General features: G+C 31.5%; 1 protein-coding gene across 1 annotated transcript; it reads left to right on the forward strand.

The window, feature by feature from the left end:
* Positions 1–21,139: 21,139 nt before the first annotated feature.
* Positions 21,140–28,560, forward strand: LOC147812977 (uncharacterized). Its single transcript, XM_087158535.1, has 2 exons — positions 21,140–24,988; positions 28,387–28,560. Exons 1-2 carry the CDS (start codon positions 21,140–21,142, stop codon positions 28,558–28,560), a joined length of 4,023 nt encoding a protein of 1,340 aa, XP_087014661.1.
* The last annotated feature ends 43,529 nt before the right edge of the window (positions 28,561–72,089 follow it).

Genomic DNA, 72,089 nt, shown 5'->3' on the forward strand with positions numbered 1-72,089 from the left:
AAACGAGTATTCAAGAAAAATTGAAATATCATTTGATTCCGTTTTATAATCTTCTCTTGCTTATGTTTTCTTAGAATAAGCTAATGGATCTAAATAAATTCGTAATGCGATGCCATTTATTTGCCTAAATCTAACGTTTAATACGTTTTCTTAAATTATAAATATTAAAAGTCGACTCTTTTGACAAGACTGTCGCGGGTCCTGCAAATTTACAATGAAGGTATTATTGTAAATTTACGTCGTAAAAATTTAGATATGATAAAAAACAACTTATTGTTTAATGATCTGAATATGAAGGTATCACCTGAAAAGTTACATACGTAGTACACATTATCTGACACCGAAGACTTTGCCCATTATGATTATGGTTAGTGTTAAGTAAGGAAAAGTAAGCACAAAATTTCTCCTTTACTTTTTAAATTTGGGTTAAACATTGAAAAGGCACAATTTTTTTCTATATCCAATTTCTTAAACACGCATTTTGAGCTTCATTCAGTTCCTTAAATGCGCGTTTTGAGATGTGTCTATTTTATTAAATACTCATTTCTGGCTGTGTCCATTTTCTTAAACATGCATATCGAGCTGTATCTATTTTCTGAAACACGCATTTTGAGCTATGTACATTTCCTTAAATGCGTTTTTTGAGCTACCTCTATTTTTTTAAACACGCATTTCAGGCTACGTTTTCTTAAACATGCATTTTGAGCTGTGTCTATTTTCTTAAATGCTCATTTCTGGCTGGGTCCATTTTCTTCAACACGCATTTCAGACAGTGTTCATTTTCTTAAACATGCATTTCGAACGCATTACGGAATGTGTACATTTTCTTAAACGCGCTTTTTGAGCTGGTCTATTTTCTTAAACATGCATTTCTAGCTGTGTCCATTTTCTTAAACACTAACTTTGAGCTGTGTCCGAAACAGCAAAAAAAGAAGAAAAAGTACCGACATTGACGAACAAAGAGCACGCATTCTTTGGCCAAGGTACCGACAATGTGCTGTTTTGATGCATTTTCTCTAATCTGTGTACGTTTTTCATCACTATTTTATGCTTACGAATTATGCTCATAAACATTTCACTGACTTGCATTTAGTGATATTTTTTTCAAAAAATAAAATAGTTACACCGACGCATTCATAATAATTTATTAGCTCAAAGGATTCGACTAATACATTTATTTTTCTAATATTTACTTAACATTTCATAAGTGTAACGTCTGTTTCTCGTTATGTGCGGCTTGTGGAAAGTAATAATTACATTCATATGAGCAAAACTAAAAAACTACTAAATTTGATGATTTTAAATAAAAAATTATTTTGAGTTACCTAATGATAGCAACCTACTTCTAAACATTCTAGCACATTGTAAAAACTGTGGTGTAACATTTCTCCGAATTCAATGTTGAACGACCCTAAAAATTGTATGAAGGAACCCTTTTTCCAAGTTAACAAGTTTTCTCAAAGTTCTGCCGCCAAGGAAAATAAAAAAGATAAATTCGAACAAAACCGAAGTTGTTGTTGTAGTTGTAGTTCATTTACGTCACACTAGAGCTGCACAATGGGCTATTGACGACTATCTGGGAAACATCCCTGAGGATGATCCGAAGATACGCCAGCGCAATTTTGATCCTCTGTAGAGGGGACGGCACCCATGCTTCGGTAGCCCGACGACCTGCGTGCGAAGTCGAGCACTTTACGGTAGAACAGTTTAACGAGGACCAATACGACACACCCTCGGTCCCTACGCAGACTGATCCAAGTGGTCACCCACCCGCACACTGATTGCAGCCAGTGGTGCTTGACTTCGGTGATCTGCTGGGAACCGTATCTTAAAGATCAGTCCACTGCGGGACAACAAAACCGAAGAGAACAGAAATTAAATATAGAATTATTTTATTCTATTGACAGATTTATTCCAATCTTATGAGAACATAAATATCTTCCTTACACAACTAAAAACATACATGCATTTTATAACAGTTTATATATGAGCAGTTTTTTCAATTTAGTCCTACAAGAAAATTGAAATTGCTTGGCAAATAATCTATCACATCCAATATTCTTCACAAGATGATTGAAACTTACTTGATATTATATGATGCATGTTATGGCCAGTTTGTCAATTTAATTGAACATTTTTTTTCTTCCAATGGCCACCTGGGGAATGACCTTTCGTCACTACAGGCATCTGAAGGGCAGATTTCTAGGCCACTCTTTCAGGAGCACTATATTAGTTGGGCCAACGCTGCTCCAGGACAGATGGTACAGAGAGTGAAAGAACATCCATGCCTTACCCGGGATTTGAACCCAAAATCTTTCTGATGTTGTCAGTTCCCTGACCCTACACAGCCCGGTCGGCGATTTAAATACGATTTAATTTAATTGAACAAGAGCTCACATTTCACCAGTAAACTTCATGTAAACAATCCAACATCTTTGCCGCAATATTGTTAGATACTATCTTGAAATCGCACAATTATTAGCCTTTAAACTCTAATGATGGTTCGAAAGCATTTGCTATACGCTTAAAACGTGTCTCACCAGCATTTTGCATAAAAATTTAGCTAAATAGTTTAAATATACAATAAGTATTCGCCAAATTTACGGAGATCTAGAAAACACGACCTTTTCACCAAAGATCTGTAGATTGGTTAGATGTAAATTTTATCAATCATTGGTGTTAAGATTTAACTGCAACCTCTGAGGTATGCAAAAACGCTTGATTCACAGTTCTTGCAGAGTATCTACACTGTAAAAACTGAGATATACACTGTAAAAAAATGTCGGATCAAATTATGATAAAAAGTACATACAGTCAGTTTGCCAATACTCACTGTAAAAGCCATTTTTCCCCGAGAAGTTTTACGAAATAAAAATCTGATATACCTTAATTTTTACAGGGATATTTACTGTAAAATCACGAAATTACCGCAAATAAATATTACAGTAAATTACGATATGAAATTTTACGGGAAACATGGATTTTAGAGTAAAAGGAAATTTACAGATGCCGTACTCAGGATGCTGGTACATTTTACCGTAATTTTATCCTAAATTTTTTTACAGAAATTGCTTACTTATTTGGAATGGAGCAACTCTAAAATTTGTATGATTTCAAGTTAATACCGAATCGAGCATTCATACACATGTCAAAGAGTGCAGTTAGTAGAATGTAGTAGTAGAGTGTAGAACTCCAGCAAATGATAAAGCTTGCGTCAAACTTACCCCGTTCATGAATTATTTCGCAATAAAATTTTCGATTGTCAAGCGATTAATATTTTATGTTTACAAGTAGGTTAAAGTTTGATTTCGTCTCACACTACACTTATAAAACTGTTCTCAAATATAAAAGTGTTAGAAATACAATTTTGAGGTGTAGAATTGTAACTGTGCAAAAAAATGTATAAAGTCGACAAAAGAGCAATTGTTTGACAGAATTAGTACGAATATTTTGCTTTTAAATATTTTGTTTTTAAAATGAGTTATTAACTTGACCTTCAGCATTTGAAGGGGTGACTTCAAATATGCCAAATATATAGTGCAGACGATATTTTAAGTAACGAAATCAGACATAAAAAGGTACAGGACATGAGAGCAATCCAAAGTTTGGATTCCTTAATGCAAATTTAATTTTTCGCCCATTTCCCCGTATCTTGAGAACTTTTTATGCGATTTTAAATATTTTTGTACGCAATTATGAAATTCGTTTATCCAAAGATAATTCCATTCAAAACATAACTTTTAATAAATATTTTTTATTATTTTATTTAATAATAGTCAGAAAGCAGCTTAAATTATAAGGTATACAATTTTCACCTAATTTTAAAGAACAAAATTTTTAATGGCGAAATATAAAATTTCAAAGAATATCACAGAAATCGAATTTTGAAAAGTCGCATTTTTGAAATTTGATTCTTCAGGATCTGTCCGATCGATTTAATTCAAATTTTTTATTTTGCTAATTAAAATTGCATTCATTGAAATGATGTAAAAAATTTTATTTCTTGCAATTCAAAATGATTTTTGCTATTATTAAATAAAATGATAAAAAAAAAAATATTCACTGAAAGTTATATTTTGCATGGAATTATCTTTGGATAAACAAATTTTACAACTGTATGCAAAAACTTTTAAATTTGCTTACAAAGTTCTCATAGATTTGCTTACGCGTAAAGTAAAATTAAAATTAATGGCCCTTGACCTAGCTGTTAGAACTATATTCCTCAAAATGCGATTACTCCCTACATTTTGTGGGCTAGAAATCTAAATGGGCCGAAAAAAAAGATATGTTTTTGTGTCTGATTCCGTAGCTTAAAGTTTCTTCTGCAAAAATTAATATTTGATGCCACCTTGACGAACCATTAAGATTGAGTCCTAGAATGAATGTTATTTAGGATGATCAATTTTTAATTTTGCGTTTTGTACAACATAAAAAATACCTAAACCTTAATTTCATAAACATTTCAAAATTGGTACTCAAAGATTATGTCATAAACTAGTTCGAATTTCACATGCGTGAAATCAGGCTAAACTTTTTTTTTGTTGTAAATTTTTTCACTATAAACCATTATACTAAGAACACACTAAGAACCAATTTGCTATTACGAGGGTTGCTATTTATATTTCTGGCCTTGGCAACAGTAAGTGTTGCTAGGCGACCGCAGACGATTTTAATCGAAAGTTTGATATTTTTAAACATAAATTCAGCAGACGATTCACCATTATAGCTTCATTTGTGTTGTTGACACTAAATTGAAAAGTTCTTCTCTTTCAAAAAATGGAATTGAATCGTGAACATTTTCGTGCTGTTATTTTTCATAACTTTCGACCTGGATTGTCAAGACAAGAGTGCTTCGATGAACTTAATTCTTTATTCAGCGATAAAGTGCCATCCTACAGCACTGTAAAAAAATGGTACAACGAATTTAATCGTGGTCGATGTTCGATCCAGGACGAATCCCGTGCAGGTCGTCCAAAATCCGTTGTTGTGCCAGAAAAGATCGATGCTGTGTGTGAACTGATAAAGCAAGATCGTCATGTGACATACCGTGAGATAGAGGCGTCTTTGGACATTTGTATGACTAGCATCAATAAAATATTGCATGAACATTTGAGCGTAAAAAAAATTTGTTCGCGTTGGATCCCGCATAATCTGACAAACGCTCAAAAAAAGGATCGTGTCGATTGGTGCAAGGAAATGTTGAACACACTAACACACTAAGAACTAATTTGCTATTACGAGGGTTGCTATTTATATTTCTGGCCTTGGCAACAGTAAGTGTTGCTAGGCGACCGCAGACGATTTTAATCGAAAGTTTGATATTTTTAAACATAAATTCAGCAGACGATTTACCATTATAGCTTCATTTGTGTTGTTGACACTAAATTGAAAAGTTCTTCTCTTTCAAAAAATGGAATTGAATCGTGAACATTTTCGTGCTATTATTTTTCATAACTTTCGACGTGGATTGTCAAGACAAGAGTGCTTCGATGAACTTAATTCTTTATTCAGCGATATAGCGCCATCCTACAGCACTGTAAAAAAATGGTACAACGAATTTAATCGTGGTCGATGTTCGATCCAGGACGAATCCCGTGCAGGTCGTCCAAAATCCGTTGGTTGTGCCAGAAAAGATCGATGCTGTGTGTGAACTGATAAAGCAAGATCGTCCTGTGACATACCGTGAGATAGAAGCGTCTTTGGACATTAGTATGACTAGCATCAATAAAATATTGCATGAACATTTGAGCGTAAAAAAAATTTGTTCGCGTTGGATCCCGCATAATCTGACAAACGCTCAAAAAAAGGATCGTGTCGATTGGTGCAAGGAAATGTTGGAAAAATACGTTCAAGGTACATCAAAGGCTGCGTATAACATCTACACAGGTGACGAATCATGGATCTATGCATATGAGCCGGAAACAAAACAGCAATCAACTGTATGGGTCTTCCAAGACGAGGCAAAACAAACAAAAGTTGTTCGAGGAAGAAGCACATCGAAACAAATGATTGCCTGTTTCTTCGGCATTAACGGTCATGTGGCAACAGTGGCGTTAGAGCAACGCAGGACGGTCAATCTGAAAGGTACACGACCATTTGTTTGCCAGAAGTCATCGGAGAAATTCGAAAAAAGCAGAAGAACAGGCGAATCATTCTTCATCATGACAATGTGAGCTCTCACACATCGATTCAAACAACGGCATTTCTGATGGAGCGAAAGATCGAACTGATGGATCATCCGCCGTAAATCCCTGATTTGGCACCCAATGACTTCTTCTTATTCCCACACATCAAAAATAAATTACGTGGACAACGATTTTCGACCCCCGAAGAAGCGGTTGATGCATTCAAAACGCATGTTTTGGAGTTACGTCAATCGGACTGGAAAAAGTGCTTTGAAAATTGGTTCAAACGCATGCAAAAGTTTATTGATCATAATGGAGAATATTTTGAAAAACAATAAAACCTATTTCGATCCTACATATTTGTTTTTTCATTATTAGGCCAGAAATATAAATAGCAACCCTCGTATTAGTATATATTATATTATTTCGTGTACTATCAATATTCGTGTTTATAAATTCATACAAAGAACAAAGGCACTATCCCCGCTGCTCTCTGTTTTGCGATAATACCATCCTGCCTGTATTTTATTTTATATTGCATGCGTCGTTGAACAGCCGACTCAATTTTGGGTTTACGACCACTAATGTTCAACTCCGTAGTCTTGTAATTTTAAACCCAATCCAGAAGCCAAGGAAACTCCTGGATCAGTACCCCCAGAGGTATTGGTTTGTTATGGGAACATGGTAGACTTTGCGACTCGACAGATTATCATGCATTAGTCACCATTTACTACACTGGGAGTCTTCGGGCGGGGATCGAGCTCACAAACTCTTGGCCATGGGCCCAGTGCCCTACCAACCAGGCTATCCCGGTCAATTCCGTGGACTTGTAATTTTGAACCCAATCCAGAAGACAAGGAAACTCCTCGATCAAGTATTGGGTGAAATTTGCCTTCGTGGAGGACTTTTTGATGGAACTAACCCTCATTTGCATTACGTGGAGAGGAAAACCACGAAAACGTCCCACGGTTAGCGTGACGGAAAAGGGACTCTAATCCATGATCCGTCTACCACTGAGGATATTTCACGTCAGCACTGTGTTCGGTGCAAGCTGGATGCGGAATTCGTATCGACCAGACATCGTTGGGATTCGAACCCGGTTCACCTTATTGGAAGGCAAACGCTCTATCCCCTGAGCCATCATGGCTCATAAGAATCTTTTGGTGATATGGTATTATTAGGCAGCACAATATCTTTTTAAAAAAGGTAGAAAATGAAGGGGTTGATTTATTATATTAGGAGAAAAAGCGCTTGATAGTTTTAGAAATTCTATGAATTTTTTCCTCAAAACTGTAAAGCAATAAAATAATGCATTTTGTGGTTTTGTTTTAGTAATTTAAAACTACTCGTTTTTCAGTTTTCGTATTTTTTTAAAAATCTATTTTTATTACAGCTTAAACTGATGAAAACCAATTTGTATGATTCAAACATTCTTATTACAAAAATTGCACAAAAACAAAGATTTTTTTTTTATCAAAAATCTATTTGAGAAAATGTTTAAGCAAGGAAAATAAACAGATATATAAAGTCTAACGAATGGTTTCTGAGGAAAAAGGCACTGTATAACATCGAAACTTAAACTGCTGTTTGTAGAAAATGTAACACCATGAAAGAATCATCAGAATCAAATGAAATTTAATGCAGAAACGACTTGTACTGATACAAATAAATGATGAAATTTTCAAAACAAAAGAAACAAATTAAGCGTCCGAAATCAGTATTTGGTGCAGCCACCACGCGCTGCAATAAGTGCTGCTATACGACGTGGCATGGAGTCAAACAGATGTTGAATATCTGCTTGAGGAAGAGAATTCCATATCGCTTGTATGCGCAACCAAAGTTCGTCTTTGGAAACTGCAGGACGCGGATCACGAGTGAGACGCCGACCAACCATATCCCACACGTGCTCAATAGGCGACATATCCGGCGAATAAGCAGGCCAAGGAAGAAGTTGCATGCGTTGTGCTGAACAGAAGTCTCTAACAGTCCGCGCAACATGTGGGCGTGCATTATCCTGCTGAAAGATAGCTCCAGGGATGCCTTGAAGGAAAGGAACGACTTCGGGCTGTAGCACTTCACGGACGTATCTGTTGCTATTGAGATTACCCTCAATTCGTATCAAATTGGATCGTCCATGATACGAAATCGCACCCCAGACCATAACTCCGGGTGTTCGACCACTATGTCGTTCAATAATACACTCAGGAAGGCAGCGTTGACCGGCATAACGTCTAACACGAACACGGCCATCATGGGTCCACAAATTGAAGCGTGATTCATCTGAAAAGACAACTTGGTGCCAATCAGCTCGCTAGTCTCTGTGCTCAAGAGCCCACTGCCGACGCAGCCGTCGATGATCCGCCGTGAGGGGAATCCTGTATAATGGCACCCTTGCACGCAATCCACGGCGCAGCAGACAACGACGAATTGACGAAGCCGACAATTGTACACCTGTAGCAGTAGACCAATGTGCTGCCAGCTGCCTGGAGGAAGCTGTGCGATCATTCACCGCCATGCGGAGCAGGTGCCGATCATCGCGCTCTGACGTCACCTTCTGTCGTCCAGTGCCTGTTTTTCGAGTTGTTCGGTGCTCGTCGGTCCACTGCTTCCAAACTCGCATCACTGTGGAACTGTTCCGCTGCATACGAGCTGCTATTGCGCGATAGGAAAATCCTCCTTCTCGAAGGCCGATTATCCTCCCTCGTTCAAACTCCGTAAGTTGCTTGAATTTCTTATTCTTCCGTCGTGGAGGCATACTCAGGTCTCACTAAACGTTTGCCACTAACAAATAATCATAGACTATTTTCAACGTCCCGCTACAGCACTTTATTTATACGCTTTCAGCATCAATTCAGAGGGCGCTGCGCGCGCCACGCACTTGCGATGGCTCTGAAACTTTATTAATTTGCATAATATCCTATAATTGACATTTGCTGCGAATTTCATTTGATTCTGATGATTCCTTCATGGTGTTGCATTTTCTACAAACAGCAGTTTATTTGGAAACTTCCTTACAGAAGGGAAATTAACTTACTTACATACTGAACTTAACCTACTGAAGGAAACTTGGAGGTGTTTATGTATGGTGTTTTCAATATAAATGTAAACATCAATAATCTCGAGCTCTTGACCTGCTCTACTTCCGGTTAGGAAGCATACAACTGCTTATTGCGGCTTATTCTGAGAGACGATATTTTCAAACAGATAATTTTGTTTTCAATAAAAGAAATTTGTTGTTGTTAATTTACGTCGCACTAGAGCTGCACAATGGGCTATTGGCGACGGTCTGGGAAACATCCCGGAGGATGATCCGAAGACATGCCATCACAATTTTGATCCTCTGCGGAGGGGATGGCACCCCCGCTTCGGTAGCCCGACGACCTGCGCGCGAAGTCGAGTACTTTACGGTAGCACAGTTTAGCGAGGACCCATACCGCACACCCTCGGTCCCTACGCAGACTGATCCAAGAGGTCATCCACCAGCACACTGACCGTAGCCAGTGATGCTTGACTTCAGTGATCTGCTGGGAACCGTGTCTTAACGATCAGTCCACTGCGGGACCAATAAAAGAAATAAATTATGTAATTTCCGATCTCAAATCTGCTGTATTTCATAAGATATTAATGAAATTAAGTAATTCTGGTGAGTTTGAAGTGAAAATTTGTTTTAGTTATTTAGAGATATATTGTTTAAAAAATGGTGACATGTTTGCTAGATTTTGAAAGAACTCGCTTTTTTGGCAGTCCTGATTTGGCCTCTTTTAACTTGTTTATCACTGTTTTATCTTGATGCAAGCGATGCACCATCATACACTAGTGTAAGCATATTGTTTGAGCAGCGAGATTAAGTGCATTTTAAAAATTATCATTTACGTTTAAATTTCGAAGTTGGTATATTGTTAACAACGTGAGTCTTATAACGATTCTTTCTTCAAATGACAATTCTTACGTCTTGAAATGACAGATCTTCAAATGACGAATCTTATAATCATTCCTCTTTTAAACACAAATAGTCCCGCAGTGGACTGATCGTTAAGACACGGTTCCCAGCAGATCACCGAAGTCAAGCATCACTGGCTACGGTCAGTGTGCGGGTGGGTGACCACTTGGATCAGTCTGCATAGGGACCGAGGGTGTGAGGTATGGGTCCTCGTTAAACTGTGCTACCGTAAAGTGCTCGACTTCGCGCGCAGGTCGTCGGACTACCGACGCGGGGGTGCCATCCCCTCCGCAGAGGATCAAAATTGTGATGGCATGTCTTCGGATCATCCTCCGGGATGTTTCCCAGACCGTCGCCAATAGCCCATTGTGCAGATCTAGTGCGACGTAAAGTAACAACAACAACAACACAAATAATAAATCAGTTAACAAATAAACGTATACATACTCAAGAGAGTTTCAAAACACAATAATCACGTTGTAAGCCGAACGGCTTCAAAACACGCCAAAAACTTTAACCCGGAAGTATAGGCAGTCAAGAGCTTTCAGCGTTTAGTGCAGAAATTGCCATCCGTAATAATCGTCCTTCAACTGTTTCTTCAGGTGATCAGACAGGTTATGATGCTTTCAGTCCTGCCTTTATCAATAGTGATGCCTTATTTCGGTAACGTTTTTGTTTCTTCTTCGCTAAAACAATTAACTTCGACCCTTAATACAATACTTATTTTTACTTTAATTTTGACAAAGATTCTGACAAGATTCTAACATTTATTATTGTGGTTATCTTGAAATACTCTGATCAGATAGATATTAAGAGGATGCTTTACCACGAGAGAAATGCTTTATCACAAATTCTAATTCTACCTTCAAATTAAAATTTGAGGTATAGAAAAAGTGAGATCAGATTGAGCAAGAATAAGCCATGAGGTTTCAATTACTGAAAAGAAAATTTCAAAATATCAAAATGAAAAAAATAAATAAATAAACTGATATAGAATAAATTGTCGTTTAAATAAAGCTGAAAATTAACTTAAGAAAAGGATTAAAGTAGTAAAAAAAAATTTTGATCACTTTTTACAATCATTGGTTACCCGTTGGTCAAGTGATTTTTTTTTTCTGGTTAGACTCCGATAAACGCCACAATATTTCAAATCATGGGTTGCAAAAACTGTCTCAATTGATGTTTGTCGTCGGATTGATTTTCCAAAATCTTGCCTATATACGTGTTTCAAGACGTCACAAAATACTTTTTTCTTCCTCAGTATTCAGATTTATATTGAAAATCACCGTCAAGACAGTAATTGTAAGGTAATAATAATATTAAAATACTTTAAATTATTATTATGTAAATACATTAAGAATGGCTGCTGGTGAAAAGAAAAAGAAAGAAAAAGAATCCTAAAAAAAATTATCAAGCAGGAGCAGTCTCCATAGCAACGCATGCAGTGACGACGCATGCGCTCTGTTTACTATTACTCTTGAAAAGTACGCACGCCATAAAGCCCAAAACAAGACCCATTTTACGAATGGTTAAAAAAAAGAAAAAAATTATGCAATGTTAATTTAGGATTTCGTTATGTGGAAACTCTCTTTCAATGATTTGTTTGCATTTTATTTTTAATTTTTTTTCAGCAATTGAAACTTTATGAATTACTCCAAATAGGCCTTAACTCTTTCTATACTTCAAATTTTAAATTACTTCTTTAGGAAAAAAACTTGCGATGAAAAATTTATCCTGCTGTATAGCTTCCTCTCAAGATAAACTGAAGAAATCAAAATCAAGTACGTGTTACAAAAAATTTTGCTCTTTTTATAAAAAAAAAAAATAAAAAAAAAGTAAAATAAAAAAAATTTTTTTTTTTGAAAGAATTATACATTTAAAAAGAAGAAACTTGGCATTGTAATTTCCGAAAATAAGAATAAATCATCGTACAGGTCCTCAGCTGACTGTATTCGAATGATATCCTGGAAAACAGATGTGTTCTCCTCTTGCAGGAGACTGCCCCCCCCCCCCCCATAAATGACGAGTTAAGAACTTCTCTGGGGAGGGGGGCTCTTCGATTGATTGGGATTATCGCGCACAGCGGGCCCGTTCCTCAATCAGGCATCCGGAAAAAAGATGCCACGTGATAAAGATAACAAAAACATCTCTGGGGTTGTTGTGTTAGAAATATGGTGAAAAAGAACGTTCTCCTTACCCCGAATTTTTCTTTTTCACCCATTCCATTAAATTTTTCGTTCTTTTTTTATGATATATGAAATAATGTAAAATTCATGAGAATACTTTACGTTAAAGGAAAATGTTTTATTTATAAGAGAAATACAAAAGAAAATGTACATCACCATTTCAGAATAGCTTCCATTAAGGTACAGTGCGCAAAATAAAAAACGGACCATCCTGAATAACTTTTGATCTAACGAATAGATCTTAACGTTCTATGACTCAAACTGAATGGTTCGAGAGGGGGGGAAACAGATATGCTAATTGATTAGTGCAGACGACATTTTAAGTTAAAAATTTGGACCTTATTCTGAATAAACATGCCTTTTTTTCCAACAGATTCGAATATCTGACCCCCAAAATCTAGAATATATGATCCCCATAGTTAGGTCAAGAAAGTGGTACAAAGTTTATACTCTTTAAAGTTAATTTTATTTTTTGATTATTTTGTCCTATCTCAAGCATTATTTTAAGAGAATTGAAACATTTTTGCACGCACTTATAAAATTCGTTTATCCGAGTATAATTCCATACAAAAAATAGCTTTCAAAAAATATTTATGATTTTTTTGTTATTTTATTTAATAATAGTAAAAAAAATGGAACGGTAAGGTGTACATTTTTTACATCATTTTGAAAAAAGCAATTTTGCATGACAAAACACAAAATTTGAGCGAAATCGGTCGAATAGCTCCTAAGAAATCGAATTTTAAAGAAGACGTATTTTTAAACTTCGATTTCTCAAGGACCATTCGGCCGATTTTGCTGAAATTTTGTATTTTGACATGCAAAATTACCTTCTTTAAAATAATATAAAAAATTATATACCCTACTGTTCAAATTTTCTTCGGCCATTTCGAAATAAAATTATAAAAAGTAATAAATATTTACTAAAAGTTAAAATTTGCATGGAATTATCTTTGGATAAATGAATTTTATAATTATGTACAAAAAATTTCAAGTTCGAACAGAAGATTCTCGAGGTCTGACGAAATAAACATCAAATAAAATTAACATCCAAACTTCGAACCGTTCTTCTAATCAAATGGGGATCATACTTCCCAGAATGCGGCTGCTCCCTATAATTTTGTGGTCACAAATCTGAATCCTTCGAAGAAAAAAAAAGAAAGAAAAAAAAATACAAGTTTATTCAGAGAAAGCATGTTTTTGTGTCCAATTCTGTAACTTAAAATATCGTCTGCAATAATTAATTAACATATATGAGGTTACTCCCTCAAACCCTTAAGATTGATTTCTAGAACGTGAAGATCCGATCATTAGATCAAAAGTTATTCAGGTTGGATCGTTTTTTATGTTGCGCACTGTACCGTGCGCAAAATATTGACGACTACCAATGTTCAACTCCGTAGCTTTGTATATTTGTAACCAATCTAGAAGTCAAGGGACTTTTGCCTTCGTGGAGGACTTTTTGATGGAACTAATCCACATTTGCGTTACATGGAGAGGAAAAATTCGAAAACCTTCGACGGTTAGTCTGACAGCAACGGGATTCTAAATCCATGATCTGTCTACCACTGAGGATATTTTACGTCAGCACTGTGATTAGTGCGAGCTGGGTGCGGAATTCGAATCGATCAGCCATTGGGGATTCGAGCCCGATTCATCTTCTAAGCGAGAGCTCTATCTTCTGCGCCACCGCGGCTCTGATTCTATGAACTGAAATAATTCTGAAAAGCATTGCCTAAAAGGGATATTCTGTCATTTCCATCGTTACCCTCTAATTATTATTAGACCTCTTCCTTCTAGTGTAGTCTTAATTTCTAGGAAGAGTCAAGAGTCGTGAGGTGCCATAGACCAGCAGTTCCCAAATGGTGTTCCCCGGAACCCTAGGGCTTACGACTACTAATGTTCAACTCCGTAGCCTTGTAGTTTTGAACCCAATCCAGAAGACAAGGAAACTCCTGGATCAGTATCCCCAGAGGTATGATTTGTTATGGGAACATGGAGGACTTTGTGACTTGGCAGATTTAATGTGCATCAATCACCATTTACTGCACGGGGAGTTTTCGGACGGTGGGGATCGAACCCACAAGCTCTTGGCCATGGGCCCATTGCCCTACCAACCAGGCTATCCCAGCCCTTTAAACTTTATTTATAAAGTTCGGGATCGGCCGGAAGAAAGTTAATTATTTAGGATACCCAAGTCGCAAAAAATTAGGAACCACTGCCGAAGACTACGGCTATGTTTTTCCATGAAGACTACTCTGGTCCGACGCAAAAAAATAAAGTTGTTTCTACAAACTTTGTATTGAACAAGCAAAACAAGTAACGTAGATATTTTTCGGCTTAAAAAATAATTTGTAATTAATTTGAGGGTTTTTAATAGTTTTGGTACTGACAACACTTGAATTTCTGAAAACTTTTGCTTCGGGGAGTAAATTGTCTATCCCAAACTTTCATTTGAGGATGAATCAAATTAAGTGATAGAAATAAGGTAAGTCACAAAATATTACCTTTAGTAACCTGTTAGCATTGTATAATCATTTTTCCCCCCTTATCTTTTTAGTTTGGCGGTACATTTTAAAGTTTTCTTCAAACGTAATCTGTAAAATCAAGCACGAGAGAAAGAATATTCTATACTGTTCTTTAATAGTATGTTCTTATTTATGAGTGGGCTAACATCAAGAGAAAAATCAACCCTCCCAAGCTAGTGAAATAAGATACCTCAATGTTCTTGAGATTGTTGATTGCGAGATAGAATAAAAAGTTTAGCATCCAAAAGTCAAACTATGTTTTCAAGTCTAAAAATTCGTTTCTTTAATGTTTAAATATGCTTTTCTTCCTGCTTTCTCTTTTGCAGTGTCATTTCTTTAGTAAGGAGTTAAAATAGTCTAACAAGGTAAAATAATCTCGTATTAAATTTCTATTAAAATAACAGAATGGTCCAAAGTAGCCCCAAGTACGGGGTAAAATTGTAGTCTGGTAGTATTAACAAAAAGTATTGTTAATACTACCAGAATGTGGTCAATTTATCGTATTTCCGAAAAGTTCGGTAGTTTTTACCATAACGCTTTGGTAATAATTTTGGTAAAATTAACTATAAAATATTGTCTTATAATGTGTGACAAATTTGGTAAAAGTGGTAAAATTTGGTCATGATACCTTCTTTATTATACCTTTATGATACCTTTTTGATTATATCTTTTCCATATTTGCTTTTCAAACTTTTTTAATTTTTTTTAGTTTTTTTAATAATTTTTTTTTAACTTAAAAAGAAAATTAAAAATATTTTATTTATTCATTTCTTTTTTAAAATTTTTAATATTTTTTCCCCTGTTTTCTTTGAGTTTTTAGCTACACAATTCCATAAATATTTCTTTATATTTAAACTTTTTTTAAAAGAATTCAAAAAAAAAATTTTTTTATTCATTGATTTCTTATTTTAAAAAAAATTATATTTTTTCCTTGTTTCCTTTATGTTTTTAACTATATAATTCCATAACTATTTCTTTACATTTAAACTATATTTAATGAATATTAAATCTGTCAAAAGGACTGAAAACTCTGAATGTCAAACACAAAGATGATGTCTAAAAAGGATAGAGATAACATCCTGTAACATGAGATGGCGATTAAAGAAGGTGGTGATAAACAATAGAGAAGACAAAATGAAAGAGTTGTGTGTTGATAACAAAAGAAGGGAAAATGGTGGGTGGAAGAGGGTGACTCAGGCGACCTATATTCTTTTCTCTCCTAGGCGGTCAATGACCCCCTCTCTCCTTTTACTCGGGAAAGGCAGGGTATCACTGTTCCCAACTTTTCTTCCTTAAATTATCGTCTTCTTCATTAAGAAGTAAGTCTAATAAGTTATTTTAAAATTGTTCTTTCCTTACGAAAGAATGAACCCTTATTCCCGCGCCTTCTTGGAATTAAGGTTGAAAAAAAAATCAGATGTTTTTCGTTCATAAGAGGCTTTTTTCCATGCGACCTAACTCAACAATCCAAAAATTAGAGACGAAATTTTAAGCATGTTTTTAATCCTTTTTACTAAGTTTTAGCAAATATTCTAATGATATAAACTTACTTTATTCAATAGCATTTTTAATAATGTAAAATATGAAACCGTTATCTAACTACAATTCAAGTTATGAACTGTACTCCAGATTACACATTCAATTTTTTTTTCTATAAAAAAAATTATTCTAAATAAATATTTGACTTAGCACTGATTAAACTATTACTTAAAACAACCTAACAATACAAATCTAAATAAATACTACTGGAACAGCCAACTATTTAACGCTAGTTAAATTATTACTCAGGACAACCTGTCAAAATGAATGATAACTGTTGCCAATAGATAGAGAAATAATGGATTTTATGATGCCACATAAGATAAACATATGTGTTACGGTAAAAGTGATAAATCCGGTTATCATTAATACGGAAATTAATAATAACCCCTTCTTTTGATCAAAATCTGAAGTAAAAAAGCGAACTTGTATTCCGTTCTGTGTGAATTACAATACGGGAAGAAATTTTAAACAGTATTTGAAGACACTGATGAGTATGCTGAAGCAGCTTATGGTTTGGTTATATCAGGAATAGTCTATACCAAGCAGTGACACTTTACCTTAAAAAAACATCAGTGTAGGGAATACCGGGCAAGTGTATTTCGGCAGTTGCACTTTATATAAATAAAAACATCAGTGTAGGGCATGCCAGGCAAATATATTCCGGGTAGTAGAACCTAACTTTTTTTTAAAAAAAAGAGAAAAAAACATCAGTGAAGTGTATACATACCGGGCAGTGGCACTTAAGTTTAAAATAAAAACATCAGTGTAGGGTATACCGGGCAAATCTATAACCGTGACGTATACATAATATACATTATGGAAAAGTAATAAATCGACTACAAGATGCGAAGCAACGACAACAAAGCTGTTGACTAAAATCGGCTACTGTATAATAAAGCACTTATTAAGGATAACACTAATAAATCATTCATATACAACCAGTTGATAACTTGAATTTTAAAACTACATCAAAAATGATATAAGTTTATGTATTTTTAGTCAACTGTCTAACTAAAAATAAACAAGTTACATAAAAAATAAAAAAAATTAAAGTCAATTCCTAAATTAGGTCAACGAAGAAAATTTTTATTTTAGTTACTTTTTACTAAATAATTACAATTTTTACTCTGATATAAAACAAAAGTATTTTATTACATATTTAAAATTTGAATAAAGTGTGAACTAATTGTAGGAATTGAATAAAAAATCCAAAAAGATTTTTAAATAACGTAAAAAATAAGAGATTCTTTTTTTTTTTTCTTTTCTTTTTAAGTTGGCCATTTCCATTAAAGGAGTGGGTGATAACAATCATCATAGAAGGACATTGAAATCAGGTTAGACTCATAAAAATAATCTCTGTTATTAAATGACAATGGGGAAGAATTACAGCTGCTGTAAATGGTAAAGACGTGATAGACCAGACCAGCTGGATGAATGCTGTTCACTCCCAACCAATGAACAGACATTTAAACATACGAAACATTTTACTTATACGAATTACTGTTTTCTTTTTTTTGCTCAAAATACTTAAAATAACTAAATAAATAAAGAATGTTTATTAGTTCCAAAAATAGAAATCATATAGGGGTCCTTCCACTGTTAAGGACGGAAATTAAAAATTCACGAAAGTTTCTTCGGTCATATCCACGAAACCACTTCCAGGGAAAAAACTTGGAGCGAACATTTCGTCAAAGGTAATTACTAACTTCATTAGTTTGAGGATACGAATTTCGGGAAAAAGCATGAAAAAACATAACATGATAATGTATGAAAAATCGATAAACATGAAAAAATGCTTATTAGTCCAAGCGACAGAGATTATATAGGATCCTTCCGCTGCAAAAGTCGGAAATCAAAAATTCACGAAAGTTTCTTTTCGTCATATCCACGAAACCACTTCCAGGGAAAAAGCTTCAAGCGAACATTTCGTCAATGGTAATTACTAACTTCATTGGTTTGAGGATACAAATTTCGGGAAAAAGCAGGAAAAAACGTAACATGATAATGTATGAAAAATCAAATCATGAAAAAAATGTTTATTAATCCAAGCGATAGAGATTATATAGGGTCCTTTCGCTGTAAAAGTCGGAAATTTAAAATTCACGAAAGTTTCTTCGGTCATATCCACGAAACCACTTCCAGGGAAAAAACTTGGAGCGAACATTTCGTCAAAGGTAATTACTAACTTCATTAGTTTGAGGATACGAATTTCGGGAAAAAGCATGAAAAAACATAACATGATAATGTATGAAAAATCGATAAGCATGAAAAAATGCTTATTAGTCCAAGCGACAGAGATTATATAGGATCCTTCCGCTGCAAAAGTCGGAAATCAAAAATTCACGAAAGTTTCTTCGGTCATATCCACGAAACCACTTCCAGGGAAAAAACTTGGAACGAACATTTCGTCAAAGGTAATTACTAACTTCATTGGTTTGAGGATACGAATTTCGGGAAAAAGCATGAAAAAACATAACATGATAATGTATGAAAAATCGATAAACATGAAAAAATGCTTATTAGTCCAAGCGACAGAGATTATATAGGATCCTTCCGCTGCAAAAGTCGGAAATCAAAAATTCACGAAAGTTTCTTCGGTCATATCCACGAAACCACTTCCAGGGAAAAAACTTGGAGCGAACATTTCGTCAAAGGTAATTACTAACTTCATTAGTTTGAGGATACGAATTTCGGGAAAAAGCATGAAAAAACATAACATGATAATGTATGAAAAATCGATAAACATGAAAAAATGCTTATTAGTCCAAGCGACAGAGATTATATAGGATCCTTCCGCTGCAAAAGTCGGAAATCAAAAATTCACGAAAGTTTCTTCGGTCATATCTACGAAACCACTTCCAGGGAAAAAACTTGGAGCGAACATTTCGTCAAAGGTAATTACTAACTTCATTTTTTAGAGGATACGAATTTCGAGAAAAAACATTAGACTCAATGCTTCACTGCAACATGTCGATTAACCCAGTCGATTAGAAAAAACATTAAATAAGAAAGAAAATTGTGAGAATACTTAAGCAAATGTAGATTTCTTTTAAAAATCTAGAAACACGCAAGTAAACTAATTTAAACTGAGTGGTACGACGGCTGATAGAGGGCCAAGGCCTACTAAACACGTATAAACGAAAATTGTTTTCATCAATGCTCTTTACACATTACCTGCTATTTATTTATTTATTCTTTTACCCTCCAGATTTATCCATTCGTACTATTTTTTAGGTATTGCTGATACCCCTATATTTTAGAGAGACAAGAATTCATATGTTGAAAAAAAAAGTTTAGGATTACTTTAAGACAGTAGGGGAGAGTGGGGTCAATTGTAACAGGGTACGATTGTAGCAGAGCAAAAATTTCGAGTGTCGGGTTCTAGATTTGGTTCCTAGGTGGCGCACAAGGTATATTTAATAAATCTACATGTGCACCCCTGCTGGCAGCCATTTTTATGTACTTTTGAAAGAGTTACATCGCAAAATATATTTTCATGCTACGTAAGTACTTTTTTTGGTGTTGGAATATTATATTGTAACAAAGTAATTTTTTTTAAACAAATAAAAATTATTAACCGAATATGTAAGTGGACACCTTAATTAACATTTAAAAAAAAAGATTAGTTTTGTTAATTAACTAGCATTGTTTTTAACAAATGAAGTTGAAATGGCGTCTTGGGGACGATTGTAACAATAAGTAAAGGGACGATTGTAACAGCTGAAAATAAGTAATCTTATGTTTACAAACCATTACTTTACTCTTTAAGAACCACCAATAGTTTCCTTTATCATTTACATTATGTTGCATGCAGGGCCTGATTACCGAAAAGGCACAGGAAGCAAGTGCTTCCCCTTTTAAATTCTAGGGGGGCCCCCAAATGACTGAAATTAAGGGCCCAATTTCTTATTTTTTGTAGCCAAAAAAAATATTAATAATAAAAGAAATAAGAAAAAAAAATGACTCCAACAAAAACTCTCGAAAAGAAAAAAAATGGGATGCTCAATAAATGGGATGCTTTAATGTGGTTTTGCCGCTAGTAAAAAAATTGGCATAAAAAAAGAGACTCATCTTGCAAAGAACCTTTCGTATAACAACAAGTAATTTTATAATTTAATTTAGTGAAATATTTAAATTTTGTCAACATATGTGCTAGCTACTCCCTCATGTTTTTGTTACTATATATAGTTGGCTACTATACATGTTGGACCCTACTTTACGTGCTTTATAAAGCACGTAAAGAAGGGTCCAACATGATTGCATAGGATCTCTGTATTACTTTCTAAGGTTCTAATAGTTTTCACATGGTTCTTCCCTCTTTAAAATGTATTGTTTATGGGTGAAAAATATCAAAAGTTTCTTTTGCTCAAGTTAGGGGGGCCCCAAAATCCTATTATGCTTCCCCTATTTTCAGAGGTTAATCGGGCCCTGGTTGCATGTGCATTATTTTATTTGTCACCTTTCACAGCATAAATTAAAATTTTTAACCCTTAAAGTTTGTTGGCGCCTCTATCGGCTTTGGCTTCGTTTATCTTTTCATTTGGCGAAAAGAAGAGCTCTTGTTGTTTTTGTTTTTGATATCGTCGGACGTCTTCAAATGGCGTCATTCATCGTTTGTTAATAAATTGTTAAATAGTTATCGTTTGTACTTAATCAATCGTAATATACAGTCCGCATATCGACCCCCTCAACATGGTCCTGTCTACCCGGAATTCAAACCTGATATAATTTGAAAATAACAATTTTGATCAACTTTCGTTTTCGTTTCGTCATATCTTCGTTTTTGATTTCGTTTTGATACATTTTTGATTTGCAGAAATGACTGATACTGAGGAACAATATGAAAAGAGCTTAAAACAATTGAATCGTCGTCGTGGTAGCTCTAAAAGGAAAATAACTAGGTTGGAAAGCTTTATTTCTACAAATGGAAATGAGGCTGACTGTCTCGAACTGCAATCTCGTATCGATAGCATAGGATTAATTCTTCAAGAAATTGAACTTTTAAAACTGGATTATTATTCAATTTTGAAGGATGAAGAATTAGAAGCTTATCAATCCCATTTTGATGAAATGGAAGAACAGATAGAATCTTGCAAGGTAAGCTTGCAAAGACTTTTTCATTCAAGAAATTCTAATATTTCTCATTTGCATAACAATGAACAATTAAGTAATAGTAAAATAAATGTTAAATTGCCAGATATTTGCTTGCCTTGTTTTGATGGAAAAATCGAAAATTGGAATAACTTTAAGCTTCAATTTGATAGTTTGATAACTGAAAATCAGTCTTTAAATAGCATGCAGAAATTGTTTTATTTGCGTTCAGCTTTAAAAGGTGACGCTAAATATATTGAAACACCAGAAGATACTTTTGAATCATTGATGAAAATCCTAAAAGAAAGATTTGAAAATACTCGTTTAATTGTAAACAATTATATCTCGAACATTTTGAATTTTGAAAAAATTTCTGTAGAATCTTATAAAGATTTGAGACATTTAATTGATACTTTAAATAAAAGTTTAAGAGGTTTAAATTTAATGAAATTGGAAACTAATGATCTTGTTGAACAATTAATAATTAACATAACTGTTCAAAAATTGGATAAGGAAAGTCGCAAACAGTATGAAATGAGTTTAACTTCTACTGAACTTCCAAAATTCAATACATTTATGGAATTTATTCAAAAAAGATGTCAAACATTAGAAAATCTTCAGGGAAACTTTTTTGTGAATAAAGCTAAGAATATTCAACATCAAAACAAAGCACGCAACTTTGTTGTGAAATCGAATTGCAATAAATGCCATTTGTGTTCAAAGGACCATTTAGTATACAACTGTCCCTCTTTTTTAAAAATGTCACCAATACTCAGATTTGATGTTGTTAAGAAAAATAATCTGTGCATTAATTGTTTAAATGCATCACATAAACTGAATTCCTGTCCATCGAAATTTACATGCAAATTCTGTCAAGCTAAGCATAATTCCTTATTGCATCGCAAGGAAAATAATTTTCGCCAAACGGAGATTCATTCGGAATCTCTAATAGAGCAAAATTCGCAGGCGCCAGTCTGTAATCCAACTTCTCAGGACATAAATAATGTTTCGAATGATAATTTAATATCTCATGTGTTCGCTACTACAAACACTTGTAGAAATAAAAACATAATTCTCGCAACTGCTCTAGCTTGGATTTGGAATCCTGTGAGTAACTGTTTCGTTCAAGGACGTTTATTGTTGGATAGTGGAAGTATGGTAAATATTATGACTTCGGATTTCGCAAACAAAATCGAATTGAAAAAAGAAAGAATAAATATTCCAATAAGTGGGTTAGGAGGAAATGAAACAAATGTTAAATATAAATTGAATGCTCTTGTTTCTAATAAAGATTCATCGTTTTCGCTTCGCACTGAATTTTTAGTAGTCAATAAAATTACGGATTTAATTCCATCTAACACTTTGAATTTCCAGAACATTATTATTCCCAATCATTTAATATTAGCTGATCCCTCTTTCGCTAAGGCTGGAAAAATTGATATGATCTTAGGTGCTGAACATTTTTTTGAAATCATTAAAGAAAATAAATATCGCACTTCAGAAAACTTAACATTTCAAGATTCTGTTTTTGGTTTTATTGCTAGTGGTTCATATGAATCCAAAAATCCAAAACATTATTGTAATTTAGTTTATCGTTCAGAAAACATTGAAAATAGCATTAAGAATTTTTGGGAAATTGAAGAAATAGATAATTCCCGAATTTTGAGTGATGAAGAAGCATTTTGCGAAAGTCACTTTCAAAAGAATCATAAAAGAGCAGAAAACGGTCGTTACATGGTTAAAATGCCTATTCGTGAGGAAGCGCTGGAAACTATCGGTGAATCTCGTTATATAGCTCAGAAACGCTTGAATCAGACCGTGAGAAGATTGAACACCAATCCTGAAATGAAGAAACTTTATTGTGAATTCATAAATGAATACGAAAATTTAAATCATTTGGAAAAGGTTGTAGATGATGTTTCACCTTCTTTATCATATTATATGCCACATCATGGCATTTTTCGCCCCGACAAAACTTTTACAAAACTAAGAGTCGTATTTAATGCCTCTACGCCTACATCGACAGGACAAAGCTTAAATGACATATTGCTAATCGGAGAAGTGAGAGAAAACGTTTTTGATTTGATTGTTCGATTTCGAAAACACAAGATTGCCTTAACAGCTGATATTAGGAAGATGTTTCGTCAAATATTAATCGATCCGTCTCAAAGAGATTTATTGAGAATTTTGTGGAAAACTCAAGAAGACGAAGTGCCTACAGTATTCAGAATGAAAACAATTACGTATGGAACAAAAAACGCTCCATTTCTGGCCATCAGAACATTGAAGCAGTTAGCGATGGATGAACAGTTGAATTACCCTCTTGCTTCAGAAGTTGTTCTTTCTGATTTATACATGGACGATGTACTTACTGGATCAACAGATCTTGAATCGGCTTTAGAGTTAAAGACTCAATTAGTAAAAATGTTTGATAGTTGTGGCATGACCTTGCACAAATGGAACTCGAATTCCAGGGACTTGATCAATGACAGCAACTTTAACGAAGAATTCTCTTTCGAGACTGAAGAATCTACTAAAACACTAGGTATAATTTGGCAACCGGGACAAGACAAGTTCACTTTCAAAGTATGCGTGTCCCAGCAATCAACCTATACCAAACGAGATGTATTGTCAGTCATTGCTAGGTTGTATGATCCAATTGGCTTTCTTGGACCCGTCATCAGTAGAGCTAAGATAATGCTTCAAAAACTTTGGACTCAAAACCTTAATTGGGATGACAATTTGCCGGAGCACATTGCTCGAGAATGGAATCGTTTCGTCAGTAACCTGAAAGCTTTAGAGAACATTCGAATCGACAGATATGTTCTAACCTCTAAAGTTAAGGAAATTGCTCTCGTTGGATTTGCTGATGCTTCCACTTTGGCTTACGGAGCTGTGATATATCTTCATCCTGACAGTTCTAACTCTGCCTTTAAAATCCTAGCCAGTAAATCTAGAATTGCACCTCTAAAAACAATATCCGTACCTCGTTTGGAGTTATGTGCATGCCTTTTACTTGCTAAGTTAGTTCAAAAAGTTATAGCTGCTTTAAGAATGGATATCAAAGAGGTCACTTTATTTTCAGACTCTACCATCGCATTGGCTTGGATTAACTCTTCTCCGCACCAATTAAAAACATTTGTTGGAAATCGTGTATCCAAAATTCAAACACTTTCAAATAATTTTCACTGGAGACATATACCATCTGAGGAGAATCCTGCTGACTTGATTTCGCGAGGAATCGATCCTTCCGAATTGGTGTCACTGGACTTGTGGTTTTCTGGACCATCGAGTTTAGACATTCAACCAACAGATCAACAACCCATTGAAAATTTGAACAGTGAACTTTATGAGCGTGAACTTAAAAAATCATCGAATATAACTCTTACTTTGTCTTCCAACTCAGACTTTGTTAATAGTTTTCTCACTTTAAGTAATAATTTTGTAAAACTAATTCGTATTTTGAGTTACATTTATAGGTTCATTTCTAATTGTCGGAAACAGGAAAGGATGTTTGGTCCCATCACTAGAGAGGAACTTCAGCATGCAAAGCTTTCTCTAGTAAAGTTAGTACAGGTAATTGTATTTAGAAAGGAGATACATGCATTAAAAAATAAAAAAAGATTGAAAGACAGCCACGTAAGTAATTTAAATCCTTTTCTTGATTCTAATGGTTTGGTTAGAGTAGGGGGCAGAATCAACAATTCGAATTTATCTTATGATCAAAAGCACCCATTGCTAATTCCAAGAGATCATAAAATAACTACTTTAATTTTCCAGTATTTTCATTTAAAAAATTTGCACGTTGGTTCGCAAACTTTGCTTCATTGTGTTAGACAAGAGTTTTGGCCCCTGAATGGTAGGAACACTGCTCGAAAAATCGTTCACGATTGCATAACATGTTTCCAAGCCAAACCTAAAATAGAACAGCAAATTATGGCTTCTTTACCGAAAGAAAGAGTTACCATAACTTTTTCAAAAACTGGCACCGATTTATGCGGTCCCTTTCTTATTAAGTATAAAAATCAGCGGAAGGGAATCTTAAACAAAATCTATGTTGTAATTTTTGTATGTTTAATTACTCGTGCCATTCATTTGGAAATAGTAAGTGATTTGACAGCAGAAGCATTAATTGCCACCCTTAAAAGGTTTTTTGCGAGAAGAGGTTTGCCTTCTATTATATTTTCTGATAATGCCACAAATTATACTGGTGCTCATTCTGAATTGAGAAAATTGCATGATCTTGTTAAAAATTCAGAAAATCTTGCTTCTTACTTATCCCATGAATTCGTTGTTTGGAAATTTATTCCTCCCAGATCGCCAAATTTTGGTGGCATTTGGGAGGCGGGAGTTAAATCTTTTAAGCACCATTTGAAAAGAACTATTGGAAACTCTAAATTAACATTCGAGGAATTTTTAACGGTTATAAACCAAATTGAAGGTGTATTAAACAGTAGACCACTTCTTCCCCTTTCTTCGGACCCCAATGATTTTGAGACCCTAACTCCCAGTCATTTTTTAATTGGGCGACCCATAAACAGTATTCCAGAATTTCCTGTGGCAGTCATTCCTGATAATCGACTCTCTCGGTGGCAAAGGATACAAAAAATCAATCAGACTATTTGGAAAAAAATGGTCAAGAGATTATCTAAATAATTTACAGCAAAGAAGTAAATGGTTATTCGAAAAAAACAATGTTAAACCAGGAACACTAGTTTTAATTAAAGAAGATAATCTACCCCTTTGTTCATGGATTATTGGTCGTATCCATGAGGTTATCCCAGGAAATGATGGAAAAATTCGAGTTGTTATTGTAAAAACTGCACAAGGTTTCTTTAAACGCAGCATATCAAATATATGCGTTTTACCTATCAATGAGTCTACTAGTAATTAGTTTACATGTTTATTTTTTTCATTATTGTCATAAAGAATGTGATTGTATGCATTTAGTTTGCTTTTGAAAATTATTATGTTATTTGGTTATTTAGTCATAAATTTTTAGAACTCTTTTTTTATCATTTGCGTTATAAATTGTCATTTATTGTTGTATATGTATTTGTTTGAAATTGATATTTCAAAGCCGGGCGGTATGTTGGCGCCTCTATCGGCTTTGGCTTCGTTTATCTTTTCATTTGGCGAAAAGAAGAGCTCTTGTTGTTTTTGTTTTTGATATCGTCGGACGTCTTCAAATGGCGTCATTCATCGTTTGTTAATAAATTGTTAAATAGTTATCGTTTGTACTTAATCAATCGTAATATACAGTCCGCATATCGACCCCCTCAACAAAGTTAAAAGTTTAATCCTTTAGGTTTCTGTTCATTATTATTTTTACTCCTAAAATATCACTACTATTTTGATCAATAAAAAATATATCACAACTTTGATAATATGTATAATTAACTATGTTTTAGTTGAATTTATGAACTGTTACAATTGACCCCGTAAGTGGGGACAATTGTAACAAGTGCACGACTGCCAAAAATTGTTAATAACTAATATAGTAACATTTGAAATAAGGTTTTTTTTTTCGAGTAAAGGATAGTCTACTTTACTCGTCTGTCAATGAATACTAATAATATATTGGACTTTTTGTTAGTTAAAAATAGTAAAGTAAAAATTATTACAACTGACCCCACTCTCCCCTACGTTTTTGCGTCTGATTTCGTAACTTAAAATGCCATCTATTTAAATTATTGCATATCCGTAGGTAAAAATCAAATCATTTGATCCAAAATTATTAAAATTGCTCTCTGTACTTTTTTACTTCATTTTAATCATTATTATTTTTTTTTAAAAAAATTCATTTGATTATAAAGTGATAAGTCCCCTTTTCCTTTAAATACTTTTTTTTTTACAGCGTACCGTAGATTTTTCTCTATTAAAGGATACCATATAAATCCACTGACTTCAACGAGAAAAGAAATGAACCCTCTTTAGCGATACTCCCCTTGGCTTCCACCAACTCAAACAAATCCCATTTATGTCTGTGGCTGGCTTCCATTTGCAGCTTCAGCGCGGAATTCTCTTGGTGGAAAATTCCATCTTTCATCTCCCCTGAACATGTTTCTCTCTCACCCTCTTTTTCTATGATTATCGAACAAAATCATCTCCTTCCCTCCCCCCTCTTAATAAGTGAGTACATGGGTGCTAGAATTAGTATGGGAGGGGGGATTGTCGGCCCCTCGACCTTGTCATCACTTTCGAAGGAGAGTTTCCGTGGAAGGCAGCATGGAATACAAAAGAGGGCAGAGCACGCGTTCTTTAATTACTGAGCATACCTCCAACACGGCTTTTTGAAGGTGTCATTCAAAAGCGACTAATTATTTAATGACTTGTTCATTTCTCTCTTTGTCTTTTATTTATTTTATCTTTCTGCTTGGTAATGAAAAAAGTTTTTTTTATATGACATTTATTATCGTACAATTTTTTAACGTAATGTTTGTAAAAGAAAATATGTATCCATGCATAAAAAAATAATACGAAAAAGAATCGTGAATTATTTTTTTTTATATATTCTTATTTTATATTTTATAACCGTCGTTGAATAGCTGACCCAATTTTGTGTTTACGACTACTAATGTTCAACTCCGTAGCCTCATAGTTTCGAACCCAATCCAGAAGACAAGGGAACTCCTGTATCAGTACCCCCAGAGGTATGATTTGTTATGGGAACATGGAGGACTATGTGACTTGACAGATTTAACGTGCATCAGTCACCATTTACTACACGGGGAGTCTACGGCCGGCGGGGATCGAAGCCACGACCTCTTGGGCACGGGCCCAGTGCCCTACCAACCAGGCTATCCCGGCCCTTCCTTATATTCTTCAAAAAAATTGCCATTACTGTCTTTTTTAATGTAAAGAATGCGAAAAACTTGACCGAATTCAACTGTCGAAGATATGTAGACTGGGGGGGGGGGGAGAAATCTTTATTGTTTTTCTCAATGCCCACCCGATTGACATTCATTATTCAGGTATCAGTTGGGCAGATTTGTTGGCCACTCTTTCAAGGGCAACCTATTTGGTGGACCAACGTTGCTCTCACAGTAAGGCCAGATAGTACAGAGAATGAAAGAACATCCATGGATTTTCCGGGACTCGAATTCAACCAAGTCAAAATTCTCAATGGTCTCATCAAAACATTTTGATGGTTTGTGTTGGTTTTAGTGTTATTCATGATGGTCCAACATCATTTGATGGTCACCATCATCCAACATTTTTCCTTATGCGTTCATGGTTTTTAATATGCTAACAAACTTCCATCATGGAATGATGGAAAATGATACTTTAATACTATGATGGTTAACCATCGAAAGAAGTTTGATTCTAGTAAACCAACAATCCGTGATGGTCCATGGTGGTTCCAACTATTCATTACCTTGATGGCTTAAGGGGAATTCTTGTTGGTTATCTGGAATATACCATAAAAACAATTTTTTTAGTATCTTGGAGCATCATAAATCAGTCCGAAACATACATGGCAACGTTACTTTTAAAAAGTAACGAGTAAAAGTACAAGTATTTTTAAAAAAAGTAACGAGTAAAAAGTAAAAGGTTCTTATTTTAAAAAATAACGAGTAAAAGTAAAAGTACAAGTACTAAACAAAAAAAATAACGATTTAAAAGTACATTTCTAGGAAATCAAAGATTCAAAGAAACCTGAAATTTTATTGAATAATATTCTTATGTTCTTTAACGTTTTTGCAAAATTTTTGTTATTTATTTAATTATTTTTAATTTTGAAAGTTATGGACATTAATTTATTTTTAAATTCGGAAGAATATTATATTATAATTTTATAATATAATCGTATAATACAATTTTAAAATCAAATATAATTTTAATATCAAACTTTTTATGGATTTGCACGAAAAAGAAATTTTATCTATTGATTTTTATTTTTAGTTTATTATTTTTATTTATTTAAATTACCATTAATTTAAAATTGTTTTACTCTATAGAAACGCGTTTTAAAAGCACAAACATAAACAAAGCAAACACGGGGTTTCAGATAGCTTTGTGATCTTTGAGCTAGTAAAAAATAATTGAATGTGAATAATTGAATTGAGTTGTGAATGCATATATATTGCACATTAATTTTATAAATAAAAAAAACATAAGCTTTTTTTTTTAATTTAATCTTCTTTTTTTCTTTTTTAAGAAAGCTTACCGAGTTTTAGGAAAACGTAACGATTTCATTCGAAATTTCCGTTACAAATACTTTTACTTTTTCCCCAAAAAAGTAACGAAAGTACAAGTAAAAGTACTAAATTTAAAAAGTAACGAAGTACAAGTAAAAGTACGTACTTTTTACTTGTACCGGCGGTACAAGAAACGAAAGTAAAAGTACTGCCATATATGGTCCGAAAGTGATGGTAGTTCATAATCTTTCCAATATTTGATTTTTAGGAAACTGTGATGGAAATTTCTGATGGTTTACCATGACCGAACCATCAAAACAAGTTGGTATTCTTATGTTAGACCATCATAAATCAGTCCGAATCACTACATTTGGGTGATGGTTACCTATGCCAGTTACCATCTAAAAATATAATGGTCCATGATGGAATTATTAATGGTTACCATCAAAATTATGTTGGCTCATCAATTGAAAACAATAACGAATTTTGACTTGGGCAGGACCTTTCTGGCGTGAGGTCAGCTCCCTGACCACTTCACACTTCACAGTCTAGTCGGACGGGAAAATTCTTAGCATGCTTTCAATCTTTTTTCATTTAATTTTCACAAATTAACTGATAATGGATATTTACTATGCCACTATCTTTCGATGCATGTAAGTCTGTCATCTAATCAGAATTTCAGATATAAGGCTTGCAGAATTTTAGAATATGAATTTTTTCTCACAAAATTATGCCAATACAATTCTGAAATCAACCGTTTTCGAAAGATGTATAAATAGCAAACAATTATTAGTTTTTAGATTTTGGATAAGCATCTCTGTTTTTATGCAATTAACATATAAGGGAATTTTTTGCGTAAAATCAAGTACAGAAATATATCTAGAAAACACAAATTAAAAATTTAACCTAGAATCCAAGATGGCGATAGTTGAGGCCTCTTAAAAGGAGGCTAAACCGCAGAAGAAATCCTTCATAGAAAATTCTCTTCGGTAAACCCATAATAAACCACGAAGTTTCAATGGCTGAAAACTTTTTTTTTCCTTCAAAATATCCAAATGTTAAAAAATTATAGCCAGAAATGCAACTGAATTATTACTTAGGAATGAATTTAAATTTTAAAATACCCTAAATAAAAGTGAAACAGCCATGATGTATTTCTCTTGCGGTTTCTCCATCTTGTATTTTGGAATAAATTTTTGATTCGTGTTTCATTTATCTCTCTAACTATCTATCTATGGTATTTAATAAAATTTTGATGATCATTTCACTGCAGTAAACCTTGCGAAAAGTATTAAAAATAATGGGATCACTATACAAAATTAGGAAAAATTGTGCTTCAATTTTTATAAACTTTTTTCTCAAAAACATCAAGCAATTTATAATTTTGAGTCAGTAATTTAAAATTGCACATTTTACTGCTGCCAGATGCTTTTAAAATTTAATTTTGCTTCAGTTTAAATTCATGAAAACCGATTCAGATAACGCTAAAAAAATTTTTTTCAATGTAAATTACGCAAAAATAAAGATATTTATCAAAATTATAAACTTAGACAAAAATATAAACGCAAACTACCTTTTGAAAAATAAAGTATGCAAAATTGTAACGGAACAATTTTATAAGATAAAACTAAATAATTTGTAACACCGCAAGTCAAATATCTCAAAATTTGATTGGATGATGGTCTAGTGTTTTACATGTATTATCGGAAAGATATTGCCGAAGCGAGTAAATATCCGCCATCATTTTATTTGTGAAAATTAAATAAAAAGAAATTAAAAGCATATTTAGAATTTTCCCTTCCCATCTCCACTTCTTTGATAGTTGAGTTCGGTCGGGAGGAGAAATGCCTCTTAAAAACGGATTTCGACAATTAACGGTAACCGTATCCAAATGCACGATATTATAAAAACCATTACATAATTTTTTACGTACGAGCATCCCGCACGCTCACGTGCCTAACTTCCGCAGAAGCTCAGTAGAGAAAAAAACACCGTTAATAACTGCGTTGCGCAGAATCTACGTACGTGAGATAAACGTGTAGGATACTGCGGGAAAGTGCAAAATTTCTCGATTGTAAACTATCGAAACCGATAACGTGTAGATATTATTAGTACGAATCCCTTTTTACCTCGACATGTGCACTCGAGTTAATCCGAGCGCGCTAAATAGGCCTAAATGTGCTACACTCGAAATAATTCGAGCGTGGTCGTTTTTTATGCTGCTGTAATTTTCACGCTCGAATGTAATCAAAAATTGTTTATATTCTAGTGTGAAAATTACAGCAGATTAATAATTCATATTATGAGTAAGTTACTAATATAGTTGAATCCTGAAATAATAAGGGAAAGCTAGATATTGTTTAAAAACTTATGGTTTGGGCCAAATGTTTTAGTGCGAAAATTACAGCAGATAAATAATTCAAATTATGAGTAAGTTACTAATATAGTTGAATTCTGAAATAATAAGGAGGAAGCTAGATATTGTTTAAAAACTTATGGTTTGGGCCAAATGGTTTAGTGCGAAAATTACAGCAGATAAATAATTCAAATTATGAGTAAGTTACTAATATAGTTGAATTCTGAAATAATAAGGAGGAAGCTAGATATTGTTTAAAAACTTATGGTTTGGGTCAAATGTCTTAGTGTGAAGATTACAGCAGATAAATAATTCAAATTATGAGTAAGTTACTAATATAGTTGAATCCTGAAATAATAAGGAGGAAGCTAGATATTGTTTAAAAACTTATAGTTTGGGCCAGTGGCCTTTTAAAGTTTGCCTCAATCAAGGCCGGTGGAAGGGGCGAACAAGGCGGGTGACCGCCCGGAGCGCTAGACTACGGGGGAACCGAACTAGACTCAGTATTAATGTTCATTAAATTATTGATTTCCTCCTCTTTTCAAAATAGTGTTTGCCTGAAAAATATATTCACATATGCTAATTTTTTAATTATATATTCTTAGATTAACTTTTTTTTATGGTAAAAGCTCCCAGAGTAGAAGTTTTATTTAGGTTTTGCACCAATATTCCCAAAGAGTTAAGGGTGAATTAAGAGTGAAAATTTTTGAATTGTAAGGTACAAAATTTTTTTGCCTCATCTTAAAGAACATAATTTTACATAACAAAATACAAAATTTGAACAAAATTGGTAGAAAAGTTCCTGAGAAATCGAATTTTAAATATCTGATTTCTTTTAAAAAATTTAATTTCTCATGAACTATTCAACCGATTTCGCTCAACTTTTTTATTTTATAATTCTTAGAATTTAAAACCGTAAGAATTCACGAGAAAAGAATAATAATAAAAGGCTATTTACAATATCAGATTTTTACTTACTTGTTTTTATGAGATTATTACCTACTTGTAATGCATCGTGGTACTTGTAATACATGTATCATGGGTTATAAGCCCATTGCCGTCATGCTAACTGTGGGAGGTTTTCATGGTTTTCCTCTTTCTGTAACAGAAATGCGAGTTAGTTTCATCATAAAGTCCTCTACGAAATCTAGTTTGTCTTAATGCTTGTCTTATGGGTTGAGCTCAAAATTACAAAGTCACGGATTTGAACATTGATGGTTCCTAAACTCAGAATTGGGACTGCTGTTCAATTCCAATTTTATAATAAAATATATTTAGAGATGATAAACAATAACTAATTTAAACTGGAAAAATAAACAATTGTGTGTAAAATTTTTGACTTTAAAGCCACCATTTTTGGCCTTAAGTAACTTTATTAAAATATACGCATAAGAATCAGTTCAGTTACTTTTATCATACAATTTATAGGAAGCAATAAATTTAGACTGCACACTGCACCACAATTCTTGAAATAATCTTAGTTTGTAAATCAACTATGCACACACAGATAGTTTGTTTTAACAAATTCGAATTAGGCTTAAAACAATAAAAGTAAATAGTACAATCGAAGTCATCAGTGCTCAAACGCTCCACAAGCACTTCCTTTTAATATTAAAACATTATTCCTTTTAACATTAATATCTGAATGCTTCGAACCATTTACTTTGTTGTTCCTTATCTAATTTTTATAAATTAAAACTATCATAAATAGAATTCTTTCTATATGTATGCAACCGGCTATTTTTCTGGGTAGACTTTCATAAATGCCACAACATATTAAATTATTCTTTGCAGAAACTGCATCCATTCATGTTTGCTATTTTGTCGTCCATTCCAACCACTATACGTTTTTTAAGACATCACAAAATTCTTTTCTATCATCGGTATTCATTCAACTCCAAGAAATTTAAAAATTTTCGTCTGCTTTTTTTTTCATTTAATCTTTTTGAGTTTTTTCATTAATGCTTTTGTTAACCTGATTTTTTGTTACGTAGAATGGGATAATTGCAAGTGACGTAGTGTGGGTATCCGGATCCTGATTGGTTATCGAAAGGTGGCATTTGTTTTAAAACTCAACTTGAGTTGAATACATTTATGTTTGAGTGAAACACTTGCTGCGCGTTAAATTGAACTTGAGTAGCAGATATTTAAGTGATACTTGAGTTGCTTTCGCTGAAGCATGATTTGATGAGTGAATTATTTATTATTTAATTGTGTGCGAGCTATAAGCTGGAATTTGTATCGTTTTATTTTAAAAAGAAAACGATGTGGATTTCTGGTTGTTATGACGATATCATGGAACAATTTGCCAAATAAAAGTATCACCTTCTCGTTACGACTTATGTTTTGTTGAATACTTAATTTTTACTTGCTATTGTGTCCTTCATATTTAGTTTGAATGAAGAAGAATTAAAAGATCATTTTATTAGAAGTGGTATTTCTGATGAAGACGCTATTTTTCTTCTTGGTAAGTAAATATATTTTGTCGTTCTTATTCCTAAAATACTATGATTTACAATATGTTATGTGCACTTTCCATTTAAATTGGCCGTTACTCAGTGCTTTGAAATAAAATATTAGTTATTTAAATTCATTTTTCAAGAGAAATCTATTAGAATTGAAAGCGTTAAAAGTGGATGCTTACGAAATATTAAAAAAATCTGATTTCGCTCAGGAATCTTTGTTAAAGTATGTGGTAACATATTAGATCTGTAAAATTTTCTATCATTCGTTTAAAGCTCATATTAAAATTTAAAATTTTATTTTAATATATAATGGATTAATATAAGTGCCTCATTGTTTTTTGGTAACGCGTTTTAGAACAAGATGTTTCTGGAAAATAAATTTCATATTATTATATATATATTTTCTTTTCGAAATAATTTATTGCTTAAGTAGTCTGCATATATACTTGCTGTTATTTATATTGCTATCTATAAACAAAGTTGCCTATCTTTAATTTATGAAAAGTTTGCATATGCAAGATTCATTCATTCAAATCTGCATTTTAAGATGTTTTTATATGCATTTTAATATAAATGTATCATTTTAGAAAAAAATAGGAGAAATATTATATTCAAATTAAGTTAAATAGTATTTTGAGTTGAGTTTTTTAAATTATTGCATGTTTACATGTATTTGGAATATATATATACTAGGAGGCTCCGCCGCCTGCTCGCTAACGCTCGCCAACCCCCGAGAATTGCTACGCAATCCTATGTGGTTCACGCCGTGAACCATGGCTCGCTGCGCTCGCTCGCCAATGAACACAATGTTCTAGCACAAAGACATAATATATTATCATCAAAGACATAGTATTTTATCATCAAAGACATAGTATTGTACTTATGTAGATGAATTCTACCAATGTTCTTATTGGCTTTTAAAAAAGTATATTAGCTATTTAGATTGTACATGGTGAAAAAATCAAAACATTAGCTAAATAAGAAACATATTAGCGAAATAAATTATATAATATTGCTTCACTAATATTCTGCATTTTAAAGCGTGAAAATTCAATGCGTAAATAAACGCGAAATATAAAAAAAAATTCAATGCATTCAATACAAACACTTAAGCGTTTTTTAGACGTAGCTCCCAGTAGAAAAATATCAATTCAACAGCGGCCTTTTAAAGCATTCTCACTTCAATTAATTAATTAATTCCTAATTGAGTTTAAATTAAATATTGTCATGTTTTTAGTGCATGAATCTGAATTGAACAACCTGATAATGCTCACTCTGGTTATTTTAGCCATATGATGTGCTCTTGCTCTACGTGCTCTTGCGTGCCGAATCCAATCAATTAAAAATGAAAACTGTTGCCAGCGCGAGAAAAGAAATATCATCGGTTTTATTGATACATACATACGTACGTATTAGCGTTTTATATAATAAGATAGATAGATACACATATATAGGTTGTTCACAAGGTTGTGGATTTGATACAAAATCTCAGTTGCTTTGCAAATATTTTTTACTTTACTTTCTCATTTTAACGCAATTTTTTAAAAATATAACATATAAAACAATATTTTTCATTTTTACTATTTTTATTTTAACATAATTATGAAAAAAAATTTTAAATTAAATATTTTCGTTATTTGTTTAAGCCCAAAAACTCTTTTTAGTTGAAAACTGCAAACCAAGGAATGCGCTTACATTTTCTGACATATTTATGATTTCAATATAAAAATTCTATAAAACTGGGGTCTATTTTGAATGATAGGCTATTAACCTGTGACAGTACTCAAATTTGAGTTATTTCAGTTGACTCTATGACTTGAGTGAATTTAACCAAAGATGAGAAGGCTCTTTTTTTCCAGATGAATAAGTGAAATTTCACTCAAGTTATTTTAACACTTTCATTTTAAGTGAGTATGGATAATTCCTGGAGAGAAGTTAAATATTATTTAATTATTTAATAAAATTGAGATATTTTTGAAACCTAACCTAAACATTTTTGTTATATAACTAAAAGCATACATTTCTTTTATACAATTCAGATGATCGGTTTATCAAATCAATCAGACAAGAAGATTAAAAATTACTTCTCAAATAAACGACCACAATCAACTTTTTTGATCAATCGATGAAGAGGACTGAAACTTACTTGTTATTAAATTGGCTATGATCAGCTTGTCAAATCAATCTAACGAAACGATTAAAAATACTTGGCAATTCATTGACCATGATCTTGGAACTTATTCTTCGGTAGCTAAACCTAGTTAGCCTTCGATGTCTTCTGAATCATGGATTGAAAATTAAAAGATTCATATCTTCAGAAATAACGTTGATAATTAAATAAACTAACTCATTATTCATAGTTAGAGTCTTCTGTCAATGATTAAATCGCTTCTAATACAAATAAAATCACAGTTTAACTTAATTTTCCATATTTACAGAGCATTTAAAAATGACTACAGCACCTGTTCCGACATGTTGTCAACCTTGAATGGAGTAAAAGCATCTAATTTTGGTAGAAGCTTTATCAATATGTGGTATTAATATTTAACTTTAAATAGTGCATAAAAGCTCAATTCGGTATTGACTAGGAATAAAAAAAAATCATTCACAGAATTTTTAGAGTTTTTCAACTCTGAATTCGGAAAGGTACCATAGTTTTTACAGTGTACAATTTAAAGTCTATAGTTAAATTTAAAACACTTACAACGGAAGAAGTTTCCATCGAGCTCATGTACTATGTTCATACCAAAAGTAAAATATTTTCGCTTCTAAAAGCACCAATGATGGGGCATCTTTTATACCGTCTTTAGATTGTTTATAATTGATTGCGTGTTAGTGTGAGTTAGTTGTTATCTTCAATGCTGCTAGATATCAACAGAAGCAAAAGTTCAATGCTAAAATATGAGTGTGTGTTCTTAGTTGTGTTATAAGAATATTTATATTACAGTTTTTAAATCCTTGTAAACTATATTTTACTAAATTTGTTTTTTTACTTTACAACCGTCGTTGAACAGCTGAATCAATTGTGAGTTTTCGACTACTTATATTCAACTCCATAGCCTTGTAATTTTGAACCCAATCCAGAAGACGTGAATTGTTAGAATTTTAAAAATACAACTTAAAAGTCTTTGTAAAATTACAAAATTTGATTTCTCAGAAACTACTCGACTGATTTTTCTTAAATTTTGTATTTTGTTATTTAAAATGACATTCTTTAAAATGATGTAAAAAACTGTACACCTTACAATTCTACATTTTTGCGACTGCTATTAAATGGAATAATGAAAAATAATAAATATTTACTAAAAGTTTTTTTTTTTTTTTGCATAGAATTATCTTAGGATAAGCAAATTTTACAATTGTGTGTAAAAAATTTTCAAGTCACTTTAAAAGATCTCGAGATATGGTGAATACGCAAAAATAAAATTAACATTAAAGGATCCTAAGTTTGGACGGCTTTCCTGACTATTCGGACCTTATTTGCGGCTAGATAATTTGAGGGTTAAAAATCCAAATACGTCGGGGAAAAAAGATTATTTAGTAGTACGATTTATTTAGTAGTACGTGCGAAACATACTTAGCAGTACATACGAATTACAAGAAAATACGTTTTTGTGTCTGATTTTGCAACTTAAAATACAGTCTGCGCTACTTAATTATCATATTTGAGGTCACACCCTCAAACCATTACGATTGAATCCTAGGGCGTCAAGCTTCGAACGATAGATCAAAGTTTATTCAGGGTGGTCCGTTTATTTTTTGCTTACTGTGCATGTAAATAACTACTCTTTGATTGTTAATATTATTTTCTTATCTGTTAGAGCACTTAAGAGCGGGAGAATATAAGATTACTTTAAACATCAGCTTACTTACAGTCGAAAAAAAATTATCTACTTCAGCAATTTTAATTAATTTTCATATTTTATAACTGTCGTTGAACAGCCGACGCAATTTTTTGGGATTACGACTACTTATGTTAAACCCCGTAACCTTGTAATTTTGAACCCAATCCAGAAACAAAAGATATCTCTTGGATTAAGTATTATGAGAAATTTGCTGTCGTGGAGGACTTTTTTAAGGGAAACCCGCATTTTGCGTTACATGGAGAGAAAAACCACGAAAACCTCCCATCTGACGGCAAGGGGACTCTAGCCCATGATCCGCCTACCATTCAGGATATTTCACGTCAGCACTGTGGTCGGGGCCAATTGGTATTTATATCGACCAGTCGATATGAATACCGCTGGGACTCGAACCCGGCTCACCTCATCGGAAGGCGAACGCTTTATTCCCTGAGCCATCGCGACTCCTGCTATAGCAATGAAAGTATTACGTTCCGAAAAAGTTTAAATAAAGTTTTCTTAGTGAAAAATTTCCAAATTCTCGTAACTATTAAGTGTTTTGAACACACATTTTCTTAGAAATAGCAAAAATTTAGAACAAAATTCATAATATGTGGTTTTTGGGAATTTTTTTTAATCTATCGCCAAGTGCTTGAGAACAAATACATGAAAAAAGTAAATGAACAACATCACTCATTAGCTGGCAAAAAAAAAAAAATAAAGATTGAGAGAATAAAAGGATTTTTTTTTCAACATTAGCTTACTTTTATGCATATTATTTCTTATCCATTCTCAATATAATTCTCTAGAGCAGTGGTTGCCAACTGGTGGCCAGCGGGCCGCATCCGGCCAGCAAAGCCTTTTTTGTGGCCCTCAAACTAAAATATATTTTTGTCGTTTTTTTGCGAACAATTTTCATAAAAAAATCTATATGGGTTTCAAATACTTTTCATTCGTTTAAAGACACCAAATTTCTGCGTTTTTGTGAAATTTAACATACCAAGGGTGCAAAAAAATTTATTTCTCAGGTTTTGCATCCAAGAAAATATTTATTCATATACAAAAATAATCGTATATGCTGCTCTTTTTTATTTCGTTTTTTTTTTTTTTGTATTTTGTGAATATAATTTAGCATTTGCGTATCAGAAATTTTCTCGAAGAAATTCTCCCATTTAACTTTCTGAAACCACTCATTTTGGACGAAATTATTTACATTTGTAAATTTTTAAAAAGCATTAAAGAGGGAATGAATATCATGTTTTATTTAAATTTCTTGAATTGAATATCGCATGAGTGGAAAAAAAAATTTATTTCATAAGTTCGAGAATTTTTTTGTTGTTGCTATAATTCCTAATAAGTCGAAAAAAAATGTTAATTTATCACTGAATTTAATTTAAAAGAAAATAAATCTTGTCACTAAGTTTCTGATTAAGAAAAGATTCAAAATGTTACATAACAAGCATTATTTGTAATGCTTGTTATTTCGCTTTTTGATATTAAAGAAAATTTGATAAAACTCTGACAGTAATACTTAATGTTCCTTCAAACATAAAAGAGTCCTATATAAAATTTTGATAAAGTTGTGGCCCGCCGTTTGACTGGTGTTTTTAATTGCAGGCCCCGGTCACATGTAATTTGGAAACCCCTGCTTTAGAGCAATAAAAATATTATGTTTCCGGAAAAAGTTAAATAAAATTTCCTTTTTAAAAATTTCCATTTCTTTCGTAACGATTGAGTGTTTTGTGAGCACATTTTCTTATAAATTTTAGTAATTTAGTACGAAATTCATAACTTGTAGTTTTCGTGATATTTTAAATCAAACGATTGTGTACAAATGTATGAAAAAAATAAGTGAAAGAACATTTTTAGTCTCCAATTACATAATTGTATTCTGTTCTGTAAAATATCTCCCTATCTGTCGACAGCAATAAAGAATGGGAGAATAAAACAATATTTTTCAACATCAGCTTACCTTTATACAAATCATTTCTCATTCATCCTCAATGTAATTCTCTAGAGCAATAAAAAATATTACGTTTCCGGAAAAAGTTAAATAAAATTTCCTTTTAAAAATTTCCATTTCTTTCGTAACGACTGAGTGTTTTGTGAGCACATTTTCTTATAAATTTTAGTAATTTAGTACGAAATTCATAACTTGTAGTTTTCGTGATATTTTAAATCAAACGATTGTGTACAAGTATATGAAAAAAATAAGTGAAGGAACATTTTTAGTCTCGAATTACATAATTGTATTCTGTTCTGTAAAATATCTCCCTATCTGTCGACAGCAATAAAGAATGGGAGAATAAAACAATATTTTTCAACATCAGCTTACCTTTATACAAATCATTTCTCATTCATCCTCAATGTAATTCTCTAGAGCAATAAAAAATATTACGTTTCCGGAAAAAGTTAAATAAAATTTCCTTTTAAAAATTTCCATTTCTTTCGTAACGACTGAGTGTTTTGTGAGCACATTTTCTTATAAATTTTAGTAATTTAGTACGAAATTCATAACTTGTAGTTTTCGTGATATTTTAAATCAAACGATTGTGTACAAGTATATGAAAAAAATAAGTGAAGGAACATTTTTAGTCTCGAATTACATAATTGTATTCTGTTCTGTAAAATATCTCCCTATCTGTCGACAGCAATAAAGAATGGGAGAATAAAACAATATTTTTCAACATCAGCTTACCTTTATACAAATCATTTCTCATTCATCCTCAATGTAATTCTCTAGAGCAATAAAAAATATTACGTTTCCGGAAAAAGTTAAATAAAATTTCCTTTTAAAAATTTCCATTTCTTTCGTAACGACTGAGTGTTTTGTGAGCACATTTTCTTATAAATTTTAGTAATTTAGTACGAAATTCATAACTTGTAGTTTTCGTGATATTTTAAATCAAACGATTGTGTACAAGTATATGAAAAAAATAGGTGAAGGAACATTTTTAGTCTCGAATTACATAATTGTATTCTGTTCTGTAAAATATCTCCCTATCTGTCGACAGCAATAAAGAATGGGAGAATAAAACAATATTTTTCAACATCAGCTTACCTTTATACAAATCATTTCTCATTCATCCTCAATGTAATTCTCTAGAGCAATAAAAAATATTACGTTTCCGGAAAAAGTTAAATAAAATTTCCTTTTAAAAATTTCCATTTCTTTCGTAACGACTGAGTGTTTTGTGAGCACATTTTCTTATAAATTTTAGTAATTTAGTACGAAATTCATAACTTGTAGTTTTCGTGATATTTTAAATCAAACGATTGTGTACAAGTATATGAAAAAAATAGGTGAAGGAACATTTTTAGTCTCGAATTACATAATTGTATTCTGTTCTGTAAAATATCTCCCTATCTGTCGACAGCAATAAAGAATGGGAGAATAAAACAATATTTTTCAACATCAGCTTACCTTTATACAAATCATTTCTCATTCATCCTCAATGTAATTCTCTAGAGCAATAAAAAATATTACGTTTCCGGAAAAAGTTAAATAAAATTTCCTTTTAAAAATTTCCATTTCTTTCGTAACGACTGAGTGTTTTGTGAGCACATTTTCTTATAAATTTTAGTAATTTAGTACGAAATTCATAACTTGTAGTTTTCGTGATATTTTAAATCAAACGATTGTGTACAAGTATATGAAAAAAATAGGTGAAGGAACATTTTTAGTCTCGAATTACATAATTGTATTCTGTTCTGTAAAATATCTCCCTATCTGTCGACAGCAATAAAGAATGGGAGAATAAAACAATATTTTTCAACATCAGCTTACCTTTATACAAATCATTTCTCATTCATCCTCAATGTAATTCTCTAGAGCAATAAAAAATATTACGTTTCCGGAAAAAGTTAAATAAAATTTCCTTTTAAAAATTTCCATTTCTTTCGTAACGACTGAGTGTTTTGTGAGCACATTTTCTTATAAATTTTAGTAATTTAGTACGAAATTCATAACTTGTAGTTTTCGTGATATTTTAAATCAAACGATTGTGTACAAGTATATGAAAAAAATAGGTGAAGGAACATTTTTAGTCTCGAATTACATAATTGTATTCTGTTCTGTAAAATATCTCCCTATCTGTCGACAGCAATAAAGAATGGGAGAATAAAACAATATTTTTCAACATCAGCTTACCTTTATACAAATCATTTCTCATTCATCCTCAATGTAATTCTCTAGAGCAATAAAAAATATTACGTTTCCGGAAAAAGTTAAATAAAATTTCCTTTTAAAAATTTCCATTTCTTTCGTAACGACTGAGTGTTTTGTGAGCACATTTTCTTATAAATTTTAGTAATTTAGTACGAAATTCATAACTTGTAGTTTTCGTGATATTTTAAATCAAACGATTGTGTACAAGTATATGAAAAAAATAGGTGAAGGAACATTTTTAGTCTCGAATTACATAATTGTATTCTGTTCTGTAAAATATCTCCCTATCTGTCGACAGCAATAAAGAATGGGAGAATAAAACAATATTTTTCAACATCAGCTTACCTTTATACAAATCATTTCTCATTCATCCTCAATGTAATTCTCTAGAGCAATAAAAAATATTACGTTTCCGGAAAAAGTTAAATAAAATTTCCTTTTAAAAATTTCCATTTCTTTCGTAACGACTGAGTGTTTTGTGAGCACATTTTCTTATAAATTTTAGTAATTTAGTACGAAATTCATAACTTGTAGTTTTCGTGATATTTTAAATCAAACGATTGTGTACAAGTATATGAAAAAAATAGGTGAAGGAACATTTTTAGTCTCGAATTACATAATTGTATTCTGTTCTGTAAAATATCTCCCTATCTGTCGACAGCAATAAAGAATGGGAGAATAAAACAATATTTTTCAACATCAGCTTACCTTTATACAAATCATTTCTCATTCATCCTCAATGTAATTCTCTAGAGCAATAAAAAATATTACGTTTCCGGAAAAAGTTAAATAAAATTTCCTTTTAAAAATTTCCATTTCTTTCGTAACGACTGAGTGTTTTGTGAGCACATTTTCTTATAAATTTTAGTAATTTAGTACGAAATTCATAACTTGTAGTTTTCGTGATATTTTAAATCAAACGATTGTGTACAAGTATATGAAAAAAATAAGTGAAGGAACATTTTTAGTCTCGAATTACATAATTGTATTCTGTTCTGTAAAATATCCCCCTATCTGTCGAAAGCAATAAAGAATGGGAGAATAAAACAATATTTTTCAACATCAGCTTACCTCTATACAAATCATTTCTCATTCATCCTCAATGTAATTCTCTAAAGCAATAAAAATATTACGTTTCCGGAAAAAGTTGAATGTAGGTCAGAAAAACTCATAAAAAAAAAGGAGGGGTCGACAGACATTCGAAAGGGTTTTTCGAGACGTAAGAAAGAGGAGAGAGTGTATTTATGCCACTTTTACCTTCATTGAGAGTGAAGTTAAACAGGGGGGGGGGGGAGAGAAAGGAAATAAGGGGAGATATAAATATAGGGTAGGGGAGAAAGAGCCTTTTCATTGAGCGGTCCCACAACAAAATCTTGACATTAAATCTGATGATGGGAGCTTTTCATACTTTTTTTTTTATTCGGTCTAACCGACCTTTCAACCCATGACGATTATTTTGTATTTATTCGAACGCAATAAAACTGTGTGAATAATTTTTTTGAATTATTAAAGTATTAGAAAACATATTTTAATACTATTTTATTATAAATATAGCATTCAATTATAGTATATATATAAATATTATACTATAATTTAATACTATATTATACTATCATTTAATACTATATCTATACAGGATTTGTTGGTTTTTATCTAACTTAATAGAAAATAAAAGTTAGGGCATTTTTTTTAAAAATTCGGTGTTATTAGGAAATTGAATGAAGTAACTTTTAAAAACAATTAAACTGAAATAGCTATTCTATACTATTTAAATGTTTTTCCAGTGCTTTTTTTTCTTCAATTACTTTTTGGTTGATACATTTTAAAATAGATACGATGAAAATTTTCATGTCTTTTACCGGTATCTTTATTATTTTTGCATATTCTACACAGTAAAACTGTTGTTTAATAGTTTTTATTACAACATATTTGGTAAAAAATACAAAACTGAAGAGAAAATTTTAATGCCATGCTCTAAGCCAGTGTTTCCCAAACTTATAACTTTTGTGTACCCTTTCAAAATTTTTCGTAATGCTGTGTACCAGGAATGAAAAAATAAATGTATTTTTTGCTATTAAAAAATTGCACAAAAGTTAAAAATCACAATTGTTGACGCACTAATTATTAACTATTAATTCTACAAAGAAAATAGCCAATAGAAAAATACGTAATCGTAAATTTTCATGACTAGCTTTGTTTTTAAGTAAAATGTTTTGGAATTTTCCTTTGTTGCAAGATATTTCGCATAAGAACGCGTACCCCTGCTGAACTGTTCCCGTACCCCTGGGGGCACGCGCACCACACTTTGGGGAAACACTGCTCTAAGCTTTTATGATAAAATTGTCAAGTTTTTCCACATTAACCAAATTTTATCACATATTATAAAACCATATTTTTCTGCTAATTTTACAAAAATCTTAAGTAAAGAGCTTCTGTGTAAATTACCGAGCTTTTAAGTGCTCTCATAGAGACAGAAACAGGGTAAATTTTTTCATATTCTGGTAGTTTTAACCATGTTTTTTTATCGGTCCAACATTGCAATTCTAATTTAGATTTTCTTTCGTCCAAAAAACTAAATTTTAACCTATTTAGCTATTGTTTCTTAAAGAAATTAAAGCTCTAGTGTTAAAAGTAAGAAATCATTTTATAGAGTGGCTTTTGTAGAAAATATTTATGTAGGATCAAATTTCTCAAATGTTGCATTAATTTGTAAAATTTTTGCGTTAAATTTTGATGAAAGTATCTCAAGCTATTTGCTAAAACATATTACAGCTCAAATGAAACTTTCATATTATCATTGCGAAGTATTATACTCGAAAAAAAATTTTTCCCCAGAAATAATAGGTTCCGATGTGTAAATATGTACAATTATCTTTTATAACAAACCTTCCAATGTTACAGTATTTGTCACGTTTTTATCTTCAACAAAAAAATTCGACCTTCAGCTGTAATTTTTAAAAAAAAATCACAACTCAAATAATAAAAGTAAATAACCATTTTATAAAAGGACTCATAGAAGTTTTTATGCCTAAATAATACAGGATACGAGTTGATTTCTAAAATTTAAATGAATTTCTCAAACGTTCATTGTCACGTTTTCATGTTATGTTTGCATTTTTCCATTACTATTTCCAAAGACTTTACAGCTTAAATAAAAAGCGTATATCATTTCCCAGCAAAAATATGCGTAAGATATTTTCTAACATTTGAAAACTAAATTATTATCTTATTTAATCCCTTTCTCAGAAAATAAAATGTTGCTGTAGTTGTATGCCATTAAAGCAATGGGGGAGTTTCTTCTTGTTTTCCAGTGGCACCAAATATAGCCAAGAATTCGACTTCTGCCCCACACATACGTCACAACCCGTTTATTGGGCGGACCCATTCATTCATTCATTCATAGATCGCAATTTTGACCTGAACCAGAGAACGATCGATCTCCAATTCAATATCCCCAGAAGTATGATTTGTTAAGGGAGCATGAAAGACTTTGTGACCTGACAGATTTACTATGCACCAGCCACCAGTTACTACTCGAGGAGTCTTCATCCGGCGGGTATCGAACTAATGACATCTTGGACATGGACCCATCACCCCACCAACCAGACTATCCCGGCCCAGTAAATAAAAATCAGTAATATAATCGGTAATATTTTTATACCACAGCCTTAAATTCAGTGCAGAGTAAAATACATTTCCCCTTTATATCTGTCTATATCCCTCTTCACATCTGCCTAACACAATATCGTAGAATTCGAAAATCGTTACATGGCTGCTAAATGATTTGATTTAATTAAAATTCGTTATTATTTCTCACACTTTCTTTTTTAGACCAACATATTTGAATGCGTAAGGCTAAAAATAGAGCTTTAGGAATAAATTTAATTAATTTATGACCAATACATGAAGTCCTTGGCGAAAGCTATTCTTATATACACTTGCATTTTTTGAAGAACAGTGGTGTCTTTCCTCTGCTGTCACACCCTTCGGGTCATTTTCAAAATTTATTATTTTTGTTATTCGTATGTACATTAGAAAAGAAGAAGAATTTATATTTAGATGGAGCTCCATATTTGCAAAAATAAAAGATTTTTGTTATTTGTCAATTGTCCCTGAATTTGCTTATCTTCATCACTGGAGAATAGAACGATTGGTCAAATGGACAATAATAATATCCTATCTTCAACATATTTCCTCAAGCACTGTTGTTCAGGAACAACCTATTCTTCTTCAACTACTGTTAATCATTATCTTCAGGGTAAATAAATATTCTACTATAGTCGTCCCCATTTAATTGCATATCGGATGATCGAATAACCCGCTTATACGAATAAAATTTAATGGAACCAAATCATTTTATATGAAACTAATGTTAAATTTCCCCGTTTAAATGCTGATTTTTGCCCCCGTCTAAAATAAAGAAATGAAGAGATAAAGAAATGAAAATAAAGAGATAAAGAAATGAAAAAAAATTTCTTTATTTTTGAGAAATGTTTCACCAGCCGTTTTTCAGTTAAGATAAGGATACTACATGCAGTCACTTCAATAGGGACTTCCTGTTCAGTAGTTGGTCTGAACAAGTTTAATTTTAAAAGTACTTCAAAGGAATACGCAAGTTATGAAAGTCTTAGTAGAAACTGAAAGGGAAAATCTGACTTTGATAAATTGGCGAATTAAAAGGGTTTGAAAACAGTCTTCAATAATAGATTTTTTCGGAAGGGATCAAATAATATTTTAGTACCTTTTCACTAAAATTGATTCATTTTTATGTAACTTTAAATAACATTTATATTTTATGATACCAGCACAGACAGTTTTAAGTATAATTGATTATTGATCATAAAAACTGGGTTTATTTAATCAAAACGATATACTATTCATTAAATACCATTAAAAAGTAAAATTTAGCAGAAATTTAGAATTTTAGATTAAATATCACTCTCCCCTTTTAATCGAATGACCGACTTAATTGCTTAGATTTTTGCTGGATCAGATGGTATTCCTTTAAGCGGGGTTGACTGTACTACTATTTTCCTTTGAAATCATCATAATCATTAGAAAAAAAACCATAAAATAAAATAATGCTTAAAAAACAAAGAGCGTTAGTTCCAAAAATGAAAGAAATGCAAAGAAAAAAAAGCCAATGTCATCTAATTCTGGATATTGTAATTCCTAATCATCGCCAGATTTGAATTCTAAAACGCCAGGGATTTAATTATTAGCTTTCGATACAAACTAGAATTTGATGATGCGGCCAATCCCAGGAGAGATTTAGTCACGAATAATCCTCCTCATCTGGTGAAACGGTTATCAAGTACGAAGAATGTCAACATCATCCATTAAGAGTTTGTTGTACTCGGAGAGAATATTGATCGTGCAAGAGAGTAGACTCATCCCTAGACAGGTCGTTCCCCATCGCCCACAGGCATCCAAATGGACCAACGGTAGATATCTCTTTGCTATCTCCCAGATTTATGTATTCTTTCCCCCCAATCCCTTAAATAGTCTATAGCATCAAGAAATGATCACGGTCCAGCTATCTGATGCGTCACGGAAAAGCTCAGCTTTTTAAAACAATTTTTTTTTTTTTTTTTTTAAAAAACAAATCCGAGGAATACAAATTTTTGTTTGGATATTTTGTATTATTTCTTAGAGGTCAGTCGTATTGAAATTTTGTTATTTGTATGAAGTATAAAGGAGACATATATTCGATTAATTCTCTGATATGAAACACCTTTATTGTGGCCAAAAAAGATGGTAAACTAAATCAAAAGCAATCTAAAACATGTATTTTTAGCCAAATGCAAAAGAAGACTTTGTTACTTTATATTTATTATTATTTTTCTTTTTATGCATAAAATTGTCTTTAAATAACCATGGTCCGTGATAAAAGCAATAAGAGTGTACTTAGGGCCGGGATAGCCTGGTTGGTAGGGCACTGGGCTCATGCCCAAGAGGTCGTGGGTGATCCCCGCCTGCCGAAGGCTCCCCGTGTAGTAAATGGTGACTGATGCACGTTAAATATGTCGAGTCACAAAGTACTCCATGTTCCCATAACAAATCATACCTCTGGGGGTACTGATCCAGGAGTTACATTATCTTCAGAATTGGTTCAAAATTACAAGGCTACGGAGTTGAACATTAGCAGTCGTAAGCCCAAAATTAGATCGGCTGTTCAACGACGGTTATTATGAAAAAATGAAAAAGAGTAAACTTAGTTAATACTTTCTGGTACTTTTTTAGTACTACACTGTAAAAAAAAAATTATATTACGGAAAATTTCTGGCAGCAAAGTTTGTAGAGATTATATATATGCTTAAAAAAACACGTTGAAAAGAATTTCCTGTGACAAAACATTCCTGAAAATATCCGTGCGCACCAGATATTTTCCTTAGGTCAGGGTATGACAGAGAAATTTGGCATAAAGGTACCTGTATAACCCTCTGGTTTGCATAGTGGAACAGATTTCTAACATTTTGATTAATTTCCTAGTTATTCCGGTTTTTGTGTGATTTTTCGCGATTTTTAGACTATCGAAAACTATCCCGTATGCAGGAACTGTCTTAATTTTTTTTTTCATCGCGTATGAAGTTCCGTAGCGGGATTCGAACTCGGGACTTTCCTGGTATGATAAAATCCTTGACCATCATACGAGCAGGCCGCCATCTGTTTAACGCTTTGATATACTATTTAAAACTGGAAAAGTCTTTACCCAACAGATACAATGTTTATAGATTTTAGTATCAATGGTAAGAGATTTTATTTGTGAACAGAAAAAAGTCATTTTTAACAGATAACGATGCACACTGGTGTGAGAAATTAAGAGAATTTGCAGACCTGGTCGATTATCTCGTGAACTACTGGACCGATTTTAATGAAATTTGATACGTAGGGGAGAGTGGGGTCAATTGTAACATTTTTTACTTAACTATTTTTAACTAACAAAAAATCCAATATATTATTAGTATTAATTGACAGACGAGTAAAGTAGACTATCCTCTACTAGAAAAAAAAATTAAATACCTGATTTTAAATATTATTATATTAGTTATTAACAATTTTTGACAGTCATGCAGTTGTTACAATTGTCCCCACTTACGGGGTCAATTGTAACAGTTCATAAATTCAACTAAAACATAGTTAATTATATATTATTATCATAGTTGTGAAATATTTTTTTTTATTGATCAAAATAGCAGTGATATTTTAGGAGTAAAAATAATAATAAGCAGAAACCTAAAGGGTTCAACTTTTAACTTTAAGGGGTTAAAAATTTTAATTTATGCTGTGAAAGGTGACAAATAAAATAATGCACATGCAACATAATATAAATGATATAGGAAACTTTTGGTGGTTCTTAAAGAGTTAAGTAATGGCTTGTAAACATTAGATTATTTATTTTCAGCTGTTACAATCGTCCCTTTACTTATTGTTACAATTGTCCCCAAGACACCATTTCAGCTTCATTTGTTAAAAACAATGCTAGTTAATTAGCAAAACTAATCTTTTTTTTTGTTGAAATGTTAATTAAAGTGTCCACTTACATATTCGGTTACTAATTTTTATTTGTTTAAACAAAATTACTTTGTTACAATATAATATTCTAATACCAAAAAAAGTACTTGCGTGGCGTGAAAATATCTTTTGTGATCTAACTCTTTCAAAAGTACATAAAAGTGGTTGCCATCAGGGGTGTACATGTAGATTTATTAAATACACCTTGTGCGCCACCTAGGAACCAAATCTAGAACCCGACACTCGAAATTTTTGCTCTGTTACAATCGTACCCTGTTAAAATTCACCCCACTCTCCCCTATACATACATTGATTCAATACAAAGCAAATAACCATTCACCAATTGTAATACTCAAGCATGATCGTGCGTAACACTCGTTGGAGTCGGAAGGTATGAAACAGCGGTTTGCGAATGAAGAAAAAAAAAATGAGTTAATAAGGGGTGGTATGGACCCCCCTTGCAACGGGATTTCATACTAGTAATAAGGCATTTTATCATTTCCTGTGGCAATTGTCCTGAATTACCCTGTGGCAATTTCATAACTTCCAACTGGAACGAATATTACGCACGATCCTGCGTATTGATATTGTTGAATGATTATTTGTTTTGTATTGTATCAATGTATATACATATCAATTTTTGTTGAAATCGGTCCAGTATTTCTAGAGATAATCGACCAAGTCTACAAATTCTCTTAATTTCTTGCACCATTGTAGTTTAAGAAAAAATTTCTGTAGTTTTTGAGAAAAGAAATTTTCTGTGGGAAAGTTGTAGAATTACAGTCAAACCCCGCTATAGTGAACCTTCAAGGGACTGAAATTTCGGTTCACTATAACCGGGAGTTCACTATATCCGTTACGCAGGCAATTTAACTAATGGTTCCCAAACTCCTCCCTTTCATTACACATTATACAAGTAAATGACTGAAAAATATTAGGTAGCAGCAAAAAATTTGTTATTTTTCATTATTCTTTGTCTTGCGAACAAAAAAAAAAAAAAATACTAATCTTTAGCTGATGAGCAATCCTCAACATCAGATATGGAAACACTTCCCGACTATCAGATAATTTTTCCTGAATTTCTGTTATTCCTCTTTTTAAACCTGTCTAACCTGCCATTCGAGCACATGAAAGTAGTCTCATAAAATCACTTATCAAATTCATCGACATTTGTCCAGATACTGGAAGATTGCGGCTTCAATTGGTGAACCACTTCAGTTATGCTTCTTTAACATCCTGTGATCTGCTTTTCTCAACTTTTTTCAGCCATTTCAATTTTTTTCATGAGCAGAAATTATTAATTGTTTATTTTTCCACATGTTACAAACTGCAGATTTGGATAGTTTATATTCCCTGCAAATATCAGCTTGATTACATCCATTTTCAATTCTTCTGATTATGCCCATTTTATCATCAATGGAGAACGTTTTGCGTCTACTGCTCGCCATAGTTAAATTTGAGAAACTTGTTTGCAGGCTTTTTTTAACTGAACTGAGAGCAAAAAAGAGATGAAATGAGGACCTTATCTACACATATTAGTGTCCAACCCTTTGATCAATAATGAATAATTACTCATTCCCTCTGACAGAAAATGCTTATTGATCCCACTGACACCTTACAGGTGCATCATCTGCAGAGTTGGAAACATCTGCTTGGTTTGTTTAGGGATGGGAAAGCGAGATAAAAGAAGCAAACAAGCAAAAATGCTTATCGTTACATTCCCCTATGTAGATGGTTTTAAAAATCAGTATATGTATTTATTTTGAGTGGAAATTTTAAAATAATTACGAAAAAAATGAAGAAAAAAATCAGTCGAAGACAGAAAAAAGTTCATTATATCCAAATTTCTGACTTTTTTTGGTTCACTATATCCACAAAAAATAACATTATACGTGTATAGCAAGGCACGGGACCGAACATTTCCGTTTCACTATAACCGTTTTCACTATAGCGGGGTTTGACTGTATTATGTTTTTTAGCTGAAATTGTTTACAATGTATCTCATATAAGGATTCATTTTCTAGATTGTGTAGTTTCAATATTTATATTTTTTGAGATAACACTGCTCTGCTTTTGAGTTTTACAAAAGTGAAAGATCCCTAATAATTTACACCACTTACATAAACATTATACATAATTTAGATGAACAACATAATATTGGTTAAGTTATAATTTTGATCTTGAATAGAGGATCACATTTTAAGAATCTTTCCCCTACAGTTAAGAATATTTTAACTTTACGCCCGAACTCAACCGTCAGGGGAGTGAAAACGTGGGAGGAACTGTTTAATATCCTTTAATTCATATTTATTTAATTTTTACAAGTGATGAACATTTATTCTAATTGAGCATATGTTTTGAATTACGTTAAATAATCGTTTTCCAAACATAAAGGAAGAACGATTACTCGCTTTAGTTTTGGAATTGAAATGATTTTTCTGACAGCAATTAATTGGAAACAGTTATACAATCAGTTTGTCTTGAAAAAGACTATTAATATTCTACAATTGCTACTTTTTATATTTTTAAAAAATATCTTTGTCTTAGATCAACTTTTCTTTGTTTTAAAAGAATTTTTCAGCGTCGCCAGACATTTCTCGGTTTAATCAGTTGCAAAAGCAGAGTTTTAAAAAATAAACAAAAATATACTATCGAAAATTACTAACCGTATTATTAACATATTGCTTTAAATTTTCGGGGGAAGAAACCGTAGAAGTTTTAAAAGTTATCCAGCGTTATTTTTATTAATCTAATAAAGTGACTTCTTGAATACTTTTTCCCTCACTTCATTTGAAAGGTCAAATTATAGGGGAGAGTGGGGTCAATTGTAACAGGGTACGATTGTAACAGAGCAAACATTTCGAGTGTCGGATTCTAGATTTGGTTCCTAGGTGGCGCACAAGGTGTATTTAATAAATCTACATGTACACCCCTGATGGCAACCATTTTTATGTACTTTTGAAAGAGTTACATCACAATAGATATTTTCACGCCACGCAAGTACTTTTTTTGGTATTAGAATATTATATTGCAACAAAGTAATTTTGTTTAAACAAATAAAAATTATTAACCGAATATGTAAGTGGACACCTTGTTAACATTTCCAAAAAAAAGATTAGTTTTGCTAATTAACTAGCATTGTTTTTAACAAATGAAGCTGAAATGGCGTCTTGGGGACAATTGTAACAATAAGTAAAGGGACGATTGTAACAGTTGAAAATAAATAATCTTATGTTTACAAACCATTACTTAACTCCTTAAGAACCACCAATAGTTTCCTATATTATTTATATTATGTTGCATGTGCATTATTTTCTTTGTCACCTTTCACAGCATAAATTAAAATTTTTAACCCCTTAAAGTTAAAAGTTTAACCCTTTAGGTTTCTGCTCACTGTTATTTTTACTCCTAAACTATCACTACTATTTTGATCAATAAAAAAATATATCACAACTATGATAATATGTATAATTAACTATGTTTTAGTTGAATTAATGAACTGTACAATTGACCCCGTAAGTGGGGACAATTGTAACAACTGCACGACTGTCAAAAATTGTTAATAACTAATATAATAATATTTAAAATCAGGTATTTTTTTTTTCTAGTAGAGGATAGTCTACTTTATTCGTCTGTCAATTAATACTAATAATATATTGGATTTTTTGTTAGTTAAAAATAGTTAAGTAAAAAATGTTACAATTGACCCCACTCTCCCCTACTTTATTATCAAAAATGCGTTGGAGAAAAATAAAATCTTGATAATGAAATATATCAAAAATTTTAATTCCTATATTTTGACAGGAAAGTTTCATGGTTAAAAATAGTTAAAATACCTAAAAGACGTAATCAAAAACTTCATAAATTGTATTATTACCAATTCACTGAGTTTTTATTAACTTGATTTCATGTCTGACAGTAAAAATAGACATTTAGCTAAAGAATTCCAATTATGCGACCAATTTTTAATAAATCCTGTTCTTTTTGTATCAAAATCGAATCAATTAATCCGAAGCCTTCAGAGATATCGTATATACTCTGTTCCAAGTTAAGAAAAAACCATTATCCTTATGGAGAAAGCCTGTTTGCATCTAAGTGCACGGCAAATGATGTTAAGCTCCCAGTGCGGACGTATATCAACATCGCCAACTCTTGAAACGACGTTCCACAGCCTTCTTTTTGTTCTTAAATCAGGTGAAATGAGGAAAATAAATTTTATTGTATCGAAACTATAAAAAATAATAAGAATTAATAAAAATGAAATATAAAAATCGTAACAAACATGCGTCTTTTTGTCCGCATTTAAAGAAACTGATGAAAGAAAAATAATTTTTTTTTTTCAGACGATTTTCTTCCACAGCGAAAAAAACGTAAAAAAATTCTTCTCGTTTGATTTCTTAAGGGAGTGTCAGCATAAGACGCGTTATTTTTAGAGGTCCAATCATATCCAATGCTCTTAAAACGTCATATAGTTTTTTTTCTTTGTCAAGAACAAATGTTCTCTTCATTTATCGAAATATGCCGCCAAATCTAGGATTCTAGTAAGACTACGAAACTATAACCCTTTTTTATTAATTTCATGATATTTGTCATAAAAGATAGCAAAAATTAAATTTCTGTCCGACGAGTTTAAGTTTTAAAAGCTTTTATATTGCTTTAAAAGCATATTTATAAAATTTGATAACTAAATAAAACGGAATGACTTAAATCCGATAGGGCAATGGTATTTTCTTAACTTGCAACAGAGTATAGCAAATCTTATTCCGGGTGAACTAAATGAAGACCACAAGGCTATTACTGACAAAGAAGATAATTCTGTTGTTTTCATGTCTAAAACGAAAAACGCATTCCTTTTGAAATTAACTTGTAACACCATCGAAAATATTCCTTCGCGTCTTTTGATATCAATCAGCCCTAAAATTAAAATTTTAGGTGTTAATAGTTACAATATCAGTTAAGTCCGCTTGAAATACGTGTTGTTGAGCGTGTTCGTGAATACATGCTCTTTATTTTTTATTTATTTTAACAAAATTTATACACACTGTTATTTGTCAAAGAAAATGAATATTTAGCATATCTTTGAAATTTAAAATTTAAAAAATAATAGTTTTTTATAAAGAGTAAACAAAAATAGGGCTATTATTATATTATGAATTGTAAACCTCCCTGCTTTTAAAATGCCTATTATCAGAGGAAAATAATAATTTTCATAATAAATAAAAAAATAATAATTATTTCTTCGATTTACTCATTTAAAAAAAAATTATGTTAAAAGAATTTTCAGCATTATCCAAGCCTGTTTTTATCAGTTTAAACAATAATAAAAATGAGTTTTTTAAAAATCTTAAAAATAGAATAGAACTTTCGTTGTTACTCGAAAGTCATTACAAATCTACAAAATGATATAAATCAACAACACAAGTATTAATAATTAAGTAATAATAACAATAATGACGTAATAAAAATGATAACAATAAATAATGAAAAAACAATAATTAAATATAATGAAAAAATAATAAAAAATAATGAAAAAATAATTATAAAATAATATAAATATTAAAATAATATAAATCAATACAAAAAACTCCAAATTTCTGAGAAATATTCTTGCAGAGTTTCTAAACGTTATTAAGTTAAATTGAAAGTTCATTAAAGAATTAGTAGATCAACTACTGAATGAATTAGCAGAACAACAAACCAATGAAAGAATGAACCAATGAGTTAGGGATTAAATAATTCAGTGAATAAATGAATATGTTAATTGATACATTATTGATAAACAAGTGTATCCTTAAATCAATAAATCAACAAATCATCCAGTTAAGAAATCAAAAACAGAGAGAATAAGCGAACAATCGAATTAGCTGCTCATGGAATCACTGATTTAATGATTCGTCATTTCATTGATTTGCTCATTCAATAAATTTATTGATTTGGAAATGGTTGATTCGCACTGCATTATTTCTGCAACTTATTGATTCTCTCATTAGTTGATTTATTGCTGCACTCATTCTTTGATTTGGAGATTCTTTAGTGATTCGCTGATTCGTTTCACACCAATCATGTCTATACCTTGATAGATGTCAGCTTTATATGTAATTCTGTTGCTTAATGTTACAGGTGTAATGATAACGTGTTTTTAGCTGAAAGTTGCAGTAAATCACCGAATAAAACTTTTAATTTGCATATTTCGTCATCCGTCACTTATAGTAACACGAAATTATACGGATGCTCGTAGGTAATTCACAAATTTTGATGGCCTTGTGTTTTTAATGTTTCTCGAAAGAGAATGCTGAAAAAGTGAATATCCCCATCAGCTAATTTGTGAAAATTAAATAAAAAGGTATGAAAACATAGTTAGAATTGTAGTTCGACCTAATTTGTATTAACAACTTAGGCTTCTTTTTTGTTAAACAAGACTTTTAAAGAAATTTTAAGAAAAATTATAAAAGTTAGAACTTTAATCACAGTAAAATAATTACATAATCAAAATTTGTAATTTGAAATGAAAAAGTGCTATGTTTATCAAGCACGAGCCAACGACGGGCCCAGTGATATCGCAAGCCCATATGCAATCGTTTTATTTTCCCCATCTCCTGTCTTCAACCTTGATATCATTAAACTGTATTAGGTTTTTAAATAAAATCATTTTTGTAAAGAAATACAAAGTCAAAACATATTCGAGAGCAAAATAATGATAATAAATAAACAGGCTGCAACAGATATACAATGCAGTTCTACTTATAACGTATAGATGGCAGCATAAGTGAAAAATAGAGTTTTGATGCGTTCTAACTCGAACTTATTCCTATCTATCCGTTTATAAATTTGAGCGTTGTAGTTTTTTTATTATCAAACCAGATAACATTAAGTACATTATAGAAATAAGGGTGCATTTCAAAATGTACATGCTATTGTTATGTTTTTATTATTATTAATATTATTATTATCAAGCTAATATTATTTGGTGAAAAACTAAACCTTCTGTTCCACACTACTACCAAATTACAAACATAAAAACGTTTACACAACTACATACAACAACATAAAAACGTATCTCAACTATTTTTAATTTTAGAACAATCTTCTTTCAATTCTTTTGTGTAGCATCAGTGTTACTTTCGGAATTAGGGGAAATTTTAAGTAAAGCATTGAAGTTTATGCGCTCAACGTTTTTCGTTTTAGGTGTGATAAAATTAAAATTCCATCTGCTTTTTCAGTCTACTTAAAAACATGGTTTTAAAATTTTTATCTTCTTTTATTATTTTCATGATTTTAGTTAAGGTTCTTTCATATTTTATGTATATTATATGGAATAGTGGTCAAAATTTAAACTGGTGATAAAATGCCGATAAATTTTTCTAGTAGCACTCGGCAAACAATTGTAATTCATATACTGTCATCAGGCAAGCTCCACTTGAAGTTTAAGCATGCTAGCTTGTCAGAAACTGGATTGACTTGACTAAACCTATGGATTTTTATAAGAGATCAACGGATTTTGAAAAGTTTTTTAGAACCACTTCATTTATAATTAGTGATGCAAAAAAAAAAAAAAAATACTACAGTTTTTGAAGAAGAAGAAAAAAGAAGAAAATGGGGGGGGGGATTGTAGTTTCGGGGGTTAAGCCCAGAATCTCTGGGGAAATAATGAAAATTGAATGAAGGAAAGCAAAACTAGTATGAATTGAGAACTTAATATCCTTATATGAATTGAGAGATTAAGACATGCAATTAGAAGAATTAGTCGATAGCACACAGTCCCTATAACCGGTAAGTACCTTATGGTATGCAAACTAAAATCTATATTGTCTTAGGTCTAGATTAAAAATTAAATTATTAAAAATTGCATGACTTAAATTGTAATTTCTCAACTATAAATTGTAGAACAGAAACGTTAACTGCTTTATTAACTGCTTATTTAACATAACTAAAATATAGGAAGTTTGATCAAAACAAAGTTTAAAAGGTGATTACGTTAAATATTTATGCAAATAATTGAGCAAAATTAATTATTAGGCTCTATGCACCATCATTTTGCGATGTACTTATCTAATTTGACTCAGTTATTTTCGAAAAAGCCTGACACTTTTAAGACTTGAAGCAATGAGCCTACATTTCTTTTGGAGCAGTTAATCACCCATTGCTCAAATGTCCTTAATTATTTCAGGCAGTTTGCAATAAACCCAACTTAGAGTAGGCTTATTATAAATAGCCTTATTAAAGGTGTATTGCAATGAGACTAAGAAAATTCAGCCTTATTCATTAATTATTCACACAATCCCTCATTATCCTAAAGGAATATATTTATTTCTGAACTAAACGAATACTTTATTAAATGAGATATATGGGTATTCCTAATCAAGTAACAAATAAAAAATAAATAATATATAATATTACGCATGCAAATAAGTAAATAAAATAAAGGAGATTTGCATATATACATAAAAAAGAATTCATTCTTTATTATTTTATGAATATTCTATTATTTATACATATTTTAATATTATTTAGATTGTTTATTTCTTATATTTATTTATGTATTATATGTATACTTTAAAAAAATGAATAATACATTCTTAATAATCGTGAAATAACCGTTAAAAAAATAATATTAGTAAGATGCTACATAGTTTATTCTCTGTTAAATGCTTTAAAAAAAGAAAGAATTTCGTTTGCTGTACAATTTCGAAAGAATCATTTCCAAGAAACCTGCTCACTTCATCAACTATCTACTTATTCAAGCACGCTCACTATATTTAGCCCAGCAGGGGGCACGAAACAGGAAAAAAATAAAACAAAATAAAAAAAAACAATAAAATGCTATAACCCTAACACGGAATGTCTTTAAAGATCCATATTTGGCGACAAGCTCTCTACTCAGAAAATCTCGCCAAGCACTATCATTTGAAGTAGGAAAAGAAAAAAACAAATTTCAAAGCGTTTCCGAAAAAAAAAAAAATCAAAAGGACTCCCCACTCTGCCTTCATTCACTTCCACTTGCACTTAAAATATCGTCTGCTTGCCTGTGGCTCCTTCTAATCTTCAACGTCCGACCTTTATTTTATTTTTATTTATTTTTTTTATCATGCCAAGAGTCGTTTTCTCTTCACCTGCGTAGTTTCTTTACATCGCCCATGCCCCCCTCTCCCCCTTACTTCTTCCACAATCCTCGCTACAATCTTTTTTCCTCTACCTCTATATTATTCTCTCCCCCCCCCCCATACTGGCATATCCTTCTTTTTATTTCTCTTTTCTGGTTTGTTTCTTTTTTTCCCCTCTCGCGTTGAAGTGCCCTATCAGAACGTTCGACGAAAAGCTGTTCTCTACGTTTATTGGCAAAGGGAGCTTGCTTCGTGAGCGCTCTTCTCCTCCCTTTCTACCCCTCACCCCACTAAACAAGTTTGCTCTTCGATTTTTATTCTTTTTTTTTATCTGCGATTTTTTATTTCGTTGTTGACGTTGCTGTTCTGCTTTCACGCGGCGTTTTTCAAAAATGGCATTACTTTTAGATCGCCACTTTTGGCGATATATCTAGCTTTGGAGTGAAAAAAAAATTTTTTTTTTTTGGAAGTGGGAGTTCACTGTATAAAAGAAGTTCTACAGTATTATTTGTTTGCTAGAATGTCAGTTTTTTTCAACTTGAAGCAATATTAATGTTTAAGCCTGAAAAATATGTTGTTTTTGAGAAATGTTCAAGCGATATTAAACTCGTCGAAGAATAATCGTTCGATATTTCCAAAAACTAGTGTTGTGAACAAAATGGCGGTTGCCGAAAGATTCAGGAATTGGAATTTCGCAAAATAATTAATATAATTTGAGATTTTATTATTTTTAGGAAAGAGGATGTAAATGTGGACAGAGAAGAAGATTAGTAAATCTCACTTCAATAATAATACGTAAGGGTCGCCGCTGCTTCGAACGTTTAACTTAATATTACATTTTGTTTTACTGCGCAAAAACTATGTGATTTAGAAACGAGAAAATATACAAGAAAATGATGGAATAAAAAAAAATTTAAATTCTATTCGAGAATTATCCACTGTTAAACCTTAAGTTTAAAAAAAAGAAGATTTGTTTTGTCGATCAACTGCAAGCTGAAATAAAAATACAGATTTGAAATTTTTGACCTGATGATAGGGTTATTTTGAATTATAAAATTAACTTAAAGTAAATTAAAATTAAATTTGAAATAAAATAAAAAATACAACGTGAACCGTTCTGCAGTAAGTAGATCTGCAACTACAAGGTGCTGAAAGGGCCCTTTTCATTTATGAGCTCAGCTTGAGTTTTTTTCTTTCTTTTTTTTTCGAAATTCCAGTTTTTGCAATTTTAAGCGCTTTTTCGCGATTTTATTTTTATTTTATAAATATCAACTATTTGTTAATGGTTGTAGAAAGATTGAACTTTCTCGTTATCTTCAATGTATTTATATTAGTAAAAAAAGGGGGGATAAATATAATAAAGAAATCTATATTATATAAAACGCTAATACGTACGTATGTATGTATGTATCAATAAAACCGATGATATTTCTTTTCTCGTGCTGGCAACAGTTTTCATTTTTAATTGATTGGATTCGGCGCGCAAGAGCACGTAGTGAGCAACCAGATAACAATAACCAAAGTGAGCATTATCAGGTTGTTCAATTCAGATTCATGCACTAAAAACATGACAATATTTAATTTAAATTCAATTAGGAATTAATTAATTAATTGAAGTGAGAATGCTTTAAAAGGCCGCTGTTGAATTGATATTTTTCTACTGGGTGCTACCTAAACGTCTAAAAAACGTTTAAGTGTTTGTATTGAATGCATTGAATTTTTTTATATTTCGCGTTTATTTATGCATTGAATTTTCACGCTTTAAAATGCAGAATATTAGTGAAGCAATATTTGATAATTTATTTTGCTAATATGTTTCTTATTTAGCTAATGTTTTGATTTTTTCACCATGTACAATCTAAATAGCTAATATACTTTTTTAAAAGCCAATAAGAACATTGGTAGACTTCTTCTACATAAGTACAATACTAAGTCTTTGATGATAAAATACTATGTCTTTGATGATAATATATTATGTCTTTGTGCTAGAACATTGTGTTCATTGGCGAGCGAGCGCAGCGGTCATTTTTAAACCCTTTAAATTCAAACAGTTGAAAAGTGGTTGCAAAGTTACCTTGGCCTAACTATTACACGGTACCAAGAATCGAATCTAGTGACCGAGGTTTACAATAAGACAGCAATAATTGAAAATTCTACTCAAGGATTTAAGTATTCCGTTGTGTGGCCTATTGATCCACCAGTTTTTAATGAAACTGATGTTTCACCAGCTGGAATCATAATCATGGAGACGAATCAGTCGGATCGAAGTGGGGAGCCTCCTCGTGGTGCACGTAATCATACGTCTGCTAGGGTTTTAACTAACTAGTTTGCTACAATGCCTTCACCTGAACTAAATTTTTCAATGGAATCAATTTCCGTGATTCCAAAAACATAAAAGGAAAAAATCACAAGGAGCTGTAGTTTTTAACAAGCATTCCTTATAAAAATGAACTGGGACTATCGACTGAGCTTAAACTCGCCAAAGAAGAGCTTGAGATGAGTATAAAATTAGAGAAGTTATATCAAGAAGTTATATCAAATCCAGTTTTTCAAAAAAAAATCGAAAATAGCAAACTAAAATCAGAGAAAACAACTCATCGAAGTTCGAACCAGTTAGATATATTAAATAAATAATCTCAAAAAACTGAAGCGGTAAGATATTACGTGATTAAAAAAAATTGCATTGGCTTCAAAAATATAAAGATGGAAAAACTCGAGATGCTTCAAGCACTCAAAAATAGGCACCCATTCTCAAGACTTGGCAGGCGTGAATGAGAAGAAACCAAAGTGATTTGAAATGTGACCCACAAATTTGGCGAGTTTAAGTTCTAACCATTATTTTCCATTTTTCGTTGGCAACTTTAAGTTTTAACCACTTTGGATTCTTCTCATTCATGTCTAGTGAGTCTTGAGAATGGGTGTCTATTTTTGAGCGCTTGAAACATGTCAACTTTTATTTCCATCTGCATAATTTTTGAAGACAAAGAAGTTTTTTTAATCAAGTAAGTTAGGTGAATATTAAACTAAAGATCTGCTTCCTTACAGGATAACGTAATTACTGAATTAATCTAACGAATGATTTGCTTTGGGAGGCACATTCAATTGAAGATATGGTAGGCAGCTATTTATCGTTTTCTAGTTATTTTTGATTTTTGAAACTTCGGTTTTAAAATATGATGTTATTACAACATGCTAATTTCGATTTCAATCACTTTCTGACTGGATCGGTTGGTGACGATTCCGTCGTGAATCCAGGTCGTAATCCGATTATTTATTTGATAGTTATTTATCATATTTCGGCTAACTCCACTTGGCTTTTTAAACTCCGATGTTTTTAATATGAAGTTATTTCAATATCCGAAGTTCTAATTTGAAGAACATGCTATTTCCGCGACTATTCTATCGTTTATCTTTGTCGTTTTCTGATCGTTTTATCGGCAATTATTTTAGCAAGTTTTCGTTTTTCCACCCTTTTTCAGGTGACTTTCTAAGTTCCGATGTCTTTAATAAGATGATATTACGTTCCGCGAATTTCAAGTTTAAGTAATCACTTTTTGACGTACTCACACTCGTGATGATTCCGATCTAAATCCCAATCCTTTTCCAAACGTTCTTCGACAAATATATTTCACTTTTTTAGCAGTTGCCACATAGTTTTCCAAATTCCAATTTTCTTCTTTTTATTCCATATTATTGTGAACCTAAATATTATGCCTAAATTTCGAACTAGCGTAATTACCTTTTCACCAACTTTATTCGCGACTACACCAATTGTTAATCCACGTCATTTTCGGACCATTTTCTTAGCAATTATTTTTCATTTCTACGGTTTTACTAGCGTGGTTTTTCAAGTCATGATATACAATGTTATAACATAATACAATGTTTATGTAATATATATGCAATGTATATGTAATACATATACATTGCATAATGTTATTTCGACACGCGGGTTTTAATCATTTTTTGACACGCTCAATTCGCGACTATGCTGTCATTCCTCAATAATTGTTTCGGCAGTTATTACAGTTAGCAATTTTTACTGCCATTTTCACGTCGTTTTTAAAACCTTGTAATCACTTTACAGCATTATGTCACACAATAATTACGTTGCATTTTCTGCGTCATCAAATTTATTGCGATAACTCTTTTAAAAATATCAATATAAAATCCAGGCTTTGCTAGTAGTATTATTTAACACAAGCAAACTTTGCCACTGATTTTAAAAAATGAAATCATGCTCTGTCTTGGTGTATAAGTCGACTTTTCAAAGCCCCAAAATTTTACGAAGATCAAAGAGTTTTATACACCGGTAACGTTCGTTGCTCGGGAAAATATCGATGCCTTCTAAATAATGAGATGGATACTCTGTTTCGATTTATCCCTTTCTAAATCTAATTTTAATTTGTTGCACACAATTAATTTCGCAATTTTCTCTCATCATATTTTCGTTACGTACAGTGACTTTCTTTTTAAAAAAATACTTGAAATTACGCCTTAACAAAAAAAAAATAATAATAGGGGAGAGTGGGGTCAATTGTAACATTTTTTACTTAACTATTTTTAACTAACAAAAAATCCAATATATTATTAGTATTAATTGACAGACGAGTAAAGTAGACTATCCTCTACTAGAAAAAAAAATAAATACCTGATTTTAAATATTATATTAGTTATTAACAATTTTTGACAGTCGTGCAGTTGTTACAATTGTCCCCACTTACGGGGTCAATTGTAACAGTTCATAAATTCAACTAAAACATAGTTAATTATACATATTATCATAGTTGTGATATATTTTTTTATTGATCAAAATAGTAGTGATATTTTAGGAGTAAAAATAATAATGAGCAGAAACCTAAAGGGTTAAACTTTTAACTTTAAGGGGTTAAAAATTTTAATTTATGCTGTGAAAGGTGACAAATAAAATAATGCACATGCAACATAATATAAATGATATAGGAAACTATTGGTGGTTCTTAAAGAGTTAAGTAATGGTTTGTAAACATAAGATTATTTATTTTCAGCTGTTACAATCGTCCCTTTACTTATTGTTACAATTGTCCCCAAGACGCCATTTCAGTTACATTTGTTAAAAACAATGCTAGTTAATTAGCAAAACTAATCTTTTTTTTTATTGAAATGTTAATTAAAGTGTCCACTTACATATTCGGTTACTAATTTTTATTTGTTTAAACAAAATTACTTTGTTACAATATAATATTCCAGCACCAAAAAAAGTACTTACGTAGCATGAAAATATCTTTTGCGATGTAACTCTTTCAAAAGTACATAAAAATGGTTGCCAACATGGGTGTGCATGTAGATTTATTAAATACACCTTGTGCGTCACCTAGGAACCAAATCTAGAACCCGACACTCGAAATTTTTGCTCTGTTACAATCGTACCCTGTTACAATTGACCCCACTCTCCCCTACTCGGTAAATTTTTAGGCAGTATTTGGTGCAAAGTTTCTCGTTCTCTAAAAGTTTAGTTAAATGAAATATTATTTCATTTTAGTTAAACCATAAATAGTGAAGTAAGATCGAGAATGCTTCGACTGTGCAAAAGAAATAAAACTGAATGATATTTGTTCACGTCATCATGTGTTCGTTACAACTTGGTATCTGTGTGCCGGGAAGACTAATGCATGTTGTTTCAACTATCCTTCGAGCACTTAAAAAGTACCGAATAATGGTGCAACCTTCCTTTGCGTTTATGAAAAAAAGAAGAGAAAGAACGAATGAAAATAGGTGTTTTGTTTCATCAAAACACCTACTTCTGGTGCAACCTTTTACTGATATTTGGAGCTCGTGAAATACCAAACTAGGGTAAAATTGAGCTACATTTTAAGTTGCCGGCAAATTAATACCAAATTTTGGTGCAACGCACCTCGGAATTTTTAACAGTGCTCATTTAGGAAAAAAAATTAAGAGTAGGAAAAGTTTAGATAATTTATGCAAGAGTATTTCGAAAACTGCAAGACAATGAAAATTTTTAAGACCTACTACATAAAGCTACAATTTTAAAGATTCCAGGACTGTGTCAAATTTAATAACGTTATACATTTTTACACTGCAAAAGCACGTGGTAAATTTTTAATCAGTAGGGGAGAGTGGGGTCAATTGTAACAGGGTACAATTGCAACAGAACAAAAATTTCGAGTGTCGGGTCTTAGATTTGGTTCCTAGGTGGCGCACAAGGTGTATTTAATAAATCTACACGTACAACCCTGCTGGCAGCCATTTTTGTGTACTTTTGAAAGAGTTACATCACAAAAGATATTTTCACGCTACGTAAGTACTTTTTCTGGTATTAGAATATTATATTGTAACAAAGTAATTTTGTTTAAACAAATAAAAATTATTAACCGAATATGTAAGTGGACACCTTAATTAACATTTCAAAAAAAAAGATTAATTTTGTTAATTAACTAGCATTGTTTTTAACAAATGAAGCTGAAATGGCGTCTTGGGGACGATTGTAACAATAAGTAAAGGGACGATTGCAACAGCTGAAAATAAATAATCTTATGTTTACAAACCATTACTTAACTCTTTAAGAACCACCAATAGTTTCATATATCATTTATATTATGTTGCATGTGCATTATTTTATTTGTCACCTTTCACAGCATAAATTAAAATTTTTAACCCCTTAAAGTTAAAAGTTTAACCCTTTAGGTCTCTGCTCATTATTATTTTCACTCCTAAAATATCACTGCTATTTTGATCAATAAAATTTTTTTTTCACAACTATGATAATAATATATAATTAACTATGTTTTAGTTGAATTTATGAACTGTTACAATTGACCCCGTAAGTGGGGACAATTGTAACAAGTGCACGACTGTTAAAAATTGTTAATAACTAATATATTAAAATTTAAAATAAGGTATTTATTTTTTTTTCTAGTAGAGGATAGTCTACTTTACTCGTCTGTCAATTAATACTAATAATATATTGGGTTTTTTGTTAGTTAAAAATAGTTAAGTAAAAAATGTTACAATTGACCCCACTCTCGCCTACTACTTGATGCAAAGTTTCTCATTGTTCCAAAGTTTGGTTAAATGAAAGATTATTTTATTTTAGTTACATCATAAGTTGCTAAATATGACCGAGAAATACTTTCACTGTGCAACTGACTGCACCAAAATTTGGGGAAAGACACAAAACTTTGACGGTGACTGTAAATTGAACGATATTTGTTTACGATGCCATGCTTTCTTAACAGCTCGGTCTCGGTGCATCGGGACGACTCATGCATGTTGTTTCAAGTATCAACTTATTTAGATTCGTAAATGTTTCATTTTAATGAATTAAAGTTCATTTATGTTGCCTTTTTAAATTTGGTTGGTGGTATAATGGCTGGTTCTTGGCCTGTATTTGGGTACTTTAAAAATACCTATTAATGGGGCAACTTTCCTCTGCTTTTATATATAAGAAAAATAATAGTGAAATGAAAAATAATAATTATTTGCTTCTTCAAAACACCTGTTTTTGGTGCAACATTCTACTGACATTTAGACCCAGTGAAAATACCAAAATATGGTAAAATTGAGCTCCATTTCATGTAGCAAGCAAAAGAATAATAATTTTTGAAGCAACGTGGCTTGGAATTTTTAAGAGTGTAGTTGAGGAAAACATGTATCCTATACAGAGAGAACGATGCGAAACTTGAATTCTGAACTTGAAAAAATTCTGTTGACTTAATATCTTTTTATCTTCTAATTTTCAAAATTTTTTATATTTGTTTTTTTTTTTTTCAGCTATCGATTTATTTACCCGACATACCAGAAATTTAAAGAGTCGACTTATACAATGGGTCTTCGTGTACAGGCATGGATAGACATTATATCTTAGTTTCTAATCTGACAAGTAAACTAACTTTTTAACACATTTTTGATTGAATCTTTAACTTCAAGAGTTCATTGAATTTTTTCACCTTTGAAAACTCTAGGTTCATAATTAAAATGCATTCTGCACAGTTTTTAATTTGTCTTTCAGTGTGATTATATAATGTATGCAAGAAATAACCGACAGTTTCTCTTTTTTTAAAAATGGATATATTTTGAATCAATATCGATATTTCTAATAATCTATATACAATCTATGTACTACAATCTATATAATCTGAAAGAATGGATGCAAAATTTTCGAAAGCATATTGCTTTGAACAAAATTAATTTGGAATTTTAACAAAAAAGTGTAATTGTTCCTTAGTTGAAGAACCGCATACTTAAGAAACCTATGTTATTAAAGATTAAATTGCGCTGTCAATTAAGATTAAATTATTATGAATGACTCAATACTTGCTGTAATTAATAATAGTTAAAATATTGATGAATTAGTGTGAAATAATTACAGAAACCTAATTTAATTACAAAAGTTAATTACTGAAAAAATTTTATGCATGTTTTTTTAATAAAAAAAATAGCATCGAAAATAATCTTTAAATAACTTTCAATATAACATTTTTTATGATTTTCCTTTTTAAATTTTTTTTTATACATCAGAATATTTATTTTTTGAAAGTGTATCGTACCATCCACACAAAAATGTAATACGTATGTAGAGAAACAGTACGAAAAAAGAAATGGACAACATTAAATAATCTTTGATCTAGTATTTTCACTTTCCACTGTGGCCCAGAAGACCATGATCTTCAGCCAAAAGTTAAAAATTAAATTTTCAACTGAAATATGTGTAGGCAGTTTTAATATACCCCAAATTAAGTATTCATAATCATTCCGAACATTATAATTTATTTTTTGAACCGACGAGAGTACAATGTATTGAAAAATATGTTAAAATTTTTTTTTAAATTTAACTTTTAAATTTTTATTTCAGAAATATATATAGGAATTTCGCCTTGCTGTTACATTTTTATCAGAGTAATTAATCTGAAATTATAGAGCGATTTTTCAATTTGTTGGAATAGTTAATACTCTTAAAAAATTTATAGTTTATATCTTATCATTTGACATTTTTCAATGTTTGAATGACTTTGGAAACTTAGTTCTAAAAAGTTGCAAGAGGTAATTAGCTAAAAAAAAATTTGTTGTCTTCTTTGATGTTTCTTCTTTCGAAAAAGCCTGCCCCATTTTGCCCGCATTACAAAGGAGGACTAAATATACCGAAAAACAAAAATTATGTTTTTTTTCATGTTTTCGCGTTATTTTGTAATATTACTTCGGAGATATAATTTGCTTTTCATTTTTAATATAAAATTACGAAAATTATTATATTTTCATTGCTATATTTAATTATTTAAACGTACTATATTATTTTTTTCATTTTTGCTCGCCCTATTTCAGCTGCCATTTTGTTTTTTGGGGTATTTTTAGTGTATTTCAAAATTTCAACTATGAATTCAATTTACCTGCACACAAAAAACCCTAAATAAAAAACCTCAAATTTTGAAACAAACTTAATCGAAATACTAATTTAGGCAACGAAACCTTGGATGCTGGCCCACTGTGCGTCGTTCTAAGACTCAATTTTAATGGTTGGATGGGATGACCACAAATATGCTATTTAATTATTGCAGACGGTTGTGTAAGGTACGAAATCAGACACAAAAACGTACTTAAACGTAAAAACGTGCCTTTTTTTCTTTTTTTTCTACCGACGGATTTGAATTCTTTACTCTAGAAATAAGGGAGTCTGGGAAATATAGTTGCAATAGTTTGGTCTGGACAGAGCTCATAAGTGTGGACCCCTTTACTTTAATTTTACTTTTTTTTTGTTGCGAATTTCGGCATATCTTGAGATCTTCCTTAAGAGAAGGAAATTTTTTCCAAACAATTATAGAATTCATTCACCCAATGATAATACAGGGTGTTCCAAAATTATCTTTACAACTTCAAAAATTCATAACTTCGAACATAAACAAGATATTTATATTCTGTCTTTTGCATGCATTACTGCAACTAATAAAGTTTTTTTTTCAATAGGCTGAAAAGTTTTAAGTGAGGATGTGGACACCACAACAGAAAGCTCAATGCGTCTCATGGCCGTATTCGCTCCCCATTTTCTGGACTTGTGCTGGGTCGTCCGGCTCCACTTTTATGCAATACTGATCCGGTGCTCATGAAGCTTGTGTGCCATGCACGGATGGAGGGTTTGGATGGTGGGTCTCTTTGGAAAGTTGTCCCGAAGTTCCGTTGAACCTGTGTATCTGATTTCGTCTCTATGAACCATGAGAAGCATTGAGCTTTCTGTTGTGGTGTCCACATCCTCACTTATAACTTTTCAGCCTATTGAAAAAAAACTTTATTAGTTGCAGTAATACATGCAAACGACAGAATAAAAATATCTTGTTTATGTTCAAAGTTATGAATTTTTGAAGTTGTAAAGATAATTTTGGAACACCCTGTACTATGCGAAAAATTACTTTGAATACACATTTGTTATTTTTCATTATTTTATTTAATAATAGTCAAAAATTTTTGAATAGTAAGATACACAATTTTTATACATTATTTTAAATAATGTAATTTTGCTGGGCAAAATACAAAATTTGAGTGAAATCTGATGAATAGTTCCTTTTAATTCGAATTTTGAATATACGACTTTTTGATGCTGCTAATCCCTATATTTCAGGGACAAAAATTCAAATCTGTCGGGGGGAAAAAAAGGTAGGGAATTGAGAGAAAATACGTTTGCGTGTAATTAGTACATTTGAGTATGTTAGAAACTTTATATTATTAGTACATTTGAGATTGAGTCCTAGAACGTGAAGATCTGATCATAAGACCTAAAGTTATTTCAAGTGGTCTTTTTATTTTCTTATTTAATATCATAGCAGATGAATTAAAAAATCTGTAAAAGTATGACTTTCTTATTGAACAATTTAATTTTTATTTAAAAACAACGAAAAACATTAGTTTAAAATAAATTTTATTCAGAATCTTTGCAAAATAATAAATAAATAGATAAAACTTTCACGCATTGAAACCTATCATTAATATTGTACAAAAAACACTTTTAACTTTTCCCTGAATGAACTATTGGGTCGATTATTTCAACTATATTTTGAAAGTGAAGAATCCGCATAAATAGCAAAAAAATTATGTTTATGCAGAGTAAATGCGCTTCTGTGTCGCTGCTTCGTTAATTAAATTATTAATTCGTTAATTAATTATTACACATTTCATTAATTAAAATATCGCAAACACTAATTAATTAGTGCATTTTAAATAAAGCCTAAAAGCCCTCATTAAGAATATGTCCTAGTACGTGAAAATCCGATCATGTTTTCGCACTTGACTATCCAGAAATTAAGAAAGAAAAAAAAAGAAGGAAAAGAAAATAGTTAAAAAAAGAAATTATTTTTTATCTTATCGTACTGAGGAAAAAAATATGTTTAAATCAACCAGAATATGATAAAATTTGCCGTGTTTCTGGCTCTATAGGAACGCAAAAAGTTCGGTATTTTTTACTAAAGCGCATTGATAATGATTTTTGTAAAACCAACAATAAAATATGGTTTTAAAATGTGTATTAAAATTCAGCTCAGTTTTGTATTTTTCACTAAATATGTAGTAATAAAAATGGTAATTTTGAAAACCAGAATTTCGGACAAACCATTACCATATGAACGGAAAATTACCATATAAGTGTTTTAACTATCGAATATTATGTTTTTCTTTCTTTCTTCTTTTTTTTTAATCTTTTATTTTCTTTATTACCCGAATTGTAAATTCTGTACAGTACGATAATTTAAACCGAATTTTTTTCCGTGCTGATTTCTGTTCGCTAGCATTCAATCTGAAGTCAACAGTTCAAGGAATAGATTTTTAATTTATAAGAATCAATTGCTGCGAATGATATCTAAAGTGACGTAATCGATGCAAATGATTTATCTGAATAAAATTACATTTTTTTGGACGGATACTGAGTTTCACTCTCAAATTATAGGTGGCAGTGTTTGGAAGGCCGAATGTTTAGACTGCATATTTAAGGTCAACTGTTTTGACCATTAAGATTTCATAATAATCCATAAAAATCCGGTCAGTAGGTCAAAAGCTATCCACGTATGACCAGTTTTCATTTTTTTTTTTTTTCTGTTTTCCGCATTGCGCATCATTTCATTATCCGAAAATTAGCCAGGCACGTAAGATCCGTAAAAATAAGATATCTTCAAAATAAATAAAAACATACATTCAAGCACTTTTAAAACAGTAAAAAAAAAATTTTAGAAAACAAAAACAAAAAAGGCAAAAATTGCAATTCAAATCAAATAATATTTAATATATAGTTTTAATGAATGAATATTGAAAAACATGTACAATTGGAATTTAATCATAGGAAAAAGGTACGATTGAAAACAATTGAGAAAAGGTAAAATAATATCATTACAATAAAAAATAATATGTCAAAATAATTCGCAAAAAATATCAAATTTTATAAAATTTACGCAATAATTTTAAAAATTCATAGTTGAAATCAAATAATATCAGACTAGCTAAATACATACAGTTCAAATAAATTGAAATCAAAATAGTTAACCATGCATAGCTCGAATGAAATAATAACAAAATAGTATTATGAAACATGTACTGCAATAAAAATAAAATAATATCAAAATAATTTTAAACTTACAATCCGAGTAAAAAAAAAAAATTATTATGAAAAATAACTCTTATAAAATAATATAAAGATTTAAAATGTTTAGGTTTTTAGGTTTTACCACATTAACTAAACTCTAACAACTCAAATTATAAAATATCAAAATAACTGAAGACTTACAATTCAAGTCTAAGGAATTTTAACTATAAATTATCTCAAAATATATAATTCAAATAAAATAATATCGACATTGCTACTGAAAACATACAATTAAAATAAAATGATACATATTATAAAAACAATTTATAACGCACGATTTTAAGAAAAAAAATGACTTTATATAAATTAATATCAAAAATTTAAATATTTCTGAATTAAATCTAATATCAGATTGACTAAACACACAAAATTCAAATAATTTATTACAAAAATAATAAAAGTTATAAACTATTCAAAAGAAAAAATACCGAAAATAAATGGCAAAAATTCAAACAAAATAAATTAAGGAATATTGT

Source organism: Parasteatoda tepidariorum, chromosome 3 (assembly GCF_982258835.1).
Source record: "Parasteatoda tepidariorum strain Cologne lab strain chromosome 3, Ptep-v5.0, whole genome shotgun sequence".
Lineage (NCBI taxonomy): Eukaryota > Metazoa > Arthropoda > Arachnida > Araneae > Theridiidae > Parasteatoda > Parasteatoda tepidariorum.

What these genes read in the sequence shown, in the direction of transcription:
- LOC147812977 (XM_087158535.1), top strand. Translation starts at nt 21,140, where the DNA reads ATGACTGATACTGAGGAACAATATGAAAAGAGCTTAAAACAATTGAAT. An exon ending in CTCTAGTAAAGTTAGTACAG is followed by an intron (nt 24,989 to 28,386) that starts GTAATTGTATTT and finishes TTCATTATTCAG; the next exon opens with GTATCAGTTGGGCAGATTTG.